At 42.4% G+C, this 53,926-nt stretch overlaps 1 protein-coding gene and 1 non-coding gene across 2 annotated transcripts; both read right to left on the bottom strand.

Moving 5' to 3' along the window:
- Positions 1-7,207: 7,207 nt before the first annotated feature.
- LOC132895959 (polymeric immunoglobulin receptor-like) lies at positions 7,208-44,900 on the bottom strand. Its single transcript, XM_060936693.1, has 6 exons — positions 44,839-44,900; positions 44,424-44,726; positions 43,649-43,978; positions 43,395-43,475; positions 42,962-43,117; positions 7,208-7,317 (listed from the first exon to the last, which is right to left on the bottom strand). The coding sequence occupies exons 1-6, from the start codon at positions 44,876-44,878 to the stop codon at positions 7,208-7,210; spliced, it is 1,020 nt and encodes a 339-aa protein (XP_060792676.1). The 5' UTR covers positions 44,879-44,900.
- On the bottom strand, positions 30,341-30,452 carry LOC132897232 (U5 spliceosomal RNA). The gene has a single exon (XR_009656285.1). It is a non-coding gene; the product is annotated as a U5 spliceosomal RNA (small nuclear RNA).
- Positions 44,901-53,926: the final 9,026 nt, after the last annotated feature.

Genomic DNA, 53,926 nt, shown 5'->3' with positions numbered 1-53,926 from the left:
ACACAAGTATTCCACCCTTGCTATTTGTGCAGTGCACAAGACAGAAGTGCATCTCACTTTCTACCCCTATGTGTGGTGTGCACGCAGCACACGCGACCTGCACACAGCGCACATGACCTGCACGCGACATGAGGAGCAAGACTCTGGGTATATATATTGGGGAGGAACCAAGGAACCGATCATGTAGCATGTAGCATTGTACAGGCATGAAAACGGGTCGGGGTGAAAAAGGTGAGAAGGGTGCGCGAGTGGTGACGTGGCCTCTGGTGTTGTTTTATTTTGTTTGGGGGGTCCTCCCTCAGAATAAATATTATAGCCTCCTTACTAAGTATACTGTATTGACATTTGCACAAGGACATACAGTACAAATACAAATTCAAATACATGTAGTTATAGTGAAATTATGCCCTGGAAAAAAAATGCGAATAATAGAACGAAGAAAGTGGAGAACACACAAGGAATAGTGATCATTTTTTCCTTTTATTTGCCTGGACCACCAGTGTCTCCATGGCCCGCTTTCGTTGAGTTGCCACATGTTTCAGCCTTGCCCGCTTCTCTCCTTCAGCAGTCTGTTTCTTGGCCTGCTGAGCACTGCAAGTTGCTTGAGAGCCATACTTGCTCTGCTGCTGCTGCTTTTCCTCCTTGTTCACCCTCTGCTGGTGTTTGTATGTGGCTGCTGCAGAGTTAATGTTCTTGCACAATGTTCTGTCCACTTCCCCAAACTTCACGTCCTCCCTTCTAAAGAGCTGCATAGCTGTCTTCCCCCTGGACATCAGCGTCTACTTGACCGTCTGTATTGCATTAAATGTTTCCACATTCATGTTGCCACTCCTTTGATCAATTACATCATTCATCAGACTAAATGAGGACTCGACTCTAGGTCCATGAAAGATGGAGAGGCAACACTTAACCAGTGCACCCAGGGAGGGGTACTTGTCTGGTTTGTCGAAGACATGACCCCACCACTCCACGATGCTCTCTCCCTCCTTGAAGCTGGGGATGGTCAGGTCAACACTGAACCGCACAAGTTCCCTCTGGATATCCTGGTCTGCTGGCAAGAGGTGCCCCAGCATACCACTCAGCCTGCCAAGATATGGAAGTACCTGCAGCTTTCAGTTCTTTTTAAATCAAGGCTGAATACTTTCTTCTTTGCTGCTGTCTTTTATTAAATCAAATTTGAGACTTTTAATTTGATTTCTTTCAGCACGGACAGCACTACAAAATGGTGTCTCCACTATACAGTGCCCTATATGGACCCTTTTCAGTCACGTGACCTTCGTAAACGCGACCACCATTTTGGACATGTAGCGAACTTCGGCTCGAATTGGTTTGAATGCAAGGAAGGCGACAAACGGAGAACATACAAGAAAAAGGAGCGAGACGCAGAAAACACCTTCGCTATCCAGCGATGTAGGGCATTTACAGGGCGAGCAGAGGGAGAAATAACAACAGTAACGACACATTAGCAACGCCGTACAGAAATAACGGTTTATGGCACAGACCCTTTCGGTTCTCGCTCATCTAGCTGCTACAATGACTGCTTAGACTGCAACAATAATACCTAACACACATTTAAGTATCCGTCGTAAAGACGTGAAACTCGTCGAGTGATGAGTGTGTTCATTGATAAGCTAACACAATCTAAAAGTAGACATACCATCACACTGCCCTGGCGCTGTGTACAGTTTCCCTTCTATGGTTTGTGCACTCACTATTTGCCATTACTTTCTCCAACTGTTGTTACAGATTACAGGGAATGGCCTGGATTTAAGAGACAAATACATGTTCCTCTTGTTTTGAACACTTATTTGTAGGCAGTGCTTAATCTGTAAAGTGGGAGGTCCGGAGCGCAGAGGATGAGCGGCTCCAGTGCGGAAAAAAAAGAGGGGGGGAGGGGGGCGCGGCGCTGCGCTTCTGGGCATGTTTTGTAATAACACTGCAAATTAAGTTCATCTGCAGATATTTTGTGGATGTCGTTTCATGAGAGAAATCACCAACAAGACAGATATCAAAATCAGACATTAACACTAAATAAACTTGCATTTTTTTATTTAATTATTTGGGTTTTTTTTTTGTTACATAGTCAAAAGAGGTGTCGGATCACCGGATCCAGTGTAAATAGCTGCCAGAGCCAACGCCCGAGGTTCCGGAGCGCGCTCCGGCTTGCTCCCCCTCAAATTAAGCGCTGTTTGTAGGACACTGCCTCTGATCTGTCCTACAGTCTACCAACAGCAAAGGAACACAACGCTAGCTAATGTCGTTAGCTAATAGCTACTACAGAAGAACAAAGAGGTTACAATGGGTTATTTTAGCCTATTTGGTTACACACTTGCCGCCACAGAATGTTAACAGCAATGTAATGCCTTTTCTGGCTAATTTTATTCGTCTTACCTCCAACAAAGTGGTCACTACACAAGCGCTGGTATGCCGAGGGCTGCCAATCTTTCCTGTTAATGGCCGCTATCCATCTTCTCCGTCGGGATCTGATAAAATGATAAACCTTGCCTTGTTTGTTGATGGTTACTACATCCAGGTGCACAACAATATAGTGGCATGATGGAAGTCTTGCTGAAAATAAACACTTTCTTTGCTGCCGTTCCTCAATGCTGGCTGTGGTAAACTACTGGTAGTACATGTCCAAAATGGCGGCCGCGTTTGTCGTGACGTCACGTGAAAAGGGTCTATAGTGAGTAGCGAGCAATTTCGGACACAGGGATTGTCGAAAGAGGGCGTGCCCGCTTTCGAATGCTGATGTAATCAAGCCGGAAGTTTTGTTTGTTTTGATAGCAATCAGGAAAGTTTGAAAAAAGTAGGAAATTCAGTATGATGACTTAATCCAGCTTCCAGTTTCTGGTGGTCTGGTCTGCACTCTGACTGATGTGTGCACGCTCTGGCCAGCAGAAGAGGCGCGAAATGATGCTGCTTGCCCTTCGCAGCGAGATGTACTTGTTGCTATGGCGTCAATATCAAAGCAGGAGGAGGAGGCGCAAACCAGCACAAACTGTCTATGGGTGCGAAGCGACCTCCTTGCCCTTCGGGTCAATATCAACCCCCCCCCCCCCCCCCCCCCCCACACACACACACACACAATTTTTTTCTCATCGGATCTACACGATTCACGTAGGTCACCCATTTTGGTTTCAAAACGGCGAATTTCGCTGAAAGGTGAGGGATTTTCATGTATGATTGTAGAAAGGAAGAAGACCACCTCATTTGCTGTTTTTATTTGAGTATATGTTTAATTTACCATGCAAACATCAAATAATAAAACGAGTATAAGGGAATAACGCATTTTATTACACTGTAAAAAATCCCAACTAAATAGCCCAACAGTTTGGGCACTGAAACACACTCTGACTCCGAGCTGCTGTCCTGCTCCTGCTGAGTGGTGGGACGGGGTGTCGGGATGTCCCTGTCCTCATCACTGAGCATGGCACAATGGCCTGACAGCAATGATGGGATTGCAATGTCCTCACTTCTGGGCATCATTAGCTGAAACATACATGAAAATCAGCATATATAATATTAATTACATAAGCATATAGATACTGAAATGAATGTTTCAAGCATGTGTATTTACCTGTGAAAATCCCTCTGGCGGGGTGCACTGCCTTCTGCCGGCATGAAGGCAAACTTCTCCCTGTCCGTGCAGGGCTCGCCGGTGCTGCTACCATCATCATCAAATTCTTCCTCCTCCTCCCCCTCTGCTGTTTCAGGCTGGGTTACTTCACTTTTGCTCGCTTCTTCTTGGATCCCATTTTCTAAACTGTAAACTGAAAATTTTTTAATTTTTCCCATAAAATATCCAATGTTCTTCAGTCGAAAGACAGATGCAGAATGCTGCAGACACGCTGGTTTTATACCCACTCCTGGTTTGCATCACACGCAAGTTATGAGTGATTGTACCGTGCTAATCACATGCATCACACACGCTTCACAAGTGTGGCCCGAACATAGTGCAGGAAACTGGTAAAATGCAAGTCTCACACACTCCACACTCACTGAACACACACTGATCATGTGCGTCAGATATATGCTTTCCACGGGGGAACGGCGCAATTTTTCCCACGCCTCGGAGGAAGTCAGGTGTGCAACCTGTACTTGACAAGTACTTTGCCCGTACTCCTCCCTCAAACTTTCCCTCGGGTTCACTGCGACCCTGCGGCATGGCTGCGAGCTACCAAACCGTGCGACCCGTGCGTGTCCAAAACACTTACGTCGGGTTGTGAGTGAGGCTTAAGATGGAGAATTGCACTGTTGGCAAATATTGCACAATTGTACTCAGTGAATTTCTGTTCCTATGTGTAAAGTGATCAAGTCAGTAAAATAAAGTGCAGTTAAGCAAATATCGTACAGATTGTAATAACTGTATTTACAGTCCTGAATGTAAAGTGATCAGTGCATTAGCAGCAACTTGTGTGTGTGTGTGGGGGGGGAATAATGGAGGCTACTGCTCTGGAGACCCAGATAGCAAAAGGGCGTTGATTCGACGGGGAATCATCGGCATGTTCTTCGACCATACGCCGTCGAATCATCGTGGATCACCAGCGTTGATTCAACACCGCTTTGCTCATACGAGTTTGCGTTGAAACGACGTTGAAAAGTGGATGGTGGCCGACAGAGAATAGACCCCCTTTCACCCTTTATTCAACTACGGATTTCGGTCGATTTATAGTTTAATTTCCGGCGATGATTCATCCAACTTTACTTCCTGTTTTATGTACAACAGGAAGGCTACAAATTAAGCAAAACAGGCTAAATTAAACTAGCTAACAATAAAGCATCGGGGCTCTTGCCTAGGACGAACACACACATGCATACTTCAACCATGAAAGTGAAACTTAATTTATATCAATGTGCGTAGGCTACGTCCTGTTTTATGTACAACAGGATATAAAAATGCATGCAACAATGCACCTCTCCTAATGTTTGTCAAGCTATCTAATGAGGCATAACTTTTAACATTTATAAGGAACAGAACACACTTGAACAAGTTCTTAGAAACATTTTATGATTTATTTATAATTTATAATTGTGGCCTATATTCCTCCTGCGGCGCAGACACCTGTACATGGAAACAGAAAAACATAACCAAAATTAATTTGATGCAGCATTGATAAAGAAAGTCAGCAGTAGGCTATGGGTTTCTAAATGCCACCCTACCTCACGTCTCCTCATCCCTCCCTCTCTCTCTGGCGCATACTTAAGCCACTTCTTGATTGCATCACTAAAAGTAGCGTGTGTGCTCCCTGGCAGCTGCTTTTGTAGAGCATCTGAAAGAAAAAGAACAAAACAACATTGAGACTTTGCATGGTGATAATTGTTAAAGTTTGAGTTGTTAAGACTATGCACGTCACACTCTAGTGGTAGGTGGCAAGTAATGGTACTAGTACAGAAAATATATGTAAAAATCAGAAACCATAGATGTGAATCTTGTGACAATTTAAACGGGATTAAAAAAAAAAAAAAAACATTTTAATTTCCCCATTGACACAAAGCGGAAATAGAAATGCCACTACCGGACCGTTCGTCACTCAGTCAGCCTCCCTGGACTTGCCTGCACACCTGCTTTTTCTGAGTAAGGCACCTGGTGAGTTTCTTAATCCTTTTTAATCCTTTGCATCTTTCACAATATGTTTGTCGTTGTCGTTATAATCGTAATGTTACAGTTAGTGAAGGAGTTATCAAAGAACGTTTAGAAGTAGTGTGCAAGTACTTGCGACAGCTTACTATTTTACCCTCTTTTACAGCTTTGTGCACATGCATAACCTACCAAACAGGACATCATGGATCTTGGTGTCCTTAAACGCAGTTTTTTCCCCCTTTCCAGCCCAGTTAAATTGGCTGGCCAAGCTGTTGACCAGGAGGCTACGCAGCATCCGCCTCACTGTGACCCCTACACCGGTTCCTCCACAAAGGGCTAAGGTAGACACCTGATAGAATAAAATGTAGCATGAAGACAATAATGAGAAAGTATTCAGTGTTTATCATTGTTTCACTGATTCACAATGATATTAAGTATTTGTGTTTCTTTTTGCAGGTGTTGCAGATGACTGGAAAGGAAAGGTAAGACTCAATAAGTACCATTAGCTGCTTTTGTTTGGCATCTTCCTTCACCAGGGCCTCTGCTGCCAAAAACTCCTCCATGGTGGAGAGTGGGAGCTTGATTAGGGGCGATGTCTGGGGTGTGTCTTGTCTCCCCATCTCTCTCCTTAGGGCCCTGACTTCTTGCGCCAGCCTTCCTACTTCCCCCTTCAGCTCCCTGTTTTCCTCCCTCAGCTGGCCAAGGAGAGCGATGACTGTGCTGATGCCCATGTCTGTTAAGTAACACCAAACATTAGGACTTTTATTTCATATTGCTGGTCATTTTTGAACAGTGATTACAGTTGATGACTCACCACGCAGCAACTGATTGTTCCCCTGTTGCGATGGCAGAGGTGTGGCTGAAATATCAGAGAGTACAATTTAGTTCACTTCAAGGTGCGCCTTAATTTAATTTCTGTTCTAAATTCACAATTTTCATGTTGATTGATTGATTTCCTCTTTGACTTACCATGGAAGCGGTGACGTGGCTGGGGTGAATCTGAAAAATTGTATAGTCAGTTGATCAAAACGTATCTACATAGATATTTGTTTGTTGTTTTGTTTTGTTTTTTTAGTCGTTTATGGCATAAATCAAGGCAATGCATAGTTACCATGGGTTAGTGGCTGGCTGTGAAGGAAAGGGCCTGGCGGGGTTTCTGACGACGGTGAATCTGAAAAATAGTAAGCAGTCAGTTGATCAAAACATATCTTCACTTACTCATTGGTATTTTAATTTCTGGCATAAATAAAGGAAATGCATAGTTACCATGAGTTAATGGCTGGCTGTGAAGAAACAGGCCTGGCTGGGTGTCTGAAGACGGAAATGAAAGCATTATTATTTCAGACAACTTCTAGGTCTTTAGTAGAACAACAACAAGTGGTACAGATAGTCACCTTCATTAAGGGAGGGGAATTGCCACTCGCTGTCCAGCTGAGTGGCGTCAATAGATGGTGGCCTCCTCCCCCTACGGCTTGGTCCTGCCTCCTCCTCGCTGTCCTCCTCCAAATACCTTTTGTTTGGTCTTTAAAATAAAACCAGGACCTTACTGACACAGCTCAAAACACAAACGAAACCGTAATTGAACTTATAACTGCAAGTTGTGATTTAAAAAAGAAAACACTTTTACCGTCTTTTCCTTGGCCCCATCTCACCATCATCCGATTGCAGGTCTGCTGTAAGGCAGCCTTCCTCAAGCGATCGGGTCAGGTAACGTCTTGCTTTGGCAAAGGTGCCTGAAAGGGAAGGCAGTCTTAATGAAATTGGCTTAATGCAGTATTGAAGTATTGTCATTGGTTTAATGAAGTAGCTATGCAGCTCACCACAGGTTGCCAGCACCCTTATTTTTTGATGGAATCGCCATCCTTGTCCCGGGGGGGTGCAGTTCATGGCGGCCTTCACAGCTTTGTTTCCGCCAAAGGGTGGCCAGTAGCATCCCACTTCTCCGTCAACATCTACCACCCAGCTGGACGACACAACTGCTGCACTCCGGTCTTGGAATTCCACAACTTTCCAAATCTGTGCCATCTATAATAAAAAAAAAAAAAGTACTCCATGGAAAGGATAGTTAGTGCCTGCCATCCAGCTGGAGTACTCCAACTGTCCAGATTCCTTCTAATGCATAAGTAAAGATGTGTTTCTTTGTGTGTGTGTGTGTGTGTGTGGGGGGGGGGGGGGGGGGGTTGTGTTTTTTTTTTTTTATTCCCATATAGGTTTATGAATGGTGACGAAGAGGGATTGCCACAAAGGTCTCTCCATCTGGGAACAACACACATTTGCCCTGGACAACCTCAAGCCGGTCAACGTTAAGGCAGCTGTCTATGCCAAATACTCTGTAGCAGCCAAGGCTTGTGGAGGGGCAAGGATAGTGGAAATATGACTCCCTCCTCTTGAATTTCATGTAAACCACAAAGACAGAGTCACCATGTTTAATTATGTTTTTCACCATTACGATTTCATTTTTAATCACTAGGCAATCATCGCCCTGCTTTGAAGAAAAACAGAAATCACTGAAATGCACTTTTTTAAATTGCTGGCCAGAACTTAAGTGTTGGGGTAATGTGCCCTCCTGGTGTGGGTGTAACAACTGTGGTTGTGTAGGTGGTGGTGGAAATAAACAAACTGGCTCCTCTGAAAGGCATTTGACAACCTGTTGTAAAGGTTGAGATGGCTTGCGTAGCATTTTTTTTAGTTTACCCAAATAATTCTCGTAAGGAAAGGATGAGATGTTGTCTAGGGAACCATACTGGCGGTACTCATGTGTCAGATGTATTGTTTGATGTACGCTAAACACAATCTCGTCTTTACCATACACCTCTCCAAAATGCTTTACAAAAGCCATTAACAATTTTTCGGAAAAACAAACCATACTTTCAGAAATGTTTGGTGTGAGTAGCAAAAACATGGCCACAGAAAACAACATGAAGTTTTCATAGAGATCTTGTGGAAGAATGTCCCTCAGAACTAATGGCCCACTGTAAATCATAAATTGGCGCAGCTCTGCCGCTTTCCACCTATCAGTTGCGGCGAGTTCACGGGGTTTCCATGCAAATTCAGCTGGAGTATACGGACGAAGCTGTATTAACTTTTCGGAGATGGCTTTAATGGCTCTTGTAGGCTGCCTTGTAGAGTTTTTCCCCCTCATCCAAAAATGTATCAACTTTTTCATAACGCCAAGGCAACATAAATGCATATAATCTATTGGGAAGGCAGACACCATTTTCACCAGACCCGTCAGAGGACTTCTGTTGATGTGGTGGTCCTCATCTACTATATTTTCAAACTCCTCGTCTGACCTTAGCCTAACATCAGTCTCAGGATACGTCATTTTTTTCTGCCAAATACCAGTCTGATGGCATTTATCGCATCCGGAGTACCCATTATGGCATTTAATTTGTTTTACAAATGCTCGAGCAGGAGCATCACAAATGAAGGATGAAATGGCCACCCTCAGCTTTCTACCTCCAAATGTTACCCCATTGCAAAGCAGATCAGAGAGGTCTTTAACAAACTGCGTCAGATAATCAAAACACATTGGAGGGTTTTCCAGGGCCACAAAAGATGCCAACTAAAAACGGTGTTCTGGTGTAATCGCAATCAATCAGTGCCAAAATAGGCCAAAACTGAAGCCTGGTGCTTTTGAAAATAGGGAGACCATCGATGTTAAATTGAACTCTTATTGTTTGAATAACATCTGGTAAATGGATGGTGCTTAATTTGGACAAAATTCCCTTTGCCAAGCCAAAATGGAAGTATTCCCCATTACCTACGGTCTGTAATGGTACTGCAGGCTTAGTGCCCAATAAGGTCCTAGCATCCTTGGGCAGTTCAGGGTGGCTTGTTCTCAAAATGGTCAACAGAGCAGTAATGGCAATCAAAGGCACAGAGAATGATGCAGCCCAGTGTTTTAATTTTTGGTGAAGCCCTGACTCTTCAAAAGAGTCACCATCAATATGACTGTCACCCTCTGAAGACATGCTACTGCTGTCAGACTCTGCATCACTGCACCCTCCCAACTCAACAGAATCCCCACCATCCTCATCTAAACCCATTGATGATGCAGGCTTGGGTGATGCAATTGAAGGAGAGACTTGAGCAGCAGGATTACCCAGAGATGACTCAAAATCGGACAGAATCTGCCTTTCTGACATTTCAGTAGCTGTCACAACACGTCTTCTTTTTGACCAATAAGAAGCCATATTTTCTCCCCTAAAGAAATAAATGTCTGCAGTACCTTTTGAGGGAATGACGGGGTAGTGGTCTTCAGGTTCCATTGAGGTAAACATGGGGGGAACAAATGCCGCTTTTCCACTACAAACGCGGCTGAGTCGGGCTGAGCCGTGCCGTGCCGAGTCGGGCTGAGCCGTGTTGGGCTGAGCGGGGCTGTTGGAGTTGCATTTCGACTACAACCGCGCTGAACCGTGCTGGCTGGAAGTGGGTGGACACATTGGGTGGAGTTAGCGAAAGTGGGTGGACGTCAGGTGATGTCGTTAAGCAGCGCAAACAGTGACATCAGTGATCTTTTAAGCGTTAGTCTCACGACCCGAATAGTAAACAATAAACATGGAGGACATGGAGTCGTTAGTGTTGCTGGTCTTGGTGCTGTGGCTTGTTGTCACCGACAACGCCAACAGATACTGGCAAGAGCATATAGATGAGACGAGGCGCATAAGGCTTCAGAAATTCTCGTAATTCGTAATTCTTCTCCTTCCGGGTTTGCGGTGTTTACAGATCCCAGCGTGCTCGCGGGGCGTGTGTGGGCATGTGAGGACACTCCTCCTCACCAATCAGTGCACAGGGGAGTGTCTGCTCACGCCCCCAGCCTCACTCGGCACGGTTTGGCTCGCTTCAGCCCCACTCCAAAACGGTGCGAGTTTTAGGAGCTAAGCAGGGCTGAAAAGAGCTGAGTCGTGCTGGTTTTTGGTAGTCGAAATGCGAGCCGTGTCGGGCTGAAGCGAGCTGAAGTGAGCTGAAAAAGGGTAGTGGAAAAGGGCCATAAGACAACAACATTTATGTCATTACATTTGAAATAACCTTACACACACACACACACACACACACACACACACACACACAGTTCAAACAATTGTTTTATAGAAAGTTCTGTTTTAATACCAACAATGTTTTAACAATGTCTGGAGTCATGTTCTAATGGCTGCGACCCATGCTGCCCTACAAAGCCAAAAGACCTTAATATCACTTAAGGTCAACATGAGTTATTGGCATTTTTGGAACAGAGGACATCAGTTGTATCATGTGATGAATTATTTCGAGTCATTTCTGTTTTTTTTCTGGTAACAATAAGACGTCGTTTTTACCGTAACTTCCAAAAGCAAAGGGAAAACCAAGGCAGAAGCCTGTAATGAGTCTGATGAGTTAAGGTCTTTTGGCTTTGTAGGGCAGTATAGGCCTACAGCGTTACAAAGCCCAGCCCCCTCAAGCCGGGTATAGCTACCGGTTATAACCACGGCCTATATACTCGATTGAAATGCTTTGTTTTCACTCCATCAAGACCACTACTTTGACTAGTTTTCGACTAAACTATGCATCTGCATGTTTATTGTATTAGTTGAGGGAAGATAAGCAATTTCATTCGTGGTACCTCAAACAAAGTGGTCACTACAGAAGCGTTGGTAGCTGGATAATCTTTAAAGTTCATGGCCGCGAGGCGCGACCCATGGCTACACAAAAGAACAAGTCAGCTCAAAACGACATGCGACCTAGGCCTACATGCTCGATTTAAACGCCAAGTTTTCACACCAACGCTAAGTTTTCACTCCAACAAGACAAGTACTTCGACTCGTTTTTCGATTGAATAATGCATCTGCATGTTTATTGTTTCAAATGGACACACACACACACACACACGCGCGCGCACACGCACAGTTCAAACAATTGTTTTATAGAAAGTTCTGTTTTAATACCAACAATGTTTTAACAATGTCTGGAGTCATGTTCTAATGGCTGCGACCCATAGCGTTACAAAGCCCAACCCCCTCAAGCCGGGTATAGAGCTACCGGTTATAACCACGGCCTATATACTCGATTGAAATGCTTTGTTTTCACTCCATCAAGACAACTACTTTGACTAGTTCTCGACTAAACAATGCATCTGCATGTTTATTGTATTAGTTGAGGGAATATAAGCAATTTCGTTTGTGGTACCTCAAACAAAGTGGTCACTACAGAAGTGTTGGTAGCCTGGATAATCTTTAAAGTTCATGGCCGCGAGGCGCGACCCATGGCTACACAAAAGAACAGGTCAGCTCAAAACGACATGCGACCTAGACCTACATGTTCGATTTAAACGCTAAGTTTTCACTCCAACGCTAAGTTTTCACTCCAACAAGACAAGTACTTCGACTCGTTTTTTGATTGAATAATGCATCTGCATTGTTGTTGTTTCAAATGGATACTAGTTGAGGGAAATTTCTCCAATGCGTGATATGACTGAAGTTCATCATAACTTCTTAAACTGCTTGAAATTGTATTCGAAATTCCCTTTATTAGTGACTGAATAATGGTACGTACCAGATGTCCAGGGATGAATGAAAATGTAGCATGGTCCAGTGTTTTTCTCAATGTTGTTTCAATGGTCCAAGCGTAACAGCAGGCCGATCCACAAGAGAGTCGCGATCCAACCGAGTGGTGTGGGAGTTTCACATGCACCCAGGTATATAACGAAAATGACGTCATCCAGTAAACAGCAGTAGTAATCGCACTGCATTATGGGACATTATGAATTAAATAATTATAAATTATAAATTAGAATTATAAATTAGAATTAATTTATGATCATCTTGGAAATGTTAAGTTATTTGCAAAAAAACTTTCAAAGATGGGTCCAATCCATTGCTGAGTTAAGAAAGTAAACTGGTTTTTGTTCTTTTTTTATCATTTACTTATCATTATCACTTATACTTATATCATTTACTCGTATCTATGTGTAAGCAGGATAAGACAAACAGTGGCAATTTATATTCTGAACAATTAGTTGCTCATCCTACCAATGTTGAAAACTGGCCGGCAAAAGTGACGATGGTTCAACATCGTATATTCGACCTTCTCTGATGGTCGACAGATCAACCTTTACCCACGGTGATTCAACAGTGATAAATCGACCTTCTCCGACGGCAGAGAAATCGACGTTTAACGGCGCCGTTTCAGCGTTGATTTTCTGACTTACGACGGAAACCGACCATTCTGACCAAGAATCGGCACCGTTTCAACGTCCCTCTGCTATCTGGGTCAACTTAAACTGCTTGCTTGTACCAGTACTAAAGCACTATAGAGAGAAACACTGAACACAGAGAAGTGCACTCGGCGGTGCTCGGTCAGAGGAAAGTATGGGAATATGCCTGCGGTTTTGTCAGAGCTGCGTGTGTGTGCGCGCGCGCATGTGTGTGTATGCGTTTCCACAATATGCCAGCACATAACTGCGCAGAATAAAATGCCAAAACAGCCAACACTAATAACCCCAGCATCAGTTATGACTTTAGTCCACAATATGCCAGCACAGAAGTGCGCAGAATAAACTGCCAAAACAGCCAACAGCACAGAAGGCTATACATAGATTAATCCATCGGTCAGGCCAAAAAAAAAAAAATGTGTGCGTTTCCGGTTAGCCGACCGACCCTAATCCGTACCGCCTGACCCTAAACTTTTTTTTCGTTTTTTTCCCAGTCGCGACTTTTACATATAACCCAACCGCGTGAACCGGAAGTTTTTGTTACTCACTGGGAAAATCAGGGCTTTCCACAAGCGCCGGCTGCCGGCCATACAGCCGACTACACAATTAAGTCCAGCCGGCTACTTTAATGACTTATTTTTGTAGCCCACAGGCTCTAAATATTAATTTTCGATTTTAATAAAATTAAATGTTTATCTAACGGACTGACAACAATGTCAAACTGAACCGCACTCATTTAAGTTGTGATTCGCGCTGTTTGTACCGATAATAACCACAAATTCCCCGCCGACTTCGTTGATGAAGGGAGAGTAACTCATCCGCCGGTCGATTTAGAACTACAAAAAGTCCGTGTGTCGGACATTTTAAGTACCTTTGTAAAAGTTTTGCAAATGTTGCAGTCAGCATTTAAAATGCTAACTTAAAGTTTTTGTACAAGTTTCAGTTGATTAAACTGTCATTTTATTAAATGTGTCTGCTTTTGTAATAAAAAAAGTACTGAAAGAAAAAGCAAACACAGCATTGTGATTTTCTTATCCATCCATTAAAAAAAAAAATCCCTCCCTCCCGACTGAAAATTTTTTTGCTCACCCGGTGGACAGGAAACGGATTTTTTTTTAAGGACGGCCTTGGATTCAAACATTGTGACTGCATTCTGACTGTCACATTGTTACAAGTTTATCCTCCTTATATTGTGTTCTGAGTGTGTGAATGCCTGTCAAGGAAAATAAATGAAGTACTTCTACTAGAATAGTGTTTTCTGGTGAATGTTTACAAGAACAATAAGTTACATTAAATTATATAGTTGTTTTTTTTTTCCAAAAGAGTACGTTTTTGCGTGACTTTAGATTTGGTCTTAATTTCTTTTGGAACATGGTCTTAAAAAGTCTTAAATTTAAGGCCCGGTCACACAGCGCTTTACGGCTTTATCACGGCCAAAACCCGTCAAAAAGTGCTCTCCCGTGAAGCAGACGATGTTGTTCGTGTTGATGTCGAAGTTAAGACGTGTTACAGTCGATATACAGACGTGACAGGACGCAGGGGAAAATCGGAACGGCGTCGGACGCGGCAAAAAGTTTTGGACTGCTCAAAACTTTAGACCGCGGACAACCACGGCCGGCACACGTGGTAAAGACGTGCAACACACGTGAAAAACACGTGATAATCAGTGTCCCGGCCGTTATTAAAACTTGGGGAGACGTGGTAAGACGCGAAAGTTTGGCGGTCTATCACGGGCAGAGCACGGTCATCGGACGGGTGTTACGCGTTGGTATCACGGGATATAGCGTGTGTTTAGCGGCTTATCACTGAGAAATGGATTTTTCCGCGTACATAGCACTGTCTAAGCCCGTTAAACGACGTCTCAAACAAGTTCTAAATTCGATTGATCACTGTCTAATCACTTCTGCATCACTTCTGATTTGCGGCATGTAAATACCATAATTTTCTGAGACCTCGGCACTTGCAGTCTAGATGTCAAGGGGTGAACATGAACCCTCAACGCTGTGATGTCCTCATCTTAATGCTCCAGCACCAACAGAACCAACTGATACAGGCTCAACATATCCTATCGCTTTTATATGCGCAGCAAGCCGCTCTTCCAACGACGCTGAGCCGCGGTTACCCGTGATTTGGCAGTGCTGCAGCAGTGAAACAGCCGCCGACGGCCATACCCCGTACAAAGCACGGCAAAGCCAAAATTGACCAAAAATTACCACTTACGACCACGTCCACCAGATTTTTGTATCTTTTTGTACGTGATATAGACGCGGAGTGCTGTGTGACCGGGCCTTTAACTTGGACAAACCTGTAGACACCCTGAAAAAGCGCTCTTTGCTTGTTATATTGTGTCTTTTCCCTGCACCGTTACCAAGGCGACGAGCTGCACTCAGGGAGCAGAGAGGGGCGGGGCTGCTCTCTCTCTCATGGAGCTGTTATGTTTACTGAAAAATTCATGTTAAAAGGTGTCTCATGCTGCATCAGATTCATCAGAAGGTGGTAACTCAGGTGACCTGCAAAGAAATTCATTATATTTTGTGAAATTATTCCTGTCTAAATATAGATTATGGCGGCCATCTTGAAAAAAAAATTCAAAAAAAAAAAATGCCTGCCTACCGACCCTAGTTTTGAAATCTACGTAACCGGAAACACACATTTTTTTTTTTTGGCCTCATGACTTTAGCCCACAACATGCCAGCACATACGGTAACTGCGCAGAATAAAATGATAAAACAGCCAACAGTACACAACAAAAGCACCTCGGTAGTAGGCTAACTCAACTTAAACAACTTGCTTGTATCAGTACCAATGCAGTATACAAACACTGAAAAACAGAGGAAGCAGTGCACTCGGCCGTGCTAATAGAAGTAACCAATGACTTACCCTTAAAACTTCCCAAAGGCCTGCCTGCATCCGTCATTGGCCTGTACGAACTCCTTTGCGATGGCTGTCATGTCAGTTTGTTCCAGAATGTCACGGTGAATATGGCAGTTCATCAAGTCATTCAGTCTCTTTTGTGTCATTGTGGATCGGAGGTATGATTTCAGTCGACGAAGTGTGGAAAACGAACGCTCTGCTGATGCCGAGGGCACGAAGGCCAAAAGCCAGGGCACCGAGGCCATAAAATAAAACAATGATTTTAAGTTCATGTCTATAATGAATTTAATTTAAGGATCTTCTGAGGAAGATTGGAGTCCCGGTCAAAACTATCAAGCAAGTAAAGAAGCATCTACAATATTATGTCTGAAGATAAGAAAATATTGAACACATCTAAACTTATCAATCCATCACTCACTTCAAAAATTGTAAAACTTATTAAACCTATATCCTCCCATAATTTTTGCTCAATTGACACCAAATGTGCAAGAGCATCTTCAGACTGTACTACTATGCAGATTTTTGATTAATCAAAATTGATCCTGGAGTACATCAAAATGTTTGACTGTAAATGGAACATGTACTAGCATGCAGGCTACTGATTAACCCATAAGAGCCCAGACCGATTTCTCAATTAAGGAAAATTATTGAGGAAATAAAATGAACTAAATAGACGACAAAGAAAACATTTCTGACCTTTTATTTTTTAAAATAGCACTTTCATGTCTCAAGATCTGAAATATTAAATTGCAGATTTGCAGAACACTGCAACACTATTACACTGTTAACCCCAAAGTTCATTCTGTGCAAACAGTTTGAGTAAATTCCACTTTTAAAGATTAGTTTTATTGCATTATTTAAACAGTATGAGTATATGAAGAGTATATGAGACAGTCATTGGGTGGACTCATTTTTGTAATTTAAACAAACTAAAACTATCATGTTTTACCTCAGGCCACAGTGCTGCCCTGTTGTGATTGGCTCAAAACTCAAGACAAGTTGAGTTAACGGCTGCAGAGGAAGTTGCGCCATTTTCTAATTTACACAGAGCAATTTAAGGTCTTTGCTCTTCTGACAGCAAGCTAATTAGCATGTTAGCGGCTACAGTCGGTACTCGGCACGTTAAAAGTGGGTCAACGTTGTAACGACATAACGCTACTGTACAAGCAATGCTTATTTAACGGTAACAAACTTAAGCCCTATATGTTGAAACTCCTCTCTTATTCATTCATTAATTTATCAAACAGTCTTACCTCAGTCAACTTCTTCCCTCCTTCTGTGAAAATTCAACGTCTCAGACGCGGACACAAGTGGGCGGGGGATGCATTTGATTAAGTCTCCTGATTGGCTGGTGATAAATTGGTGGGCGGGGGATGCGTTTGATTAAGTCTCCTGATTGGCTGGTGATAGATTGGTGGGTGGGGGATGCGTTTGATTAAGTTTCCTGATTGGCTGGTGATAGATTGGTGTCATTATAGCGCGTCGGAGCGGTTCATGCCAGGCTCGAGTCCGCTCAACGTCAAAAAATATTGGTTTAGCCTATTTTTTAAATAATTTTCAAAAAGTTACCTGGGCCACGGCCCCCCTGGCCCGGGCGGTTCCGCGGTCTATGTTTTGCACTCAGGTAAAGCTCTATAATGCGATGTGACTATTAGCCTACGTTAGGTTAGGTATGATAGAGCGTAGACTACACCCTGCCTATAGTTAGGTTTTTTTTTTCTTTTTTATCAGACATCTAGTTTTTAGGTTTGTTTACCTGACATGTTTCGACGTGCGACTGTCGTCTTCCTCAGAGTGTCACCGGATGTTATTGGTGACGCATCTTTTATCAGCTGATGTTTCCGAAGGCGTGGCCTTCCTGTCTGGTTTGACAGGTCGGTCACGCCTTCTACTGTCTGTTCATCCCCTGCAAGATGGCATTCCAGGTATGGGAGAGCATGTATGCTCCCTCATCCCGGTTGATGGTCCTCGGGCTTCGCTTACGGATCTCCATGGCCTCCCTGATCCAGCGCTGTCAAACCAGACAGGAAGGCCACGCCTTCGGAAACATCAGCTGATAAAAGATGCGTCACCAATAACATCCGGTGACACTCTGAGGAAGACGACAGTCGCACGTCGAAACATGTCAGGTAAACAAACCTAAAAACTAGATGTCTGATAAAAAAGAAAAAAAACCTAACTATATTTAATATAAGACATAATGAATGTAATCGAAAGATTATGAATAAGTTACGGAGATGAAAGCATCAAGGAGTTTCGCCGCCTAGAGAGATTGACATGAAAACGGGCATGCTACAGGAACCACCTGAGATTCAATCTGCGCTGCCGGGATGAGGAAGTCGTACTGGCCAGCCTGAACATCAAGAACCCGATTCCAACCAGAAACGCGGAAAAGATGATTAGGAAAGTGCGGATGACTCTGGTAAAAGAACGGATACAGTGCACAACTGACAAACTAAATAATATCAACAGCGAACTACATAGGGAGACGGAAACTTTCAAACGCCGGTTTCCACAGAACAAGGAAATGGAATTAGCAGTACACAGACACTTGGCAGACATACACGAGCAGGAATTCACCAAGACAAAAACCCGACAAATCCGAAAACTGGACAAACTCATCGCACAGAAAAAGAAGGCAGAACCGGAGCACGCACACATCAACGAAAAATGGATTCATAACATATCAAGGTACAAACTCTCACAATCAGAACGCAGTATATTAGCAAAAGTACTCAACTACGCTGTCACACCGAACAACATACCACACGATGAATTCATTCTGGCAACTGAATTAGCATGTGAGAAAATACAGGATCAGGGACAAAAAGCAGCACTAAGAAACGCAATAGCTGGTATATTGAAAACGGCCAAACCACCACCCAGTAACATCACAAAACAGGAAGCCAAAGCTATGAAAACATTAGCAAAAAATAAAGACATCACAATCCTCCCAGCAGATAAAGGCAGGACAACAGTTATTATGGACACTAATGAATATGAACGGAAAATGATTGAATTACTCAGTGACAACACATTTGAGATATTAAGAAAAGACCCAACAGAAGACAAGAAAAAGAAACTTAAAGCACTACTCAAACCACTACTCAATGAAAATAAAATAGATAAGCAGGCATACAATCATTTAGTACCCACAGCCAATGTCATCCCCAGGATTTACGGCACACCAAAGATACACAAACCAGGAACACCATTATGCCCCATAGTAGATAGCATTGGTTCAGTGACATACAACTTATCAAAAGCACTCACCGAAATAATCAAACCATTACTAGGACTCACAGACCAACACTGCAAAAACTCAAAACAACTGGCAGAAGAACTAAAAAACATCAAAATGCAGCAAGACGAAGTTTTCATATCACACGACATCATATCTCTTTTCACCAGAACACCCACGGAAGCCACCATACAGATAATACAAGAAAAATTAAAAACAGACAGGACGCTCAAGAAACGCACAAACCTCACTGTACAAGACGTCACTCAGCTCCTTCAATTCATTGCCACATCCACATACTTTCAGTTCAGGAATACAATTTACAGACAGAAGGAAGGTTTTGCCATGGGAGACCCACTATCAGCCATCATGTGTGGCTTTTTCATGGAAGATCTTGAGCAGAAAGCACTCACTACAATACCAGCAGAATACAGGCCAACACTCTGGAAACATTACGTGGATGACATACTAGAAAAAGTGAAGAGGGGACACACTCAACAACTCACCGACCATCTCAACGCCATAGACAATACCGGTAATATAAAATTCACACATGAAGAAGAAACGGAGCAGTCAATAGCATTTTTGGACTTAAAAATACATCACACAGAAGATGGGGACATCAAAATAAAAGTACACAGAAAACCCACACACACCGACCAATATTTAAACTGGACTTCCGAACACCCCATAATGCACAAAATATCTGTAGTCAGAACATTACATGAACGCACAGCAATAATTACAGATCCACAGGACAAAGAACAGGAGGAATAACATATACAACACGCACTGAAGGCATGTCAATATCCACAATGGGCAATATCCAAAGGGGTGGAACAGGTTAAGAACAACAAAACACAGAAGAAAGAGAAAAAACAAACCAACAAACAAGAACACAGGGGAGTAGTGACATTACCATACATTAGGGGAATAACTGAACGCATTCAAAGAGCAATGAGGAAACACAACATTAACACACCTGTCAAACCATACACAACACTCCATCAGATCCTGGTTCATCCCAAAGACAGAATACATCCGGACAACAGATGCAACACCATATATGAGATTCCATGTCAATTATGCAATAAAACTTACATCGGGGAGACAGGAAGGAGTTTCAACACAAGAAAAAATTAACATAAGAAAGAGTGCGAAAAGGAGACAGCTACAAGACAAACCCGAACAATAAAAGAAAAGGCACAACAGGAAAATTATAAGTCAGCTATAACAGATCACTGCAAAAGGGAAAATCATATTATGGACTGGGGGAATGCCAGAGTCATCCGCACAGAAGATAACAAACATCAGCGCTGGATCAGGGAGGCCATGGAGATCCGTAAGCGAAGCCCGAGGACCATCAACCGGGATGAGGGAGCATACATGCTCTCCCATACCTGGAGTGCCATCTTGCAGGGGACGAACAGACAGTAGAAGGTGTGACCGACCTGTCAAACCAGACAGGAAGGCCACGCCTTCGGAAACATCAGCTGATAAAAGATGCATCACCAATAACATCCGGTGACACTCTGAGGAAGACGACAGTCGCACGTCGAAACATGTCAGGTAAACAAACCTAAAAACTAGATGTCTGATAAAAAAGAAAAAAAAACCTAACTATATTTAATATAAGACATAATACACCCTGCCTGTTTTATCCAAAACCCAACTTCCCCGGCCGACACTAGTATAGGCTACGTCGCGTGACGCTGCGTTAGACACGGCAATGATAGAGATAGAGGCTGAGAGATTTCAGATGACATTAGACAAATGTGAATTTTATTGGGGGCAAATACAGATGACATGTGGATGTGGACGCTGCGTTTTACATTGATCGCTGCTCGAATTCAGCGTAGACCAATTTTAAATTTCTGAAAAAAATACCGAGGACATGACCTCGGTGTCCTCAGTGGTAGTTACGGCCATGGGTTCAATATGACGTCGGTCCACCCTTTGCAGCTAGAACAGCTTCAACTCTTCTGGGAAGGCTGTCCACAAGGTTTAGGAGTGTGTTTATGGGAATTTTTGACCATTCTTCCAGAAGCGCATTTGTGAGGTCACACACTGATGTTGGACGAGAAGGCCTGGCTCTCAGTCTCCGCTCTAATTCATCCCAAAGGTGTTCTATCGGGTTGAGGTCAGGACTCTGTGCAGGCCAGTCAAGTTCATCCACACCAGACTCTGTCATCCATGTCTTTATGGACCTTGCTTTGTGCACTGGTGCACAGTCATGTTGGAAGAGGAAGGGGCCAGCTCCAAACTGTAAAAACAGTCTGCATGCCTAGGTGCTTGATTTTATACACCTGTGGCCATGGAAGTGATTGGAACACCTGATTCCGATAATTTGGATGGGTGAGCAAATACTTTTGGCAATATAGTGTATGTTCACTGCAATATCCATGAATATGGGGCAATAACCTTGGTGTTAATTAAGGTCATCATAAGAAGGCAACTGATTCTAGCCTTGTCCCATATGGTGTCCTCTAAGCTCTGTGTTCCTTTTCCACATCTGTAATGTTACATTAGCTATAGCATTACAGCACCATTTCTTAGTCACTCTCATTACCTCCACCAACTGTGTTAGAGGATGTGATGTTATCACCTCCGTTTGTTTGTTTGCCTGTTCCCAACATAACTCAAAAGGTAGTGAATGGATTTTGATGAAATGTTGAGGAAAGGTGCGCCATGGGCCAAAGAACAATTGATTAGATTTTGATGCAAGTCTGAATATGTGGCTTGGCAGAGGTATGAACTCTACTAAGTGCCCTTCTAGTTAGTAAATATGAGTACCAATCCTCCTGTTGGCCTTCATGAGGAACTTTTTTTTTTCCCCATTAATTTGTCACCTGTGTATACACTCACCGGCCACTTTAATCGGAACTTGTTATTGATTCTAAGGGTGTATTCAGACCAGGATAGTTCGATAGTTCACTTGCTTTGATCCGAACCAAATGTTTTTTTTATTTTTTCATTTTGGTGTGGTTCGCTTTCACACTGTACATTTTAGTAAGCGGACCAAAATTTGTCAACAAAGCCACGCGCCCTGAGGTCGTTCAGCTATTGGTCAGAGACGACACGCGCACAAAGCGTTAAGTTCAAAAGTAGTCATGGAGGCTTTCCGTGCTGTTATTCTTTTTAATGTCATCAAAGCTATATGTTTTTTCCAGTTTTTACTGTTTTCACAATTGTGCGATTACTATGCTGTTGTACAAGTAATTTATCAACGACGACTTCAAAGGGCAAGGCGGCTACGGAGGATAGCGCTGATGAGCGCACATCATGTTGTGACAGTTCTGGCTCTTCACGCAAGACGGAGGAGGTATGTGTCGGGATATTCGCCTTATCCATCGTAATAGATGAATTTCTTTTTTGCGTCGCTAGTACCGCCACTTTTTGAAAGAATGTCCCTGATTTTAATGTAGGTCTGACGGAGTTTCTTCACTTTTAGCCGACATTGTTCTGGGGAGCGCGTGAACCCCTTCTCCTTCATTTTCTCACTGAATACAGCAAACACGTCGGCATTTTTGTGTGTTCTCTACAAAAGCTCAAACATGTGGACATCTGCCCATATATCCACAAGGGTACGCGTTTCTTCCTCGGCCCACATTTGCCCCCTACTCATTTTTTGTACTCTGTAGTCTAGCCTACCACTGGTCTGAATGACTGAACGACTGTTGTAAGGTTCCCTTGACAACCGAAACAGTGTTTGCACTTTGCGGTGGAGTGTCAAGACTCTGTTTACCATAATGCTCGACAAACGACGGAAGCTCCCGAGGTACAAAAAAGCAAAACTGTCGGATTAGGTCCGGTCTGCTTTCACACCTCCAAAAGGTCCGCACCAGGGTTCCTTTGGTCCGGACCGAGTCCGACCTTGCAGCTCGGTCTCGGTCCGCTTGTTTGGTCCGGACCAGAGTTCGGTGGTTTGTATTCAGACCAACCCAAAAGGTCCGGACCAAGGGAAATTTGGTTCGTTTGGTCGTTTGGTCCGGACCAAACAACGTAGGTGTGAATACGCCCTAAGATTCCTGTTCTTGGCTGGCAGGAGTGGAACCCAATGCGGTTTTCTGCTCTTGCATGCTGAGATTCTTTTCTGTTCACCATGGTTATAAAGAGTTATTATATGAGTTGCTGTAGCCTTCCTGGCAGCTCAAACAAATCTGGCCATTTTCCTCTGACTTATCACCAAGGTGTTTCCACCCACAGAACTGTCTCTCACTCAGTGTTTTGTGTTTTATTCCCCACACCATTCTGTGTAAACTCTCGAGACTGTTGTGTGTGAAAACCCCAGGAGATCAGCAGTTTCTGAAATACTCAAACATCTGCCACCAACACCCATGCCACAGTGAAAGTCAGATTTTGAGGTCATAATTTTTCCCATTCTGATGTTTAAAGTGAACATTAGCCAAACATTCACAATTGCCATTTATCTTTTGATCAAGAACAGCTCACATACACCTTCATTATTAAACAATAATTTATTGTTTTTTCTTAATATGAATTCACAACCAAATTTTCACTTAATACACAAATAAACTCATAATACTCATATTTATGACGTACAGTTTCAATCAGGTGTTTCACTCAGCTATATATCATTTCACCGTGTCAAAAACATTTCATTCACATATATATAACATTTTGACACTGTTAACATAAATAAAACAGGAAATGGAAGATGCAGTGTCTCAAGTATCAAACAAAACTCAATGAAGTGTGCTGTTAAAGGAAAATAACCAACTATGGGGAGTTACTGGTGTGATAACAACAATCTACAACTGAACGTCAACCAAATAAAGGCGATCACAGTTGACTTCAGAAGGAAGCATTCACCTCACACCCCATTCCCCATCCGTGGCAGCACTGTGGAGTCTGTGAAAAGCACCAAGTTCCTGTGGGTGCACATCACGGATGACCTAACATGGACTGCTAACACCACCTCCCTTGTCAAGAGGGCACAGCACTTCCTGTAGTTTCTCAGTCTGGTACGGCAGCTGCTCTGTCTCCGACTGGAAGGACCTCCAAAGAGTGGTGAAGACAGCAGAAAAGATCACCAGAACATCCCAAACACCCATACAAGCTCTGTACCAGTCATGCAGCAGCAACAGAGCCATCAATATAATCAAAGACCCCACCCATCCTGCACATGGTCTGTTCTACCTTCTGGTAAACGCTACCGAAGTTCACGGTGCAAGACTGCCAGGCTCAGCAATAGCTTCTTCCCACAAGCCATCAGAATACTTAACACATTTAAGATCACATGATCATGATAGACTCGGGCCCTGTCCACATGGCATGAGTAGAACGGATTTGTTTACGATGACGTCACAACCACATGACTAGAACAAGCAGCACTCTCGCTGTTTTGTATGAACCACTGCATTGCATTCACTTTTGTATACAGCTTTTCTTTTAAATAAACAAGTAACTGAACCATTTCTTGAATTTCTTTTTTTACTGGATAAGACTGCTTTTCAAAATGTTCACACACAATATAAAAAGTTATATAAATTATATAAAAATGCTTTTCAAAATGTTCACACACAATAAGAAAATTAAGTTATATAAAACTATGCACACTAATAAAACTAATTTGTACACACAGAAGGCACGATTTCCTCGCGTAGTCGCAGCCATCTTCTTGTTGTGTGTTTGTTCTTGACAGTGCTTCACACCGGGTAGAAGAAGGGGTTTATGCATAGACATCCTATTATTACGCGCATGCGTTTACTTCTTCTATTGTTCTGGTGTCTCCGATGGGACCGTCTTACAGCGCCCCTAGAGGTGTGGCATGTGTATTGCATCGTTTTCAGCAAGCGTTGCGTTGCCATATGTACCTGATATTTTACTGATCCGTTGCCCATGTGGACGCGATATTTTTTTAATAACATCTCGTTGCCGTTGTCGTGTGGATGTAGCCTCAGGACTGTTGGACCCATTAACATACACAGACTGTTACAACTGACGACCCCCTTAACGCACATACAGATGGTTGAAATGCTGCTACCTGGTATAATAGGCTGTCATCCTGTGCAATAATTCAATGCCATCACTATGCATTTTATCATCACCCACCAGTGTTATGGTTCTTATCTATTTTTTGTGCAATATGTTCTCTTGTGCAATGTTTGTTTGTGGCCTTTCTGTCACTGTCTATTGGTCTACGTCTGTGTTTGTTGTGCAATATGCATGTCTGTCTAGCGCTCTAGTATGTTTACCTATTGTTGTCTTGTGTGCATTTACTGTAACATGTTTATTTGTTTATTGTACATACAAGCACATTGGAAAGTGGGGAAACATAATTTCTTTCAGCCGTGCACTGCTTGTTGTATGGTCTGAATGACAATAAAGTTTGACTTTGACTTGACTTCTTCAAATGAATCTATATGCTTAGTTATGTGCCTTCACAACTCTCTCACTAACATAGCTTAGCTTGATCTTTGAGGAGTGTCCTCGAGCTATATGTTCACTATGTACTTATTAGCACATGGTTTGCATTGTGTTCAACGTTGATGGGTTAAATAAACAAATGAGAGTTCAGAGTGATAATCAAATTAATAGTAATGTCAGAGTGTGTTGTGAAATGTTAATATCAATAGACAAAAATGTCACTGTTAATGTTAAAGTAGTGTAAATATCAGGCAGTATATCGAATCTAATACTGAACTGACAGTTTATTCAATTTCACACTTGTTGTCCATGATTATTGTCCTTTTTATAAAGATGAGCAAAAAAGGGCTAGAAAAAAAAAGTCCACCTTTTGGTGAAGTCACTTCATCTCATGGAAGAAGGAGTAATGCAGGACTGGTTGGTTTCTCTTCATCATTCCACATAAATAAACTCCTCCATCAGTTTCTCTCACGTCACTGAGAACTTCAGCAGGTCTGTCACAAGCAAATGAGAATCTGCTCTTCTGAGAATGCATTATAATAGCACAAATGTCTTTCACAAGATTGCTGGTGTCCTCTTTGTTTAAATTTCGCCGTAGCCAGCTATGAGGCCCCCGGGGTTTTACTGTAGCTTGATTGTTTTTCTCAATTGTAAGTTGCTTTGGATAAAAGTGTCTGCTAAATGTAATGTAATGTAGTTCTCCCTATACGCTAACTGAAAAAGCATGACAACAACCGCTAGTGAGACATCTTCCTTGCATTGGCTATTCCTCAAAGTTTCTTAGGCCCTGTCCACACGGCAACGGATTCAGGTGAATCTGATAAAATTGTTAATCGTTTCGGCCTGGCGTCCACACGGCACCGGCATTTTGGGTGCCCCAAAACGAAATCTTTTGAGAATGGGTTCCAGAGTGGAAAGATCTGGCAACGGCGCCGTTGCGAAGTCGTCTGGATGAGTAGAACAGATTTGTTTACGATGACGTCACAACCACATGACTGTCAGTGCTTCATGCCAGGTAGAAGTGTAACGAACTCGATGCGAGTTGTCAACAAATCCTATAACTTGGTTCATGAAACGCGCTTACAAAATATTTTCACTGTGAATATTTATTGTGTAATGGTGCAAAGAGAGAGAGAGAGTTAGGGCAGAGTCAATCCCGCCAGCAAAAATAGGGAAAAAAGGAGCGATCTCACCTCTTCAGATGTTGGTTTAAGTCCTACAATACATTCCTCAAAAAGGGCGTAGAAGAACAAATTAATCCATCAACGTGTAGCATTCAATTTATTCCGGACCATTAAAGATGCTGCCTTCCGCGTAGAATCATACGTCATCCTCGCCGCCATATTGGATGGGGCAAAGCGGAGAATAAAGATGCCTCATTCATGTGCTGCGTTTAACTGTACCAACAGGTTTGCCGTCCAAACGAGATCACATGGGATTACCTTTCACAGGTGAGACTGGAAAAATACTTTTCATTGTATTTGGTCATTATAACGTAACTTTACGAACAGATTTTCCTGACTTTGTGGCTAATATGAAGTCTCGCGCATAATAGTTTATGCGCATGCATCCTTACTTCTTCTATTGTCCTGATGTCTCCGATGGGACCGTCTTACAGCGCACCTAGAGGTGTGGCATGTGTATTGCATCGTTTTCAGCAAGCGTTGCGTTGCCATATGTACCTGATATTTTACTGATCCATTGCCCATGTGGACGCGATATTTTTTTTAATAACATCTCGTTGCCGTTGTCTTGTGGATGTAGCCTTAGTTGGTATGGAAACAAGGGAAATTTGCACTTGTTTATACCGGTGAAATGGGCCGTGTTCTCACCTCCCCTTGCTACATAATGAGCGGATGACGACACTGATGTTCCATGCGCTTAACATGTGAATAGCTGATGGGTGTGTCGTTAAGAGGCTGCTGCTGGGTGAAGTACTGAAATTCATAAGATTTGTTTTTATTTCTTTACAAAGTGCTAAAGCTAAAGTTTGTTTTCGATATCTATCTATCTGTCTGAATACTAGAAGATTCAAGGTTTCTAGTGGTGTTACTTGAATGTTTCTAGCACAAAAACTCACAGAGCTTTAGACGTGTGTTTACTAACAGTCCTAAAAGTCCCCTGTGGGGGGTCGGTGACCTGGGAGTGCTTCTCGATTCTGTATCTCATTTTCTAGCTTTAGTTGTTGTTGAAGCGATGGATGTCCATGTTCTTGCCATGCATATTTAGTCTTTGTATATTTTTTCATGTTCATAATCTTTGTTTGCATTTGTTTCACTATAATAAACTCCAATCTGCACTTACATCGGCCTCTGCGACAAATTCCTGATAGATTAGTACAATATCCATAGCCAAAACATTCACAGTTGCAATTTATCTTTTGATCAAGAACGGCTCACATGCACCTTCATTAGTAAACAATTTATTGTTTTTTTCTTAATATGAATTCACAACCAAATTTTCACTTAAATACACAAACTCATAATACTGATACTCAGGTGTTTCACTCAGCAATATATCATTTCACCATGTCAAAAACATTTCATTCACATAAAGATATGTGTTACATTTTGACATTTTTAACATTGTTAACATAAATAAACCAGGAAATGGAAGATGCAATGTCTTAAGTATCAAAGAAAACACAACAAAGTGTGCTGTTAAAGGAAAATAATCAACTATGGGGAGTGACTATAGATAGTTTTCACATGACGTCACAGAGTCGGGGATTCTCTAGTGGCGGCCATCTTGTGGGGCAAGCTTACCGTATGGGTCACTGAGCACACATTGTAACGCGCGAGTTACATTTATTTATATATTATTTACATTTATAGTTACATTATTACTATTTAAAGCTAGCAATGGTGCACACCTGTTGTATTCATGGCTGTCGTAATAGGTCAGATGATGACGTCAAGCGGAGCTTTTATGGAATTCCCACTGTAAGGGAGCATGAAGGCGAGCAAACAAAGAAACTCAGCATACAAAGGAGAAATCTATGACTTGCGAGAATCAACCGCAAGGATTATCAGCCTTCCAAACACAGCAAAGTCTGCTCCGATCATTTTATAAGTGGTAAGTTGTTTAACTAAACAATCAATTGTGTTTAAGTTTGTTTTTGGAAACCAACACATCATGTAAACAATCTCTGGAGAATGCCTAACTGGAACCGCTGAGTGTACGTTTATATTGTAATGTACACTTAATATCGCTCGTTTGTCATGTTTCTATTTGACACTTGTCACTTCACTCATGCAAGGGTCATTTTTGAAAAATATTTTAGGTCTATTCTGTATGATTTGATTTGTGTTTGGGATGCAAACAGCACGCCTTTTGGCGGATGCCACCTTTTTCACGGCTGAAACGCGCAGATCCAATTTTTTTTTTTTTTTAGGGGGGGCGTTGGAGTGTCTGATTATAATTTCAAAGTAAATTCTGTATTAAAATTACTAAATAATCAAATCCATTACAGTCCATGAAACAGGAAGTATAAGGATGAGAAAAAAAAACAGTTTAAATCGGAAAAGCTGCGCTCATTTGTGCAGCTTTTCCTGCGCAAATGTGCGCAGCTTTTCCGATTTAAACTGTTTTTTTCTCATCCTTACACTTCCTGTTTCATGGACTGTAACGGATTTGCTTATTTAGTAATTTTAATACAGAATTTACTTTGAAATTATAATCAGACACTCCAACGCCCCCCCCCCCAAAAAAAAAAAAAAAAATTGGATCTGCACAATTCAGCCGTGAAAAAGGTGGCATCCGCCAAAAGACACGCTGTTTGCATAAAGTTGTATATATCAGACAGCCTTTAAAGTTTGATGAAGTCAGTTTCAGGCTTTGGAGCAGGCTTTGGCAGTTTCAGGCTTTGGCAGCCCTGCATAGTCACTTGAAAATGCATCTTTGTCCACTTTGTAGGGGTCAATTCCCCCAATCAAGGCCAGTTTGGCTGCATATTGTTGTCGTGAAATGTCGTCTAATGTAGCTATATACTTCTGTTTGCTTGATTTTGCCGACATTTGATCTTTATTTTAGAAAACTGACTATATAACTTCATAAATTCGTCCGAGATAACGTAGCCGGTAATGGGGATGGTCCATTTTGTTTGCCCCACAAGATGGCGGCTGGAGGGCGTTCCCCGGAATGCCATGACGTCATGACGATGTATTCCCACCCTGAGGTGATCATTTTCCAATAACAACATGTCCAAACTTATAGCAATTTTCCAACAGTTAACTTTTTTTTAATCATTCATCTCACATCACAACAAAATTAATAAATGAAAAAGTAAGCATTAAGAATGAAGGGTGTGGTAAACCGAGTTAGTCTGAGTTCTAGGATTCAGGCATTGGTAGTGAGAAGACATTGGTAGTTGTTCAGTGGTGTTAATCAGGGACGTGTAGTCTGAATCAGACTGGATGGTGAGGGGGTCCAGTGTTTGGTATGTTGAAACTGATTGGCCTGTAAATGATTCTGGTTTCTGATGATTCAATCTCATGATGATGTTCAAGTTTTCACATGGGGGTACACTAGCCATGACATTCTCAGAAGCAGAAGGAACCTACAATAAGAGAAATAAATTACTGTTACTTTTTAGTGTAGTACAACAAATAAAACATAAAGCAGGGTAGCATCATTGTACTACTACTGTGACTACTACACTGTAAAAAGTAACATGCTGCAATAGATTTTTGAGTTTTCTCAACATTTGATTCCTGTTATTGACTTTAAGAAGAAGAAACCTTTATTTGTCACATGCACACTTCAAGCACAGTGAAATTCATCCTCTGCATTTAACCCATCTGAAGCAGTGAACACACGCACACCCAGAGCAGTGGGCAGCCACACTAGAGCACGCGGGGAGCAGTCAAAGGGTTAGGTACCTTGCTCAAAGGCACTTCAGCCCAAGGCCACCCCATGTTAACCTAACTGCATGTCTTTGAACTGTGGGGGAAACCAGAACACCCGGAGGAAACCCACACAGACAACATGCAAACTCGACACAGAAAGGCCCTTGCCGGCCGCTGGGTTTGAACCCAGAACCTTCTTGCTGTGAGACAACCGTGCTAACCACTACACCACCATGCCACCCTAAAATAGTTTATACTCATAATGTTCCTCCCCAAGGAAATCTTTAGTAAAAGGCGAAAGATTTATACGATCTGAAGAGAAACATGACTGAATTTTTACTTAGGTTTTCAAGTTTAGACAAGAGTTCTCCCAACTGAATCTTCTCGTTCACCTAATTATGTTGTGCTTGTGAGGCTAACAATCATTCATATATATATATATATATATATATATATATATATACAACCCCGATTCCAAAAAAGTTGGGACAAAGTACAAATTGTAAATAAAAATGGAATGCAATGATGTGGAAGTTTCAAAATTCCATATTTTATTCAGAATAGAACATAGATGACATATCAAATGTTTAAACTGAGAAAATGTATCATTTAAAGAGAAAAATTAGGTGATTTTAAATTTCATGACAACAACACATCTCAAAAAAGTTGGGACAAGGCCATGTTTACCACTGTGAGACATCCCCTTTTCTCTTTACAACAGTCTGTAAACGTCTGGGGACTGAGGAGACAAGTTGCTCAAGTTTAGGGATAGGAATGTTAACCCATTCTTGTCTAATGTAGGATTCTAGTTGCTCAACTGTCTTAGGTCTTTTTTGTCATATCTTCCGTTTTATGATGCGCCAAATGTTTTCTATGGGTGAAAGATCTGGACTGCAGGCTGGCCAGTTCAGTACCCGGACCCTTCTTCTACGCAGCCATGATGCTGTAATTGATGCAGTATGTGATTTGGCATTGTGATGTTGGAAAATGCAAGGTCTTCCCTGAAAGAGACATCATCTGGATGGGAGCATATGTTGCTCTAGAACCTGGATAGACCTTTCAGCATTGATGGTGTCTTTCCAGATGTGTAAGCTGCCCATGCCACACGCACTAATGCAACCCTATACCATCAGGGATGCAGGCTTCTGAACTGAGCGCTGAGAACAACTTGGGTCGTCCTTCTCCTCTTTAGTCCGAATGACACGGCGTCCCTGATTTCCATAAACAACTTCAAATTTTGATTCATCTGACCACAGAACAGTTTTCCACTTTGCCACAGTCCATTTTAAATGAGCCTTGGCCCAGAGAAGACGTCTGTGCTTCTGGATCATGTTTAGATACGGCTTCTTCTTTGAACTATAGAGTTTTAGCTGGCAACGGCGGATGGTATGGTGAATTGTGTTCACAGATAATGTTCTCTGGAAATATTTCTGAGCCCATTTTGTGATTTCCAATACAGAAGCATGCCTGTATGTGATGCAGTGCCGTCTAAGGGCCCGAAGATCACGGGCACCCAGTATGGTTTTCCGGCCTTGACCCTTACGCACAGAGATTCTTCCAGCTTCTCTGAATCTTTTGATATTATGCACTGTAGATGATGATATGTTCAAACTCTTTGCAATTTTACACTGTCGAACTCCTTTCTGATATTGCTCCACTATTTGTCGGCGCAGAATTAGGGGAATTGGTGATCCTCTTCCCATCTTTACTTCCGAGAGCCGCTGCCACTCCAAGATGCTCTTTTTATACCCAGTCATGTTAATGACCTATTGCCAATTGACCTAATGAGTTGCGATTTGGTCCTCCAGCTGTTCCTTTTTTGTACCTTTAACTTTTCCAGCCTCTTATTGCCCCTGTCCCAACTTTTTTGAGATATGTTGCTGTCATGAAATTTCAAATGAGCCAATATTTGGCATGACATTTCAAATGTCTCACTTTCAACATTTGATATGTTGTCTATGTTCCATTGTGAATACAATATCAGTTTTTGAGATTTGTAAATTATTGCATTCCGTTTTTATTTACAATTTGTACTTTGTCAACTTTTTTGGAATCGGGGTTGTATGTTGTTGCAATTGTATTTAAGAAATGTTCAACAAATAAATTAAGAGCACACAGCTGAAAGTTAGGTGAAACCATGTTTACGAACATGCGGAATAACAGGTAAAGACTGAGGTAAGTCTTGCTTCAAGTACAACATACAAAAATGCATTGACTGAATATAGGGATAAAGGGCCTCAACCACTTCACAACATTAAATCAAATAAAATCCAGAGCATCCTGGGCAGTAGATACTGACAATGTCACAAATTTCTTTTTCAAAGGCGAACAGGACATGTGTACTGAAAGTAATTGGCTGACCATGTGTACCCAGACAAAATCAAAGTCCTTCCTGCACCATTCATGGCACATTTGGCAGCACTGATCTCCATTTCATAGCCCTCGGTCTCTCACCTTATGCCGCTTTTCCACTACAAACGCGGCTGAGCCGTGCCGTGCCGAGTCGAGCTGAGTCGAGCTGAGCGGGGCTGTTGGAGTTGCATTTCGACTACAACCGCGCTGAACCGTGCTGGCTGGAAGTGGGTGGACACATTGGGTGGAGTTAGCGAAAGTGGGTGGACGTCATGTGATGTCGTTAAGCAGCGCAAACAGTGACATCAGTGACAGTGGCGGAACAAGTCAGAGCCGGGCCGGGGGTGGGGCAAATGACCGGGCCCTTTATTAAAGCTTATCATAACATCATTTTAGGCTACAAAATGTCCGCAACTGCAGTGTTTACCAATTTCAACACTACCGGGTGCAACTATGTTATTTAGTACATCAAGTCCTTCAAACGAACATGTAACTCAGAAACAAAAAACATTAGGATACTGTACATGGCTCATAATAAAACATCAATAGCCTATACTGCGCACATTATTTGAAGGGCATACGAATGAGCGCTCAGAGGTTGCAACGGTGACAGGAAGAGTCAGAAATAAAAGGAGGGCGGTGCAAACCTCACTGAATGCACTGTGTTTACCAATTTCAACACTACGGGGTGCAACTATGTTATTTTGTACATTAAGTCCTTCAAACGAACATGTAACTCAGAAACAAAAAAACATTAGGCGACATACTGTACATGGCTCATAATAAAACATCAATAGCCTACTGCGCGCATTATTTGAAGGGCATACGACGAGCCTTGCGCTCCGCGAACTCGTCCACGATGCTCTGTAAGTCACTGATTCAGTGAGCTTTTAAGCGGTAGTCTCACGACCTGGATAGTAAACAATAAACATGGAGGACATGGAGTCGTTAGTGTTGCTGGTCTTGGTGCTGTGGCTTGTTGTCGCCAACAGATACTGGCAAGAGCGTATAGATGAGGCGAGGCGCATAAGGCTTCAGAAATTCTCGTAATTCGTAATTCTTCTTCTTCCGGGTTTACGGTGTTTACAGATCCCAGCGCGCTCGCGGGGCGTGTGTGGGCATGTGAGGACACTCCTCCTCACCAATCAGTGCACAGGGGAGTGTCTGCTCACGCCCCCAGCCTCAGTCGGCACGGTTTGGCTCGCTTCAGCCCCACTCCAAAACGGTGCGAGTTTTAGGAGCTAAGCAGGGCTGAAACGAGCTGAGTCGTGCTGGTTTTTGGTAGTCGAAACGCGAGCCGTGTCGGGCTGAAGTGAGCTGAAGCGAGCTGAAGTGAGCTGAAAAAGGGTAGTGGAAAAGGGCCATTTCATAGCTAGGGTTACAGTGGGGGGGCTAGTCCTCAGGTAACTACAAGAGTTTGACTCCCCACTTGCATCTGTATTGCAGCATGCCTTGGCAGAAGGCATGATTTTTATGATGGTCTTTGGTATGACCTGACCGTGGTAGAACTCATGATTGAGAGGCAGACACACTAACCACGAGGCCACTCGCTGGTACCCAGACACGAAAGTTTTAAATGAGCACTAAGCATGTGAACTAGACCAGTTTAAAATAAAATGCAGCACAATCTCCTGCTCACACATCTCAATTTAGGAGATGCACGGGGTTTCCCTCAAGGGGCGAACAAAGCCGACTGCAACTCAAAAATCCTTGTTATAGTATTTTGAAAATACTTGTTCAGACAACAATAGCGAGAAGTTTGCTGGAGAGATGAGTCTTTGTTAGTTGCAAATAACCAAGCTTTATTTCTGAGTCAGATCAATTTGAAAAACTTACTGTATGAAACCAGCAATAACTAGTTACTGTTTTTACAGTGTACTACTATAAAAAATAATTATACAGAAATAATGTTCATCATAATAAGTTTCATAAAACCTCTCACAATCAATATCACAAATGCACAAAAAATAAAAAAAAAATTCATTGTGATGTTTTCATACAAATCAACTGTATCAGCATTATGATCAGAAGCAACTTGAAAAACAGAAACACAAAGATAATTCTCACTCATACTTGGATCATAACACATTCAGTCAGAGGCTCCAACTTGGGGAAATTGCAAAGAGGGAGATTCTCCCTCTCTGCGAGTATAAATAAAAAATAATGTGTGTGTGTGTGTGTGTGTGTGTGTGTATATATATATATATATATATATATATATATATATATATATATATGTGTGTGTGTGTGTGTGTGTATATATACAACCCCGATTCCAAAAAAGTTGGGACAAAGTACAAATTGTAAATAAAAACGGAATGCAATAATTTACAAATCTCAAAAACTGATATTGTATTCACAATAGAACATAGACAACATATCAGATGTCGAAAGTGAGACATTTAGAAATTTCATGCCAAATATTGGCTCATTTGAAATTTCATGACAGCAACACATCTCAAAAAAGTTGGGACAGGGGCAATAAGAGGCTGGAAAAGTTAAAGGTACAAAAAAGGAACAGCTGGAGGACCAAATTGCAACTCATTAGGTCAGTTGGCAATAGGTCATTAACATGACTGGGTATAAAAAGAGCATCTTGGAGTGGCAGCGGCTCTCAGAAGTAAAGATGGGAAGAGGATCACCAATCCCCCTAATTCTGCGCCGACAAATAGTGGAGCAATATCAGAAAGGAGTTCGACAGTGTAAAATTGCAAAGAGTTTGAACATATCATCATCTACAGTGCATAATATCATCAAAAGATTCAGAGAATCTGGAAGAATCTCTGTGCGTAAGGGTCAAGGCTGGAAAACCATACTGGGTACCCGTGATCTTTGGGCCCTGAGACGGCACTGCATCACATACAGGCATGCTTCTGTATTGGAAATCACAAAATGGGCTCAGGAATATTTCCAGAGAACATTATCTGTGAACACAATTCACCGTGCCATCCGCCGTTGCCAGCTAAAACTCTATAGTTCAAAGAAGAAGCCGTATCTAAACATGATCCAGAAGCGCAGACGTCTTCTCTGGGCCAAGGCTCATTTAAAATGGACTGTGGCAAAGTGGAAAACTGTTCTGTGGTCAGACAAATCAAAATTTCAAGTTCTTTATGGAAATCAGGGACGCCGTGTCATTCGGACTAAAGAGGAGAAGGACGACCCAAGTTGTTATCAGCGCTCAGTTCAGAAGCCTGCATCTCTGATGGTATGGGGTTGCATTAGTGCGTGTGGCATGGGCAGCTTACACATCTGGAAAGACACCATCAATGCTGAAAGGTCTATCCAGGTTCTAGAGCAACATATGCTCCCATCCAGACGACGTCTCTTTCAGGGAAGACCTTGCATTTTCCAACATGACAATGCCAAACCACATACTGCATCAATTACAGCATCATGGCTGCGTAGAAGAAGGGTCCGGGTACTGAACTGGCCAGCCTGCAGTCCAGATCTTTCACCCATAGAAAATATTTGGCGCATCATAAAATGGAAGATTCGACAAAAAAGACCTAAAGGCCCAGTCACACAGCCGATCACGCATAAATCACATATAAATCACGTATAAAGTTGGCTTGTGCGTGATTGTCAGTGGAGAAATTGACCATTTTTTGGGGGTGTGCGTGGTCGAAAATCACCGATTAATTGCGCATGAACTACGTACAAATCACTTATAATCACTTACAAATCACGCACATCGGCGCATAGGGTCAAAAGAGGGACAATTTCTGGTTTTTATTGACGAACACTCCACGCATAAACTGCGTATGAACAACGTATAAGCATGCATGAACTGCACACTAGCACTGATGAACGACGCATAGAGCGCGCATGTCAGTGGATATCAGTGAAATGTACATGTTACTACAGCGAGACATGCGTGATATGTGCGTTATTCGTCAGTGAAAAGTCATCGACGTGTGCGGTAGCGGTAAATTTCTTGCGATCAACCACTAATGGTCCACGCATATGTCGCGCATTGTCCGCGTCAGAACTACGGCAAAGGACGCACGAATTACGTTAAACGGCGCACAATCGCGCATACTTGTGCGTGATCAATATTTTTGAGCAGCTCAAAACCTGGAATCACGCACAAACCCGATTCGTCGAACATCCACTGACAACTACTGATGCTCCACGTCAAAAAAACTTATGAATTACGCACAGCACTGATGAATCGCGCACGACTTGAAATTTATGCGCAATTCATGCGTAAATCGTAAGTTTTGGCTGTGTGACTGGGCCTTAAGACAGTTGAGCAACTAGAATCCTACATTAGACAAGAATGGGTTAACATTCCTATCCCTAAACTTGAGCAACTTGTCTCCTCAGTCCCCAGACGTTTACAGACTGTTGTAAAGAGAAAAGGGGATGTCTCGCAGTGGTAAACATGGCCTTGTCCCAACTTTTTCGAGATGTGTTGTTGTCATGAAATTTAAAATCACCTAATTTTTCTCTTTAAATGATACATTTTCTCAGTTTAAACATTTGATATGTCATCTATGTTCTATTTTGAATAAAATATGGAATTTTGAAACTTCCACATCATTGCATTCTGTTTTTATTTACAATTTGTATTTTGTCCCAACTTTTTTGGAATCGGGGTTGTATATATATATATATATATATATATATATATATATATATATATATATATATATATATATATATATATGAATGATTGACCACATTTCGTGTCAATTAAATCTTATTAATAGTAACGGATCTAGATAAATCCATTGACTACAGACCAAACTTTAATATGCCTAAAGTTAATGTCAATAATGACTATTATAAATTGCCAATGGTAGACCCTCTGATGATAATGTTCTTCTAATAATATTCTATTTCTAAGTTAGTAAAAGTCAGACAAGTTCGTTAGAATCTAACGTCTGGTCTGGTGATCTAACCCTGTCAGATATAGGGTCATCTTGCTGCCGTCCAAAATAGTCCGCCATTCGTCCCTGGCGACCATCGCGACAGGCGATCCGAACTTTATCTTGGTGATTTTCTGATATTTTTTCTTCGTAGTTTGGCTTTCGCCATTTCCACCAATGGAATTTCATTATCTCATTCAAGAGAACATAAAGTTAAAGATGAGCAGGCGATAAATGCAGACAAAATGCAGATGCGAAAAAACAAACAAAATGGTTGACTGTCGCGGGTTTTCTTGTTCTCTCGCGCATATCATTAATAGCGCCATCTGTATGCTTTATCGGTAACTGCTAATACATTGGGTGGCTCAGTGTGACCCCGCAGCGGACCTAATTCCGCTTCATTCATATGCGCGCTTGATCTGCACGCGTATGCCTCCGGCATTCACTCCAATCTCCCCATTACGCCGATCGGTGTACCGACTGGGGAATCGGCATATATCGCGGGGTACACACTTGAGTCCACCCATACAATGTCAGACACACGAAAAGCGGAAAGTCAACTATTAATTTTCGTCAACATAAACGGATCAAGTTCAGGACCGTAGCAGCATTTTAAAATCATGATCCATGGTCCATGATGCGCAAAGCGCACGCCGACATATTTTCGACATATTTAAATGCAAGAGGTGAATTACATGCCACACAAGAGATCTATTCCTGTGGCAAGAGTAAGAATAATTTAAGCTTGTTTAATGGTTTGATCTGGCCCAAGCAATGAGGACAAAACTGCACTGCTTCAAAAATGTAAATTTAACAGCTTGATGAAAGTGCGCTGATGGTGACCATGAAAACCCCGTGTCTCCTGCACTGCGTTCCTCCCCCGAGTCGTGCGCTCATTCGGTTTTGTGTTCTTGGTCTCAGAGCCGCACGCACCAAAGACACGCAGAAGACAGAATCAACGTTTAACATAATTAACAATGCACTTTTTACGGAGAAGTTTTAATGTTATTCTTTATTTTTTTATCCAGTTGAATATTTAGCATACAAATGTATTTTCAGCTCTTAAAAATGACCAAGGTCCGGACTCCGGGGGCCTCATAGCTGGCTACGGCCATGATCAAGTTATATATTTTTTTTAACTAATCATGTGTAGTAAGGGCAGGCGGGAAATTTTTATGTTGTCAGCGGGAGGTCGGGAGGATTTTCTAAACATTCCCTAAAGCGGGAGATCTCCCGCCCATGGCGGGACAGTTGGAGCCTCTGCATTCGGTGTTCAGCTTAACATTGTGTTTTTATATGAATGAGAAGAAATTATATTATAATTATGATAATATAACTAAAATATAATTATTAGAATTAGAAACTACTCCATTATAATCACATTGTAGAATGAGATCTTTGTGGCAGTGGGGGCGTGATCGAGCATTGGCTGTGAGTGGCGAGGAGGCAGGTTGAACCAGCAGGTAACGTGTAATGAGGTGCACCCGTGTCAAATTACTGGCTGTCGATTAAAATGTGTCTCTGTTTGTCTTTCAGACAATCATGAACGAGAGAGAGAGCTGTGACACCCTGCCACATGTGTGTGTGTTTAGTGTGTTTATTTTTCGTGAGTAGTCACTGAAAAGTGTGCACAATAAAATTAACTTGCCTGTTCTAAAGCCTGCTTCCCGTTCCTCTGTTTCCCAAAAACAGGGAGTTGTCACAATCTTATTCCAAAAATGTGCAATGCACATATGAAAATAATGCTACACAGTTATTTGACACCACACAAACAAAATTACTCACTTGTTTATTTTCATTCCTCTTGGATGAAGGCACATAATCTGTAATTGTACACAAAAGACATAACTCTCAACAGTGTGTGTGTGTGTGTGTGTGTGTGTGTGTGTGTGTGTGTGTGTGTGTGTGTGTGTGTGTTTTGGTGGGGTGGGGGATAAAATTTTTCCACAAGGATCGAAATATGTAACAATTTTGTGTGTGGAAAACTGTTTTTTTCCTTTTCTTTTTTTTTAAACTTTTTTTTAACAAAAATGGCTGTTTTTTTGGGGGGGGGGGGGGGGCAGACCAAGGTCTGCTCAATAGTCCTACATCCAGTGGTGCTTGAAAGTTTGTGAACCCTTTTGAATGTTCTATATTTCTGCATAAATTTGATCTAAAACATCATCAGATTTTCACACAAGTCCTAAAAGTAGATAAAGAGAACCCAGTTAAACAAATGAGAGAAAAATATTATACTTGGTCATTTATTTATTGAGGAAAATGATCCAATATTACATATCTGTGAGTGGCAAAAGTATGTGAACCTTTGCTTTCAGTATCTGGTGTGACCCCCTTGTGCAGCAATAACTGCAACTAAACGTTTGCGGTAACTGTTGATCAGTCCTGCACACCGGCTTGGAGGAATTTTAGCCCATTCCTCCGTACAGAACAGCTTCAACTCTGGGATGTTGGTGGGTTTCCTCACATGAACTGCTCGCTTCAGGTCCTTCCACAACATTTCCATTGGATTAAGGTCAGGACTTTGACTTGGCCATTCCAAAACATTAACTTTATTCTTCTTTAACCATTCTTTGGTAGAACGACTTGTGTGCTTAGGGTCGTTGTCTTGCTGCATGACCCACCTTCTCTTGAAATTCAGTTCATGGACAGATGTCCTGACATTTTCCTTTAGAATTCGCTGGTATAATTCAGAATTCATTGTTCCATCAATGATGGCAAGCCGTCCTGGCCCAGATGCAGCAAAACAGGCCCAAACCATGATACTACCACCACCATGTTTCACAGATGGGATAAGGTTCTTATGCTGGAATGCAGTGTTTTCCTTTCTCCAAACATAACGCCTCTCATTTAAACCAAAATGTTCTAATTTGGTCTCAGCTGTCCACAAAACATTTTTCCAATGGCCTTCTGGCTTGTCCACGTAATCTTTAGCAAACTGCAGATGAGCAGCAATGTTTTTTCTGGAGAGCAGTGTCTTTTTCCTTGCAACTCTGCCATGCACACCATTATTGTTCAGTGTTCTCCTGATGGTGGCCTCATGAACATTAACATTAGCCAATATGAGAGAGGTCTTCAGTTGCTTAGACGTTACCCTGGGGTCCTTTGTGACCTCGGTGACTATTACATGCCTTGCTCTTGGAGTGATCTTTGTTGGTCGACCACTCCTGGGGAGGGTAACCATGGTCTTGAATTTCCTCCATTTGTACACAATCTGTCTGACTGTGGATTGGTGGAGTCCAAACTCTTTAGAGATGGTTTTGTAACCTTTTCCAGCCTGATGAGCATCAACAACGCTTTTTCTGAGGTCCTCAGAAATCTCCTTTGTTCGTGCCATGATACACTTCCACACACGGGTGCAGATAGAGGGGGGGACGGGGGGGATTCGTCCCACCCAGATTTAAATTCACCTCGTTCGGTCCCCCCCACTTATAGGGAGGAAAAAACGTCTATGCTGTCTTTCTTTGCATAAGGCAAACCTCACGGAAAAATCAAAAGACTAATTACCATTCGGTTTATTGAGGTGCACAGCAGTATAGTTGCAACTGCGCAGACTGCACAGGTTGTGAGCTCGAGCTTGGTTGCTATGGTTACCCACAACGAGTTTGACAGGCATATCGGGGACAGCTCCTCCTAGTTCAGGACCCCAACACGGCATGATGAAGGGTGCCAAAAGGCAGAAAACGATTGCATCGTTTTAAAAAAAAAACGACTGTAAGTAAACTGTGCCTTACTTTATCATATCACCTTGCAATTTTTTGATAGTCTGTTGAAAGTAATGTTGTAGTGAAAGTAAAATCGTACGGAGTAGAGAAGCCTTTCTGGTAGCCTCCTTCTTTCGGTGGTAGCCTGTAGATACAGTGCTCAGAAGGCAGTTTTAATGTTTAATCTGGCATTCCCTGCCATAATTTCAGGGAGCATATTGTTCCATAAGGAAACTTTGCGAAGAGTTGTTGACTGACTGCCACTCACGCAACACACAGGCATTAGTTAGAAAGTCAGGATGCACTGGTTTACACTTTACACACACACACATAGCCCAGCCTCTCGCTATGTTTAACAGTTGGAACTTCACGGTTTTAAAACTAGTTTTGCAGTTTTGCAATTTCTGTGCGTGATGATAATGTGTAAACTTTGGATTTCCATAGGCTATGTTAAAATGTTATCATTGTCCTGGCCTGCAGGTAGTTCCTGGTGATGGCAGTGAGGGAGGTGAAATAACATGTATACACACTACCGTGGGCGGCACGGTGGTGTAGTGGTTAGCGCTGTCGCCTCACAGCAAGAAGGTCCTGGGTTCGAGCCCCGTGGCTGGCGAGGGCCTTTCTGTGTGGAGTTTGCATGTTCTCCCCGTGTCCGCGTGGGTTTCCTCCGGGTGCTCCGGTTTCCCCCACAGTCCAAAGACATGCAGGTTAGGTTAACTGGTGACTCTAAATTGACCGTAGGTGTGAATGGTTGTCTGTGTCTATGTGTCAGCCCTGTGATGACCTGGCGACTTGTCCAGGGTGTACCCCGCCTTTCGCCCGTAGTCAGCTGGGATAGGCTCCAGCTTGCCTGCGACCCTGTAGAACAGGATAAAGCGGCTACAGATAATGAGATGAGATGACACACTACCGTTCAAAAGTTTGGGGTCACCCAGACAATTTTGTGTTTTCCATGAAAAGTCACACTTTTATTTACCACCATAAGTTGTAAAATGAATAGAAAATATAGTCAAGACATTTTTCTGGCCATTTTGAGCATTTAATCAACCCCACAAATGTGATGCTCCAGAAACTCAATCTGGTCAAAGGAAGGTCAGTTTTATAGCTTCTCTAAAGAGCTCAACTGTTTTCAGCTGTGCTAACATGATTGTACAAGGGTTTTCTAATCATCCATTAGCCTTCTGAGGCAATGAGCAAACACATTGTACCATTAGAACACTGGAGTGATAGTTGCTGGAAATGGGCCTCTATACACCTATGGAGATATTGCACCAAAAACCAGACATTTGCAACTAGAATAGTCATTTAGCACATTAGCAATGTATAGAGTGTATTTCTGATTAGTTTAAAGTGATCTTCATTGAAAAGAACAGTGCTTTTCTTTCAAAAATAAGGACATTTCAAAGTGATCCCAACCTTTTGAACGGTAGTATATATATATATATATATATATATATATATATATATATATGCATACATATATACACAAAATGGAATCATTTGCTGATAGCTCAGTCCCCCCCAGTTCAAAAATCCTATCTGCGCCCCTGCTTCCACAAACATGTGTTGTGAAGATCAGACTTTGATAGATCCCTGTTCTTTAAATAAAACAGGGTGCCCACTCACACCTGATTGTCATCCCATTGATTGAAAACACCTGACTCTAATTTCACCTTCAAATTAACTGCTAATCCTAGATGTTCACATACTTTTGCCACTCACAGATATGTAATACTGGATTATTTTCCTCAATAAATAAATGACCAAGTATAATATTTTTGTCTCATTTGTTTAACTGTGTTCTCTTTGTCTACTTTTAGGACTTGTGTGAAAATCTGATGATGTTTTAGGTCATATTTATGCAGAAATATAGAAAATTCTAAAGGGTTCACTAACTTTCAAGCACCACTGTGTGTGTGTGTGTGTGTGTGTGTGTGTGTGTGTGTGTGTGTGTGTAATATACCTTGTGTTCTCTTTTGTCTCAGTTTGTAGATCACCAGTGCAAATCCTCCAATCAGCAGCAGACACACGCACACACTGACACACACACTGATGATGATGGCAGTGGAACCTGAAGACAGAAACAGAGACAATACAGAACAGGCACAGACCGAACATGCCATCTTCATACATGACCATATTAAGACATATTTTGTAGTGTGTGTACAGTAGGGCTGCTGGCCACTTCCTGATTTTTTTGGACGTCTCTGTGCTGGTCTAATGATGCCATGTTGTAGAAAAGGACATTAGAACCTGCAACAACCTCCAACCAAACTCCGCTGACTGTAACACATTCAACATGAATACAGAATGAAAGAATGAGTGATGTATAAAGAGTGAGTTCTTACTGAAACACACTGGAGTTTCTGTCGGTGCTGCTGATGTCATCGTGTAGGTGCCTGTTACTGGTTGAACGGTTGCGCTCACGCCTGTTATTTAATATATAAAATCACAAAAATCATGGACATGTTAGCTGTTGATAACTTTTAAAGGGCCATGACTGAGACAAAACTCTAATGCTGGCTGTACACACAGGTTTAGTTCTCGTGGAAATGATTTGTGTAAACATTTATTTTCAAAATAACAAAAATAAAAGTTTGACCTGTAACATGTAGCCACATCTCGATAAAGTAGGAGAGATATCTGACTGACCCGTCTCCAATCCACACGCCAAGTAAATAAAATACTTCATCAGTTTCTCTCACGTCGCTGATGTTCACACTGAGAACTTTTGCATTTCTGTCATCAGAAATGGAGAATCTGCCGTTCTTCAGGTTTGTGTCAGTGTCCAGAATGCTTTGAACAAAACTGTCATCATCCACTGTGTAGAGATATTTGTAGTTTCTCTCATACTCCCCTGGATAGTTACAGGTGATGGTGATATTCTGGCCAAGATAAGCGTTCATTATTTTTGGCACCCCACAAGATGCATCTGTCAATTATACAAACAAACAAAAACAAATACATTACTCAATCAAAAAAACCATGTCTTCCACATAAATTTATGAAGTTTTATTCTGAGCTTTTGGACCGATGGTCCATCATCAGGGACAGAATGGAATGTGTATTTACAAAAGGTTTTTAAATACACATTCCACACTGTGCCTGATGATGGAATGCCAGTCCAAATGCTCCAAATAAAACTTCATAATTTTATATGGAAGACACATTTTTATTGATTTCTTATGATTCCTACATACAAACAAACTTTGGATAAATACATTACAGTTCATCAGCTTTACAGATGTGTCATACCCTGTGCAGAGTTTATAAAACTACTCGCTCTATAATACCTTGTTACTGCTTTGATTTTGTGTGGGTGATAAAAATATTGAATAGATTGTACTTGTCAAAAAAAGGTTGAAATATTTACTTACTATTAAGAACTTTTAGGTTCACAGTGGAGTTACTCTGATTCCCCAATCCAAATCTGTATGTTCCAGCATCCTGTGGCTTCAACTTTCTGATCAGTACTACGAAATATTTTTTTGTATTTGAATACAACATGAATCTTCCATCTTGAACTTGGTGGCGTTTGGTATCAGCACGTATTTTATCAGTGCAGTCGTTTCCTTCCATCTTACAAATATATTTACTATTGTGTGCATACCATTGTATGTTAGAAATTATAATGACACTTCCTCCTGAGTAACCAATCACATCAGAACAGTCTACTGGACCTGTCAATCAAAAGACAATCTCACTCACGACTGTAACCTCACTGAGCTTTTAATATTCTCACAATCCAGGATAAATAATTTAACATGGAGTTACTAATGGAGAATATCTGACCTGAGATCAGGTAGAGAGTGACGATGAGGAGGATCTTCATCCTGGAATGAAATTCAGCTTCACTTCACTTCTTTATTTCTGCTGAAATGTGCTCTGTCTATTTCACTGAGGAAAGTTCTACTGATCCTCGCGTCTGTTTTGTGCTGATGTTTTCTCTCCTTTTATAGTTCTGTCATTTCCTCTTTTCTCACATGAGATATTCATCAGTGATGCTGAGCTACATGAAACTCACCCAAGTTCTTTCTGACATACTGTTTGCTTCATTATTTGTTTGTTTGTTTGTTTATTGTGAAAACAGGAAGGCAACTCAGGCCTTTGTATTTAACATTTGGTATTCATGGAAGTTAATCTCCAGTTAATGTTCAGAGCACAGTGGCTGCACATTACGTTAAAACTCTTAAACATGTAGAACTGCATTTATCCGTTTGTTTTTGTGTTTTTTTTAGCTTAATAAAGAATAATACAGAAATTGAGAGGAAAGCACAAACTGAAGCTCAGTGTTGTATCTTTGCTTTCCTTTGATACTCTGGAATGCTGTCTGTTATATTCTGACTGTTCGTGGTTGTAAAATCTGGTGTTCAATGTTTCTCTCACTTGTAAAAAGGATTTAGTGTAAAATCCCTTGAAACACAATTAATATGCGGAGGTACAACTCTAAATTATGCAGTGTTTGTAAGGTGTCATGCTCCTGAAAATTATTTTAAATATTCCTTATTTTTTTTAAATGTGATTAAGAGTTTAATGTGTCATCTGTTACTGCAGCTTCATGAAGAATCCTAGCAATTTTTTTTTTCATAAGATAAGATAAAGCCTCACTCACAACCCGCCATACGGGCTGCTATGGGCGGTCTACGGTAACAAAAATTGGCAAAACCGTGCTTGAGACTTGCGTGACACTTGCGTGTGTTCAGTGCTGTAGAAGGTCACAGACTGGCTGTGGAGACTTTTGGTCCTGCACATGCAAATTCTGCAGATCTGGTGACAAATCAAGAACGCATACACTACGTACGGGACCCGTACTCCTTTTGTACACCTGAACCAAGTCAGCAGTGCGGCTAGTAGGAGCTTTTTGCGATGACAGTAAGACTCATGAGCGATGCACAGTCATTGTATGAGTAACGTGCCTCAGAAATACTACACAAGTATTCCACACTTACTATTTGTGCAGTGCGCAAGACAGAAGTGCATCTCACTTTCTACCCCTATGTGTGGTGTGCACGCAGCACACGCGACCTGCACACAGCGCACGTGACCTGCACGCGACATGAGGAGCAAGACTCTGGGTATATATATTGGGGAGGAACCACGGAACCGATCATGTAGCATGTAGCATTGTACAGGCATGAAAACGGGTCAGGGGTGAAAAAGGTGAGAAGGGTGCGCGAGTGGTGACGTGGCCTCTGGTGTTGTTTTATTTTGTTTGGGGGGTCCTCCCTCAGAATAAATATTATAGCCTCCTTACTAAGTATACTGTATTGACATTTGCACAAGGACATACAGTACAAATACAAATTCAAATACATGTAGTTATAGTGAAATTATGCCCTGGAAAAAAATGCGAATAATAGAACGAAGAAAGTGGAGAACACACAAGGAATAGTGATCATTTTTTCCTTTTATTTGCCTGGACCACCAGTGTCTCCATGGCCCACTTTCGTTGAGTTGCCACATGTTTCAGCCTTGCCTGCTTCTCTCCTTCAGCAGTCTATTTCTTGGCCTGCTGAGCACTGCAAGTTGCTTGAGAGCCATACTTGCTCTGCTGCTGCTGCTTTTCCTCCTTGTTCACCCTCTGCTGGTGTTTGTATGTGGCTGCTGCAGAGTTAATGTTCTTGCACAATGTTCTGTCCACTTCCCCAAACTTCACGTCCTCCCTTCTAAAGAGCTGCATAGCTGTCTTCCCCCTGGACATCAGCGTCTACTTGACCGTCTGTATTGCATTAAATGTTCCCACATTCATGTTGCCACTCCTTTGATCAATTACATCATTCATCAGACTAAATGAGGACTCGACTCTAGGTCCATGAAAGATGGAGAGGCAACACTTAACCAGTGCACCCAGGGAGGGGTACTTGTCTGGTTTGTCAAAGACATGACCCCACCACTCCACGATGCTCTCTCCCTCCTTGAAGCTGGGGATGGTCAGGTCAACACTGAACCGCACAAGTTCCCTCTGGATATCCTGGTCTGCTGGCAAGAGGTGCCCCAGCATACCACTCAGCCTGCCAAGATATGGAAGTACCTGCAGCTTTCAGTTCTTTTTAAATCAAGGCTGAATACTTTCTTCTTTGCTGCTGTCTTTTATTAAATCAAATTTGAGACTTTTAATTTGATTTCTTTCAGCACAGACAGCACTACAAAACGGCGTCTCCACTATACAGTGCCCTATATAGTGAGTAGCGAGCAATTTCGGACACAGGGATTGTCGAAAGATGGCGTGCCCTCTTTCGAATGCTGACGTAATCAAGCCGGAAGTTTTGTTTGTTTTGATAGCAATCAGGAAAGTTTGAAAAAAGTAGGAAATTCAGTATGATGACTTAATCCAGCTTCCAGCTTCTGGTGGTCTGGTCTGCACTCTGACTGATGTGTGCACGCTCTGGCCAGCAGAAGAGGCGCGAAATGATGCTGCTTGCCCTTCGCAGCGAGATGTACTCGTCGCAATGGCGTCAATATCAAAGCAGGAGGAGGAGGCGCAAACCAGCACGAACTGTCTATGGGTGCGAAGTGACCTCCTTGCCCTTCGGGTCAATATCAACCCCCCCCCCCCCCCCACACACACACACACACACACAATTTTTTTCTCATCGGATCTACACGATTCACGTAGGTCACCCATTTTGGTTTCAAAACGGCGAATTTCGCCGAAAGGTGAGGGATTTTCATGTATGATTGTAGAAAGGAAGAAGACCACCTCATTTGCTGTTTTTATTTGAGTACATGCTTAATTTACCATGCAAACATCAAATAATAAAACGAGTATAAGGGAATAACGCATTTTATTATACTGTAAAAAATCCCAACTAAATAGCCCAACAGTTTGGGCACTGAAACACACTCTGACTCCGAGCTGCTGTCCTGCTCCTGCTGAGTGGTGGGACGGGGTGTCGGGATGTCCTTGTCCTCATCACTGAGCATGGCACAATGGCCTGACAGCAATGATGGGATTGCAATGTCCTCACTTCTGGGCATCATTAGCTGAAACATACATGAAAATCAGCATATATAATATTAATTACATAAGCATATAGATACTGAAATGAATGTTTCAAGCATGTGTATTTACCTGTGAAAATCCCTCTGGCGGGGTGCACTGCCTTCTGACGGCATGAAGGCAAACTTCTCCCTGTCCGTGCAGGGCTCGCCGGTGCTGCTACCATCATCATCAAATTCTTCCTCCTCCTCCCCCTCTGCTGTTTCAGGCTGGGTTACTTCACTTTTGCTCGCTTCTTCTTGGATCCCATTTTCTAAACTGTAAACTGAAAATTTTGTAATTTTTCCCACAAAATATCCAATGTTCTTCAGTCGAAAGACAGATGCAGAATGCTGCAGACACGCTGGTTTTATACCCACTCCTGGTTTGCATCACACGCAAGTTATGAGTGATTGTACCGTGCTAATCACATGCATCACACACGCTTCACAAGTGTGGCCCGAACTCATAGCGCAGGAAACTGGTAAAATGCAAGTCTCACACACTCCACACTCACTGAACACACACTGATCATGTGCGTCAGATATACGCTTTCCACGGGCGAACGGCGCAATTTTTCCCATGCCTCGGAGGAAGTCAGGTGTGCAACCTGTACTTGACAAGTACTTTGCCCGTACTCCTCCCTCAAACTTTCCCTCGGGTTCACTGCGACCCTGCGGCATGGCTGCGAGCTACCAAACCGTGCGACCCGTGCGTGTCCAAAACACTTACGGCGGGTTGTGAGTGAGGCTTAAGATGGAGAATTGCACTGTTGGCAAATATTGCACAATTGTACTCGGTGAATTTATGTTCCTATGTGTAAAGTGATCAAGTCAGTAAAATAAAGTGCAGTTAAGCAAATATCGTACAGATTGTAATAACTGTATTTACAGTCCTGAATGTAAAGTGATCAGTGCATTAGCAGCAACTTGTGTGTGTGTGTGTGTGTGTGGGGGGGGGGGGGGGGGGGGGGGGTAATGGAGGCTACTGCTCTGGAGAAGAAGCTGTTCCTCAGTCTACTTGTGCATGTTTTGATGGTCCTGTAGCTTTTGCCCGATGGGAGGAAGACAAACAGTTTAAGACCTGGGTGTTTTGAGTCCTTGATAATGTTGTTCGCCCTCTTACATGAACAGTTAGCATAAACTATGTCTAGATTTGGTAGCTTGCAGGAGTGGACGGCTGCTTGCTTGCGCTGGGTTACCTCCCCCTCTGTAAAACAATGCTGCAAGACAAGTACAGGCTCCTCTCTGGATTATATTGTTATTTCCACTCTTGCTCTTCTGGTGTGGTGATCAAAGCACGCAAAGAACTGGTTCAGGGTGTCAGAAAGCATAGTTTCACAGGCCCGTAGCCAGCATTGTGGAGGGGGGGGATCTTTTTTCCCCAAAAGTGGACTTCATCTGCCCCCTACTCCCGTACCCCCCAAATACACAAGCACACTTCAAATCTTCTAATTTAGACATTTTTTTATTCGTTATAAGTTCTCTGTTGTCTAACTTATTATTGTTATCTTCCTACAACTGTGCTGTGACTTCATTGTCTGTCTCTGTTGCTCACCTCAGTTGTCTGTTGTTGCTCTTTCATTGTCTGTCTCTGTTGCTCTCCTTTATTATCTATCTGTTGTTTCTCTCTTCCATTGCCTGTCTCTGTTGCTCTCCTTCATTGTCTTTCTCTGTTGTTGCTCTCCTTCATTGTCTGTCTCTGTTGTTGCTCTCCCCTCCTCTGTCTGTTGTTGCTCTCCCCTCCTCTGTCTGTCGTTGCTCTCCTTCATATTGTCTGTCTCTGTTGCTCTCCTTCATTGTCTGTTGTTGCTCTCCTTCATTGTCTGTCTGTTGTTGCTCTCCTTCATTGTCTGTCTGTTGTTGCTCTCCTTCATTGTCTGTCTGTTGTTGCTCTCCTTCATTGTCTGTCTGTTGTTGCTCTCCCTTCATTGTCTGTCTGTTGTTGCTCTCCTTCATTGTCTGTCTCTGTTGTTGCTCTCCTTCATTGTCTGTCTGTTGTTGCTCTCCTTCATTGTCTGTCTGTTGTTGTCTGTCTCTGTTGCTCACTTCAGTTGTTGTTTATGGCATCAGAACACTCCTGATCTGCCCATGCTTTAGCATAAAAAACAACAATAATTTCTAATTGAGATAAATGTTTCAAGTAATCCTGAGATTGAAATAATATCGCACAGCCCTATAAGGACAATTAATTTAAAATTGCCCAAATGCAGCAACAGTGGGTGTTTTCACACACACTGGTCTGAACATTTTCATTTTTCAGCTAGTGCACACGTTTCTTTTCACTCTGATCCAAATGCCAAACCACTGACAGGGCGTCATGTTACCATGATGCCATGTTACCATGACGACTGAAAAACACGTGCTCTTAAAGTCTCGCATTTTACTGTCTTCACACCACACCACAGCTCCGATTTCCCAAGCTGAAAAAAAAATAAAAGCAGCCCCAGGTCCGACGCTACTAGTACCTAGCCATCGAGCCACCTAACTCATCTCTGTGTGTGCGCGTGTCACTGACACACATAGATTGACGGATGGGCTGACGCTACCCCCCACTGATCACTCTGACAGATCGATCTACCACTACTGTTGTAAACAAAAGAAAAACAAAGTCCTGCACTCAGCACCTTACCCATTTTGGCCCTTTTTTGGAACATGGCGCCAATATTTTGGGACAAAGTAGCAGCAGATTTCTTGCGTTTTCTGTCTTTATCTTCTTTTTTCCCCATTTTCTCTTCTATCCAGGGCTACCGCGTGACGTCACCGTACTGCGAGATTGTGCTAGGGCGCCATATTGGAAGACCAAGTACATGCATACATACATACTCACAATATAAAACAAAGTACGAGCGAGAGTAAAGTGACACGATGGCTGATAATTCTGGTTATGTGAGTACATTACCAGCTGCAGAAAGGGCATGGTATGTGGAGAAACTGGCTGTGATTGATGGGTTTGACCCATATGATAAGACTCGGGGCAAGGGAGAATGGAGTTTATTTCATAATTTATTTTTCATTTACTACTTATCTGTTTTTATTTATATATATATATATTTGAATTATTTGGACATGGGGAAAAACTATATTTAAAATCCAAAGAGGGATGGAGGGAGGAAAATTAAAACAAAAGAAAGAAATGAAATATAGAGTAGAGTATATTTGATAAAATTAAGGATGTTTTTATTCAGTAAACATTTAAAAAAATGTTCTACAACACTCTAGCCTAGTGACTTACCAGTAACAAAATAGATTTGAAGTATTCAGATCCTCTCTGCATAAAGCAGCTAAATCCTCTCTCTGTCTCCTGGCAGAAAGCTCCTTGGTTTGCTCCCCTTGTGTCTCAATCACAGCTGGTATTCTGTAGAAAGACTTCTTTTCACCTTTCCCATCAGCTTTGTTGGAACCCTAACACAGCACAAAAGTTTACCATTGTAGGTTTTTGATGAACCAAGTGCCTCATGGGCTCACATACCGCACGCTGCCGTTATTTCCCCCAATCACGAGTTTGTTGGTCTTCCAATATGGCGCAGGGTTTGTTTACTTCCGGTTTCGGGTGACGTCAGTGAAAGGGGTCTAATGGGGGCATTACCGCCACCCACCGGATTGGGGTGTAAAGCAGTATGAACAAAACGTGTAAACATAAACATAGGAGAAATGAACCTGTTTTTCTAACTCGTCCTCACTTGGTCTCATCTCATCTCATCTCATTATCTCTAGCCGCTTTATCCTTCTACAGGGTCGCAGGCAAGCTGGAGCCTATCCCAGCTGACTATGGGCGAAAGGCGGGGTACACCCTGGACAAGTCGCCAGGTCATCACAGGGCTGACACATAGACACAGACAACCATTCACACTCACATTCACACCTACGGTCAATTTAGAGTCACCAGTTAACCTAACCTGCATGTCTTTGGACTGTGGGGGAAACCGGAGCACCCGGAGGAAACCCACGCGGACACGGGGAGAACATGCAAACTCCACACAGAAAGGCCCTCGCCGGCCACGGGGCTCGAACCCAGGACCTTCTTGCTGTGAGGCGACAGCGCTAACCACTACACCACCGTGCCGCCCCCTCACTTGGTCTACTTTTCTTTTTTGATTAGTCTGGATTTGATATTGTAAGTTTAAATGTGAATCAATGTATATTCATCGGACATGAACAAATGAATAAATCTTGAGTAATCTTGAGGGGCGTGTGTGTCCGGGGGGGGGGGGGGGGGGGCGATGTCGCGGGGGGGGTCGAACGAACCCTCCGATCCCCCCTGGCTACGGGCCAGTTCATGGCCAGAGGTGGGTAGTAACGCGCTACATTTACTTGAGTAACTTTTTGGATGAATTGTACTTGTAAGAGTAGTTTTAATGCAGCATACTTTTTACTTGAGTATATTTGTGAAGAAGAAGCGGTACTTTTACTCCGTTACATTGGGCTATATTCTGCTCATTACTCGCTACTTTATTTTTATTGATGCGTGGTCTGTTTATGTTTTGTCGAGACTTCCAGCAGAGGCTCTGTCACATGACAGCATCTCACCGATCAAATTGTGGGGGAGACTGTGATTGACTCGCTCCTCCGCCAATCAGAGGGCACGACTGGTCTGGAGGGAGAATGAGGAGGCGGGCCAGAATGCAACAAAGCAGAGTTGGTTGAACATGGCGGCGAACACCGGCAGCCGGTAAACTGTGAAGCAGTAAAAGTTTTATTGTGCTGATAAGCAAATGACTTTTGCAAAGTTCGAATTCTGGAGCACTGTGAGTGGTGACAGCTGGCGAGTCCTGCGAGAAGACGGTGCTGGGGTCCACGAACATCGGCTTCTTCATCTCGAACAAGGTTTAAAGTTGGTTTCCTCATTCTCTCCCTCTCCACCGTGAGGATTTCCCTGCCACCTGACTTCACCCAAACAGCATTGCCATTGAAGGCTTATCTGTGACAACTTAATAATTGCTTTTTATTTTATTACAATCTTATTCTACATTTCATTCTTTCATTTCATAGTTTCATTGGATAATTGTGGAGCATAGGGCTCTAAAATAAACTCATTTGGTTTACTGATTTAAACTGGCCTACTACTCTAAATTGTGGGGTGGGAAAACAGACACAGTACACCAAGATACACATACACACGCACATATCCCATGTAACTGCCACTCTGATAAGCTCATACATATCCCAGTTGCTACACATCCTTATTAGTAAACCCAGTAATTTAAGTAGGCTCTGTCCCCTACAAAATGTAGCAGCCAGAGCCATAGTGGGAGGAGCTATGGTTTAACTCCGTTTCGCCAATCAAACAGAGCCAAGCCGCCACGTGCGCCCACACACGAAATTCCCACGGCAAGACCAGTCCAGGTGGAAAAGAGCACGGAAGCAGAAGAAAAATGGCAGAGACAACGGCCAGCGTTTCTCATCAAGCCGAAGAGGCACACCCCTGGCCGCACATACAAACCATGTTCACTCTCCAAACAACAAAAGATAATTGTTATGCAGTGTCACAATGTGTCTCCCCAAACCAGTGGACGTCTCAGCTTATAAAAACTCAACGTCGTAGGCAGACGTTAGCCCTGTTGTAACACCATAAATAACTGTAAAATACATTTTGTGGAAATGTATTGACGCACTGTGGCCTCAGACGGCAAGCACACACACCAGAGAACCAAGAAATAAAACTACAAAAAATCTTCCTAACAATCACTTTTTATTGATGTGAAACCAAAAAATGCTCATGAAAATAAGGTTGCTCGCCTAATGTCAGCTCCTCAGTAGCGTTACAGTTGTACATGGCTCGGATCAAAAACTGGGAATGGAAGACTGGTGAAAACGTACTAAATAACAAAACGCGTATGTAGGTGCAATTGGTAATTAAGTGATCAATCTCATTAAATCAGTCTCATTAAGTCATTAAATA

Source organism: Neoarius graeffei, chromosome 13 (assembly GCF_027579695.1).
Source record: "Neoarius graeffei isolate fNeoGra1 chromosome 13, fNeoGra1.pri, whole genome shotgun sequence".
NCBI lineage: Eukaryota > Metazoa > Chordata > Actinopteri > Siluriformes > Ariidae > Neoarius > Neoarius graeffei.
The sequence above is the reverse complement of the archived record's forward strand: the minus strand, read 5'-3'. Positions and strand labels throughout refer to the sequence as shown.

Bases quoted from the DNA above. Each gene is read 5' to 3' on its own strand.
- LOC132895959 (XM_060936693.1), bottom strand. From the start codon at position 44,878: ATGAAGATCCTCCTCATCGTCACTCTCTACCTGATCTCAG. The intron at 44,727-44,838 runs GTCAGATATTCT...TTTGATTGACAG, and splicing joins CACTCTCTACCTGATCTCAG to GTCCAGTAGACTGTTCTGAT. The intron at 7,318-42,961 runs CACACAGTGGTG...CTTCCCTTTCAG, and splicing joins CACACACACACACACACACA to GCACCTTTGCCAAAGCAAGA.